At 39.3% G+C, this 72,089-nt stretch overlaps 1 protein-coding gene across 2 annotated transcripts; it reads right to left on the bottom strand.

The window, feature by feature from the left end:
• Positions 1-4,382: 4,382 nt before the first annotated feature.
• RP2 (RP2 activator of ARL3 GTPase) lies at positions 4,383-56,963 on the bottom strand. 2 transcript variants are annotated; one of them, XM_078064901.1, is made up of 6 exons: positions 56,657-56,963; positions 36,510-37,175; positions 31,942-32,056; positions 8,721-8,806; positions 6,848-6,956; positions 4,383-5,778 (listed from the first exon to the last, which is right to left on the bottom strand). In XM_078064901.1, exons 1-5 carry the CDS (start codon positions 56,756-56,758, stop codon positions 6,873-6,875), a joined length of 1,053 nt encoding a protein of 350 aa, XP_077921027.1. In that variant the 5' UTR covers positions 56,759-56,963; the 3' UTR covers positions 4,383-5,778; positions 6,848-6,872. The 2 variants fall into 2 exon arrangements, with proteins under 2 accessions (XP_077921027.1, XP_077921026.1); XM_078064900.1 differs by having other exon boundaries at positions 4,383-6,956.
• Between the last annotated feature and the right edge of the window lie 15,126 nt (positions 56,964-72,089).

The raw sequence follows: 72,089 nt of genomic DNA on the forward strand, positions 1-72,089 counted from the left end.
TCTGTGTTATATTACCTTTAAAACAGTAATAGGAAGGGAGTGATCATATGCCACCTGAGTCTTGGTCTACACTGACTAAATGCAAAGAAATACTTTCTACATAAGAAATTACCATTAAGGGGCACCTGGGTGGCTCAGTCATTGGGCGGCTGCCTTCGGCTCAGGTCGTGATCCCAGAATCGTGGGATCGAGCCCCACATCGGGCTCCCTGCTGGGCGGGAGACCTGCTTCTCCCTCTCCCTCTGCTGCTCCCCCTGCTTGTGTTCCCTATCTCACTGTGTCTCTCTCTGTCAAATAAATAAATAAAATCTTTAAAAAAAAAAAAGAAATTACCATTAAGTCTCATACGAAGACATCGATATATTTCTACTGAGGAAACAGAAAGAAGAACCACTTAAAGTAAGTGACAGGTAGAGTGTGCCGTTTAGGGTTTTACTTTTCTTTCAAATTTCACATTTATAATGAAGCCTTTGTTCCAGGAAAGAAACAAGTCATCGCCAGCACCATATTCCCCCCTAGAATTTGGAGCCACACTGACCACTCCCCTGAACAGTCCTGCACGTGGCTTGTGGATGATGGCCAAGCTCATCCCTGAACACCAGAAGTGGGAAGATATCAAGAGATAAAGAAGGAGGGTAACAGATCGGAGAGACACTAAGTGACTAACTTTCCCCATAAACCCAAAGCGAGTAGCTGACTGCTTTTTTATTTTAACTCAGCCCCGGGCCTCAACAAGTGACCACAGTTGGCTTTATGCAACATGTTGCCCAATCGAATGAGACAAACTTGAATACAAAAACACGTCAGAAGAAAATTTCAGTCAGAAATTGCTGTGCTCTTATCTGTTTCCAGTGAATACCACTGATGCTCTCAAAGCTCCCCAAGAGCCCCAGTGGGCAGAGACCGTGGTTACTATTTCAACACAGACCAGTTGGGGGAAAATAAATCCTGTGGAATGTCTTTATTCCAAAGCCGGTCAAGGAGAGTAGAATGAAGCATTGCATTGTGTCATCCAATTAAAAACATTTATTCAATATAGGTCAGCTTATTGGACCCTAAGCTACTTTCTAGGATATACAAAGATTTCCAAGCCTTGATGCTAGCGCTTGAGGAACTACTGGTCGAGGGCAGAGCTTCTCAAACTTCAATGTGGCGTATGAATCCCCGGAACATCTTGTTAGAAGCTTAGTCAACAGATCTGGAGTGGGGCTGGAGGTTCTAACAAGCTCTAGGTGCTGCTGCTGCTGGTCCACAGATCACACTTTGAAGAGCAAGGGAAGCATGGAGAGAGAACTAGTATAAGGTGTTAGAAGTACCTGGACATCTATACAGAGTACCGTGTGAGCGCCGAGGAGGAAGTGCACCTGAGAGTTAGAAAAGGCTGCATATAGAAGACGGGTGAGCCGAGTCTTGTTCTCCCGGTGATCCCAGGGGAAAGTCAGGGAGCCTACACTGTAGTTCAGTGATGAAACTCTCTGACCCTCGGTTTTCTCATCTGTAAGATGAGGGACTGAAAATGTCCAGACCCTTCAAAGTCCTAAAACCAGAGGACTCCACTGAGATAAGCTTTCAAATCGCTTAAGATATGATCTGTTTGGAAGTTAAGGTGAAATAGTATAAAAGATTTGACTTTTACTTATTTACTTTGCTAGGCAAAGAACTTTATTAACCTTGCTTCAAACTTTATTTCCAGGCTACTTCAGCTTAATCAGCAGCAAAGAATGAATTAAGTATAAGCAAAACCTGAAAAGAGTGGAGGTGTTCAAGGGGCTTGGGCTTAAAAATATTCGAGATCTATGTCTTATCAGATCCATGAACAACATTTTAAGAAGCAGTCATAATATCGAATAGCAGCTCCCAGTAACTTCCTCAAGTTTTATCTTCTTCAGAAGTTGACTCAGTTTGGTTTGCTTTGGAAGCCTCCTCAAAATTCTCCACAAGATCTGGAACTTTATTATCATCCTCCTCTCCGGTAGCGAGTGGTGCTTCTCCGTGCACAGGTCACTTGCGCAGAGCTTCAGCCAGTCTTCTTCAAGCAGTCAGACGCCATGCTGGCTGAAGATGCTGGGCAGCATTCCCGTCAGCTGCTTTGTCTCAGCGTGGCCTGGGATGGTGCGGGTGTTTGTTGCCGGGGATGGCCGCACTTCAGGGCTGTGAGAGTGGACCACTCACTGTTCCTTGGCTTGGGAACATACTCATCTCTTCAGTATGATACTGTTTACCCCTAACTTCTGTAAGGAGAGCTGAAGTTTTTGTTTTCACCATCTGCTTTAGCTGTTCCAGGAAGCATCCTCTTTTGGCGAGCAGTCGCTTTCCCACCAATGCGCACATGTGCCTACCGTTGGGCGAGTTTCTCCTGGTTCGTGCTAGTTTCTTCGGTCTTATTGGAGCGGAACCGCGACGGTGCTGGGGACTAGGGTTGGCGCTCAGGGGCTCTCCAGCAGACCAGCTGGGGTTAGGTGGGCACACACAGGGACATCTATAAAAGGTTTTATTAATGGGCCTAACAAACTGACCTACATTTGACACATGGAAGTGTGTCAATCATAAGAAAACAGCACTTAAGTCTTAATAGCCTCTCATACTTGTTTTCTCCTATTCAGTTGCCTATTTGTAGGTGGGTGTACGGCTCCCCAGCTGAACTCCTTCAAAAGAACACCATACTCACTTTATGAATATTTAACATTCATAAAGTGTATTTTCAAGGTATACTTTATAAACATCATTTCATTACTTGTCATATAGGCCAGTTACTTTTCATTAGGACAATTACAAGCGGACCAGATTAAACTGAAATCGGGGGCACCAGGCCCCCCTGAGGAGGATCAGTGCCCAGCTGACGATGCCGGGGCTCTCGCCCACCTGTGCTCCTGCTCTCTCACCATCTATTTATAGGTGAGAACCTGCCCTCCCCAGGAAAGCCCCAAACACTAGAAAAGGAAGAGATTGCTTTTTGGAACATCTTGCTGGAGTTTGCCACTAAAAGCCGAAATGTCAGAAGAGAAAGATGTGGTTTAAGTGCTTACTGCTTTTCCTCCTGTGTAGGACTGATTGCCCTCCAACACTATCTACCAAAAAAGAAAACCAAGTCAACAGTGAATTATTCCATTTTTGCAAAAAAAAAAAAAAAAAAAAAAAAGAAAGAAAAGAAAAAGAAAGGTTTTCATTACTAAAATTCAAATTTTTTAGTGTTAGGCTTTTAAAGGATGAAGTATTTTCTAGAATGGATTTTGAAGGAATAATCATACCCTAATTACAATATCATTTCTTTCTATAGAGAACAAAGTTAAATATGTCGCTTTTAAATGAGAAAAATAAATTTTAAACTCAGCACAGCAAGAACTATCCAATAAATAGGAAGTAATTTTTCTTTTTCTTTTCTTTAAAGATTTTATTTATTTATTCATGAGAGACTGACAGAGAGAGAGGCAGAGGCAGAGGGAGAAGCAGGCTCCCCGCTGAGCAGGGAGCCCGATGTGGGACTCGATCCCAGGACCCCGGGATCATGACCTGAGCCGAAGGCAGACACTTAACCAACTGAGCCACCCAGGTGCCCAGGAAGTAATTTTTCTTTTTCTTTTTTTTTTTTTTTTAAGAATTTATTTATTTATTTGACAGAGAGAGACACAGCGAGAGAGGGAGCACAAGCAGGGGGAGTGGGAGAGGGAGAAGCAAGCTTCCTGCCGAGCAGGGAGCCCGATGCGGGGCTCGATCCCAGGACCCTGGGATCATGACCTGAGCCGAAGGCAGATGCTTAACGACTGAGCCACCCAGGCGCCCCCAGGAAGTAATTTTTCAATTGTCTTGTACATTTCTATTTCCCCTTCATGCTCTAAATGTACATGGAGATGCTTCATACATAGAAAAAATAACGAATGTTATTTAAAAACTAACCAATCTGTAGTTTCAGTATTTCTGATTTTATTGAAAAAACTAACCAATCTGCAGTTTCAGTACTTTTGATTTATGAGCTAGGAGAGGGAGAGGTTGAGTACAAATGGCTGGTTAATTTGGTAAATAAGGTCCATTTGTATAAACCTGCAAGAAATTATACCATAAACAATTCATTGTTTTCTTAAATATGGAAGAGAGAAATGCCTAATCTTAGTATTCAATCATAATAAAATGTATCTTTCAACAAAGGAAGCATTATATTGGAAATTCCTAAGATATAAACAAATTTTCTACTTCCTTTGCATTTCTCTAGAGTGCTTTGTACACACACACACACACACACACACAGGGCACACAGCTCACGTCTCATTAACATATGACAGAGATTAGAACCATCTATTTTACTTTTATCATTAAAAAATTTGTGCCATGATCAAATCTTGGCACATATATGAGTAGCTGTATGTTATAGAAGCGCACCTCAAAAATTAGTGTTAAGCCATTTTCATTTTATTTTTTTTTAAAGTAACTCTACCCGCCCAGCGTGGGGCTTGAACTCACGACCCTGAGATCAAGCGTCGCATGCTCTACCAACTGAGTCAGCCAGGCACCCCAGCCATTTTTGTTTTAACAACATTTATTACAAATCACGTTTTATAAACACTAGATAAATTACATACAAAAGCTAGACAGAAATATACAGAAGCAAAAACAGCAGTACTAATAACACAAGAGAAATAAGCTAGTATAATGTTTAAACATGTATAACTTAATAAAATTACTAATTTTTCCTTGCTAATAAATGTTCATGAGTTAAAAGGCTATTAAAAAATGAAATGTAGTATAATTACTATCAACATTTGTTATTATAGAAACAACAACCATAGCACTACTTATTTTTAAAAATCTTTTCCAACATTCAGAGGCCAAATGACTGTCCTTAAAGACAAATTAAGCTTGGGTAAAAGCTCTTACCCAACTGAAGAATATAAAATTTTAGGCTTTGGTTAATAGATACTAAATTTAGTGGGTATTTTAAAATTAACATCTCCCTTATATGTTATATTCCTGAGTTTTTTGCTAAGATACTATAGATAAAGAACTCAGTTTACAGCTTTGTGTACCGTATTTATTTTTAAAAAACAAAAGGTACTATAATTACTTTAAGTGTGAATAATGGGATTTAATAATGTAATCACAATCAGAAGAATAAGTTTAATTTAGCTTAACCGTGGGAAAAATCAATGCCCTCTGACTACTAGTTGCAAAGCTTATTTGTAAATTATGATTATAATTATGTTAACCCTGTCACCAAGTTTTATTTGCATCTCATGAAATCATTCTGATTTAAAGAAGAGGTTGAGAATGTAGTATAGAATGCTCTTACAAAAGACTGAAATGATACAATGCTAATGGTTAGCACGAGGCCAGACACAGGGTAGGTAGTCAATTTTACTTATTAAAGTGAAAAGTCTTTGAATGTATTATTTCGGAACATCAACACACAGTTCAATATAGTAGTTATAAATTAATCTGATATATTCAAAAGCAGTTTACACATGAAAATACATTTTTAGTAACAATCATAAGAGGGATTTTTATAAGTGGCTATTTTCAGTCTTGGTTTTACCAAAATAGATTTAAATCTAAGGTTCCTTTTAAAAATAGACCTATGAAAGCTAATTTCCTATTAGCTGCTATATACGATGTACATGGAAGGTTCAGTCCCTTCTCTCCAGATCACCCAATCAACATCTTCTGAACTGATTACTTTAGCTTACAACAAACTCCTCACAACCGGGTTTCCCCTGGAGAATGAAGCAGCGTATCTGGGGCCTGGGTCCAAGGATGTGGATTTTTGAACAAGTAGCTCTCCCCTGCCTCCTGGTAAATAATTACAGTCAGGTTGATTTGGGAAATAATGCTTAAAGCAGCCAAAAACAGTTTCATCATGCTTGAACACTGCTTGATAAATTAGGTGTATCTGATGAAAATCAAATCTCTCTAGTTTTTTTTTTTAAATAATCTGCATAGCTTATCATCACGATTAAGCATTTCATACCTAAATTCACAAGATTTTGTTCTAATTCTCCTGATAAACCACAAGAGCTAGTGATCTCACCTTTCAGAAAGCTGCCGGTGGTCGGGCTTCTATACGTTTAGCCTTGGCCTTGCATATGCCTTTCCTTACCAGGAAGTACAAGGCTAGCAGTTGCGCTCAAAAACTAAACGGTGTAGAATTTATTCACATAATCCTACTACTCACAAAGTAGTCTTGAAACAGCTACACCAACATCAGTTAGTAGAGTTAATTGCAAAACTGGTTATCAAACCCCTATTAATTAAAAAAATGCGATTTACAAAGTACTATATCAATTCTGCGTACAAAATCTCACTTGCCACATTAAGCAATTATTTAACTGGCTATGTATACATGAAAAAAATGTGCTGAGGTTCATTCTAATTGATCAACTAGTAATGAATCTCTAAATTAAAAAAGAAAAGAAGCAATGGAATGTATTCTCAAACAATATGGAGCACTGAGGAAAGTTTAAATTCTTAGAGATTTGAAAGGATATTTAATTATGATTAAAATCATGAACTGCTAGCCACTTCTATATTCTAGTAACGATATCATAAGCAGAGAAACAAAACCACAACCTTACTGAAGTAGGTTAAATAGTTTTTAAGCTGATTAAAACTACTGAATTTAAAATGAACTTTTTTTTTTTCTTTTTTTTTGGTAGGCTCCATGCCCAACACGGGGCTTGAACTCCCAACCCTGAGATCAAGAGTCCTATGCTCTACCGACTGAGCCAACCAGATGCCCCAAAACAATTCTGAACCTGAAGTAAATGATGTAGTATTCAACAGTTTACTAAAAAATAAACATTAACAGTTTTATCATTAGTGAAAACCGTTGCTAATACACAAATTAAAAAGGGCTTAATACCAAGTCCTTGGTTCCACATTGCACTTCATATTCCCATCTGTATGTCAGCAAAGTTGTAGAAGCTGTCTACATCTGCAGATGCTGTCTCCTTGCTTTCTGATACAAACATCTATTTTAAATATAAAAGAAGCAAAAAATAAATACCAGTAATCCCCAAATTCCAAAGCCCATGTTGTCTACAGAACAGTCACAAGCTTGCTATTAGAAGAAATTCAAGTACACATTTATATAATATTTAATCAGTATTCTGCAGAATCCATACAATATAGTTTCAGTAGCTATAATGTAAATTGAGCTCTTTTAAAAGCACTTATGATATAATTAAGGTCTTCGCTTTCATAATACTTCAGTTGTACTTTATCACACTTGGAATTTTACTGTTTTTTAAATATACAAGAGTCAGTATTATGAAAGCTACTGAATAGAGGTTTATTTAAAGAATTCTTAGTTTCTTCTATTTCCTAATAACAATCTCAATAGGCTGGGAAGCAAGACTTGAGATTATCATTTTTAAAGCTGCTAAAGATATATTACTAATTTTAAATGAACTATCTGCTAAACATAAGTAAAGCAGTACTCAGCAGAACCCTCCAAAAATCGTTTTTACAAATGTCAGCCAGGAATTAGAGGAGACCTGGGCTCTATTCTAGCTTTATCATAAACTAGCTGTATGATGCTGACAATTCATTCAGTAAATCTCTGTGGGCTCACTTTCCACACCTGCAAAATGAGAACACTGGAATTAGATAATCTTTGACTCCTCATTCAGATCTAAAACCTCCAAATCATATAACCATTTTCTCTTTGCTTCCTTTTCTATTCAACCTAATCATATTTGCCCTTCCCCTTAGTACTGTTGTGATGGTAAAATGAGACAAAAGACAAAGTACTTTAAATTATGCAAATTCAAGAAACTATTAGCCAAATCAGACAATAAAACCAAAAATTTTATCTCAGATATTTATCAAAAAATTATTAGTTATATCTATACTCATTTAGTACTCTTATATGTTTGGTTTTTAAGTTATATTAATTAAGTCTGAAATTCTTAGATACACCAACCTCATCAACATATCTAGAAACTACCTACATGTAACGACTTCTAGATATAGCTCAAATTCATCGTTTCTTTTTTTTTTTTTTTTTTTTTTTTTTTAATGGGCTCTGTGCTGGGCTCGAACCCACCACCGTGAGATCAAGACCTGAACCGAGATCAAGAATTGGACACTCAACCAGCTGAGCCACCCAGGTGCCCCCAAATTCAATGTTTGATGAAGCATTACTGAAACAAATAAAAATGAACAGTGGGCAACAGGATCATCCGTCTAAAGTATATAATCTTAGAAATATAACATTTTTCAACGTATCACTAGTTTTCAAAAAAGGAAGGACTTAAAGAGACATTTAATGAGACTTTTTACTTTAGAAACTCATGTATTATTGATGGTTTTTAAATTAGTAGATTCTTGGGACGCCTGGGGTGGCTCAGTTGGTTAAGTGTCTGCCTTCGGCTCAGGTCATGATCCCAGGGTCCTGGGATCGAGCCCCACATCGGGCTCCTTGCTTAGCGGGGAAGCCTGCTTCTCCTTCTGCTTGCCATTCTCCCTGCTTGTGTTCTCTCTCTCTGACAAATAAATAAAAAAAAATCTTTAAATTAGTAGATTCTTATTTTGTAAATTTTTAAGCAGTTAAAATTTTAATTTGGCAAGGAAAGACCAAAGCTTAGCTCCCAATTGTTTACCACAGATTCTAAAAATCATGGTCTGTTCTTTTTAATTCCAAGCAACAACGGGGATAAAAGTACTATTTAATTGTAAGGAAAAGGAAATGACATGAAAGGTCTGATTGAAATAGAAATAATAAAATCTTGTACCTTGGTCCCATTGAATATCTCATTGACAATAAGCTGGCATCCTTCTACAGCTCCATCTCCATTAAACTCCAAGGCAATAACAGGACCTATAACCAAACACAAGAAGTGTTGTCTGAATATGACTACAAATCATTTATTTATTTATCTATTTATTTATTTAGAGGAAGTGTGGGGAAGGGGCAGAAGGAGAGGGAGAATCTTAAGCAGGCTCCACACCCAGCACGGAGCCCGATGTGGGGCTCGATCTCACAATCTTGAGATCATAACCTGAGCTGAAATCAAGAGTCGGATGCTTAACCGACTGAGCCACCCAGGTGCCCCCAAACCTATTTTAGAATTTATCTTTTTATTCTTTATATTGTAAAGAATCTCCAGCCTCTTCCTTGGGGGGTAAGAGAAGAAGAAGTAGTAGACAGATGAGACACATCACCTTAGCTACTTCTTCCAACTGTAATCATAAAACAAATTAACACAGTCTCATCTTATTATGATGGGTAGCTTCACTGTTATTACAGGACTATGGTCACATTTTTAAGTGTTGTAAATAGTCTGACTTTTCTGGATTTCATTCGTTAAAAACCATAAAAAGTCGACTCATTTAGCAGTACAAAAAAATAGTTGATAAGATGACAAATAAGATCAAAAGCAATTCAAGTCACCCCAAGTAGGTTTTGCCAGGCAGCCAGTCTTGCTTCCAATTCTCCTACTTATCAGCCAAGTTCTGGGCCACCAATAATGAAGCTAAGCCAAGCAGGAATTGAAGCCAGGCACCAGAAGTAATGACCATCTGAAAGGAGTTTTCTTGAATGTGCCTTAAAACTACATTCTAGAACCAAAGACCAAGTTTTTATTCTCTGAAGAGAATATTTGTGCCTCCTTTCCCATACATTAATTTGAATACTTCTAAACCTCCTGTACTTGAAATTCAAGTGTAAAGGTTTATGATTAAGTTTGGCTTGGATTTAAATACAGCATTGGCAACTGCTGGTGCCAAACTGTGGGCAAACGTGGCCATAAGTTAGCCCAGCAAAATACGTCCTTCACTTCAATTACTATTATTCAGTTATCACTATATTCCTTAACAGATTTTCTTTTTAACTTATAAAGTAGTGGATATGTCCTAACCTGTAGAAAATTATAAATTTCTTGAAAAAAGACCTAAACCCATTAAACAAACATGGAGCAACAGAGACTAAGAAGTACTAAGCAATGAAGTACTAAGGTGAATGTAGGCATGTGCCATATGACAAGACACAAGAACAAGGGAGAAGACCATGCTACACTGCGCACCGAAAGACCTGAGGGCCTGTGATTTAATATAAACAACAAATACAGAAAAGGCATGATACGTAACAGTAAACTGTACAATGAGATACAGAGAACAAAGTATGAGTTTTTCAGGATCACAGTGTACAGATCAAGACAGGCGCTATATAAAGAAGATAACCACGGAACATTTTCTCAGAAAAATGCATGATTCTCTGTCTGGGCCAAGAAATGGGTAAGATTAACCTGGAATATCTTGTTGAGCCAAAAAGCAAGGAGGCTATCAAAGGCCAATACAGTTGTACCAAAAGGACACAGGAGCCAGCTTGAAGGGGCTCCCAATGGCCAAAGATGAGACACTGACATCAGAAGGAATAATGACTGCAATTTATTAAAACATACTGAATATATAAAAAGTCATGAGCTCAAAATGATGTTTAGAAGAGAGAAACAAAATTCACTGGACGCCAATGTAGGTTGCTAATGCATCAATTCATTACTGTGAAAACTGATCATTATTTTCCCTTTATTTATTCTGCTTTTCTGTTATGAAGCATATTTCAAGTTAACCAAACGGCTCTGGTATACAAGAGGAGTTCTGTTAACATCCATTAACATATGCAGAGGTAGTGACATGGTTAGAAAATGATCACTTTGCAACTCCTAATAAAATAATTGGATCCTGGGGCGACTGGGTGGCTCAGTTGGGAAAGCATCTGCCTTCGGCTCAGGTCATGATCCTGGGACCCTAGGATTGAGCCCTGCATCAGGCTCCCTGCTCAGTGAAGAACCTGCTTCTCCCTCTCCCTCTGCCTCTCCCCCGCCCCCCGCTCGTGTGCTCTCTCTCTCTCTCTCTCTCTAATAAATAAAATCTTTAAAAAAATAATTGGATCCAGGCAATAATCATCAATGGTTTTAGCATCCCACAGAGAAGACTGACAGGAAACCCTATGATGAAAAGCTAAGACCGAGATCACCTAAACCTATTGATCAATCAACTAAAGGTTCAACAAACATTATAAGCCTTCTCATTTAATACTATAGGAAATAGTAACACCAAAAAAGTAACTAAACCTGAGTTTAAGAAGGCTTTGCTCTAACTTCTGATCTATAAGAACTCTAGAGGAACAAGTGAAACAAACCCATGCATACTACAGGACGACTGACCAGGTTTTTGTGTTTTGTTTTTTTTTTTACAAGAGAAAGGCATGCAACAAAAAGGGGGGGATGACAGACCACCTGTTTCTGGTTAAGAGTGATACAAGGTAACAAAACTACACACAGTGAGTGGGCCAATTTTCGATCTGGATCAAATTAACTGAAAAATACAGAAAGAATGTTTTCAGATTTGAGGAAAATGTGAATATGGACTGGGTATTAGATGATATTAAGGAATTGTTGTTAATCATGATAGATGTGATATTATATTGTGGTTACTTAAGAAAACATCCGTCTTTAATTTGGTTTTAAGATACACACAAATACTTAGGAATGAATAACAGCACATATCAAAATTTGATTAAAATATTTCAGCAAAAAGGAGATTATAGATTACTTTTTGAAGTATGGCAGGAAGTTGATAAAACTGGGGGAGAGGTACACATGAGGTCATTGTGCTTTCTACTTTTGAATAGTGATAATACATTTGGAAATTTGCAAAAAAGAGTTTTAAAAAGCATATTAAACCAAATAAATATTGAATTAAAAAGAAAAAGTTGAGGGGTGCCTGGGTGGCTCAGTTAAACATCTGCCTTCGGCTCAGGTCAAGATCCTAGGGTCCTAGGATCGAGCCCCATGTCAGGCTCTCTGCTTGGCAGGGAGCCTGCTTCTCCCTCCCTCACTTCCCTGTTTATGCTCTCTTTCAAATAAAAAAATAAAATTAAAAAAAATAAAAAAATACACAAGGGACAGAAGACTAAGACTGGAATTAAAAAAAAAAGAAAAAGTTGATAATAAAAGTAGCGTTTCCAGTTTTTACGAGAGTGGAAAGTTTAAATTAAGGTAAAATAGAGCATGCTTTTATTCAGAATCACTACAAGGAAATACAATAGATACATTGTTTAAAGTCAAACATTTATTACTGAAAGTTCCTGTATTCTATAAAGAGAACATAAGCTAGAATTCAGGAACACAATTTTGGTGGAATTACCCATGCATGTAACTTGGTTGACAGTCGTCTTTTTTGTTTGTTTGTTTGTTTAAGTAAGCTCTGTGCTCCATGTGGGGCTTAAACTCAGGACCCCGAGATCAAGAGTTGCATGTTCTACCAACTGAGCCAGCCAGGTGCCCCAACTTGGTTGATATTCTTTAAATAGAATATGATGAACTTCCAGGAAGTGACCTAATAATCTATCAACAAAGAAACGCCAACAAAAAAGGTAGACTGGTACATCAGTTTTGATTAACATGTTGTGGATAATTCTAAATTAAAAAAAAAAAAAAAAAACCCCTACAATGCTGACAATGCACTTTTTAAGCAGTCCTACTTGTATAATGATGCTGACTACAATTACTGTGATTATTTCAAGCTTAACTATGAGGTCAATAAGGATCACTGGTTAACTTTTTAAAAAGTATTTTAGTGTGAACATCTTATCAAATAGTTTGCAGTAGCTTTGGGGCACCTGCACCCCAATGTTTATAGCATCAATGTTCACAATAGCCAAAATACAGAAAGAACCCAGATGTCCATCAAGAGATGAATGGATAAAGAAGATGTGGTATGGAATATTACTCAGCCATCAAAACGAATGAAATCCTGCCATTTCCTACGATGTGATTGGAACTAGAGGGTACTATGCTAAGTGAAATAAGTCAGAGAAAGACAAATACCATATGATTTCACTCATATGTGGAATTTAAGAAACAAAACAGATGAACATAGAGGAAGGGAAGGAAAAAGAAAATAAGATAAAAACAGAGGGGGAGGCAAACCATAAACGACTCTTAACTATAGGGAACAAACAGGGTTGCTGGAGGGGCGGTGGGTGGGGGGATGGAGTAACTGGGTGATGGGCATTAAGGAGGGCACTTAATGGAATGAGCACTGGGTATTACATGCAACCCATGAATCACTAAATTCTACTCCTTAAACTAATACACTATATGTTAACTAAATTGAATTTAAATTAAAAAAAAATCTAAATATTTGAGCTGTCATGAAAAACTGAGATTTTGAAGCAAACAAAAAAGATTCCTGGAAGTCCTAATACCCTCCTTCTATGTTGTTAAATGTGACCTTGGAATAAGTCGCTAGCATGTCTTTTTTTTTTTTTAAAGATTTTATTTATTTGACAGAGAAAGACACAGCTAGAGAGGGAACACAGGCAGGGGGAGTGGGATAGGGAGAAGCAGATTCCCCACTGAGCAGGGAGCCTGATGCGGGGCTCGATCCCAGGACCCTAGGATCATGACCTGAGCCAAAGGCAGATGCTTAATGACTGAGCCACCTAGGCACCCCTATTATGTCTTAATTAGATTACAGCAACAGCCTCCCAGGTGGTCTCTCTGCTTCCCCCTTAGTAAGAGTTACATTTTAAAGGGACCATGACATTCCTCTGCTCTAAAACCTCCAGTAAAATATGACCTATATTTTTATTTTTAATTATTCTAAAAATAACTGAGTTTTTCAGATTTTTATTTTCATTGAAGTATAGTTGACATACAGTATTTTATTAGTTTCAGGTATACAAAATAGTGATTCAACAATTATATACATTATAAAATGCTCACCATAATAAGTGTAGTTACCATCTATCACCTTATGAAGTTATTACAATATTATTGACTATAGTCCCTATGCTGTACTGCTTTTCATCCCTGTGACTTAATTATTTTATAACGGGAAGTTTGTACCTCTTTATCCCCTTAAGAATAACAATTTATTTTATTTTTTTTAAAGATTTATTTTTTTTGAGAGAGAGAGAGCGAGCGAGTGCAGGAGTGGGGGGAGGGACAGAGGGAGAGGGAGAGCATCTCAAGCAGACTCCCTGCTAAGCATGGAGCCTGACGCAGGGCTCGATCTCACAACCCTTAGACCATGACCTGAGCTGAATGAAATCAAAAGTTGGATGCTCAACTGACTGAGCCACCCAGGTGCCCCCAAAATAACAGATAGTTTAAAGCATTAACAAAGCTATACAAATTAACAAGGTATTTAGGTGTTTATAGCATATATAATAGTAAAATATATAACAACGATACAGGAATGGGAGGGAAGACTTGAGAATATAATGTTATTAAGTCCTTATATACAACAGGTAAAGTGTTATTCTTAGAAGATGTATTTGAATTATTTAAACATACATACTGTAAAACCTAAGGTGACCGTTAAATAAGTTTTAGAAAAAGTAGTATAAATAATAATAGAGGAGATTAAATGGAATCATAAAAAATGCCCAATTAAACAGAAGAAGAGGTAACAAGAAACAAAGAACAAATGGACTAAAAAGCAGCTAGCAAGATGGTAGATGTTCGTCAAGGCATATCATAATCAAATTCACAAAATACACAAAGAATCCTGAAAATAGCAAGCAAGGGAAAAAAGCCCTTAACCTACAAGGGAAGACAGATCAGGTTCACAGCAGACCTGTCTATAGAAACTTAGCAGGCCAGAAGAGAGTAGCAGGAAATATTCAACATGCTGAATGGTAAAAAAAAAAAAAAAAAAAAAATGCAGCCAAGAATTCTTTATCCAGCAAGGCTGTCATTCAGAATAGGAGACATAAAGCTTCCCAAACAAAAACTAAAGGAGTTCATGACCACCAAACCAACCCTGTGATAAATTTTATGGGGGGACTCTTTGAGTGGAGGGAAAAAACCCCAAAGCAACAAAGACCAGGACCAGAGAACAACACCAGAAACACCAACTCTACAGGTAACACAATGACACTAAATTCATATCTTTCAATAATCACTCTGAATGCAAATGGACTAAATGGTCCAATCAAAAGACACAGGGCATCAGAATAGATAGAAAAACAAGATCCATCTATATGCTGCCTACAAGAGACTCACTTTAGACCCAAAGACACCTGCAGATGGAAAGTGAGGAGATGGAGAACCATCTATCATGCTAATGGACGTCAAAAGAAAGCTGGAGTAGCCATACTTATATCAAACTAGATTTTAAAACAAAGATAGTAACAAGATATGAAGAAAGGCATTATACCATAATTAAGGGGTCTAATCAAGAAGATCTAACAATTGTAAATATTTATATCCCCAACTTGAGGGCACCCAAATATATAAATCAATTAATAATAAACATAAACTCCTTGATAATAATACAATAATAGTAGGGAACTTTAATAGCCTACGTACAGCAATGGACAGATCATCTAAGCAGGAAATCAACAAGGAAACAATGGCTTTGAATGACACACTGGACCTGGACTTAACAGACATATTCAGAACATTCATCCTAAAGCAGCAGAATAAACATTATTTTCGAGTGCACATGGAACATTCTCCTGAATAGATCACCTACTGGGTCACAAATCAGCCCTCAACAAGTACAAAAAGGGGCACCAGTCAGTTAAACATCTGACTCTTGATTTCAGCTCAGATCATGATCTCAGAGTCATGAGATCTAGCCCCGCACCAGGCTCCACACTGAGCATGGAGCCTGCTTAAGATTCTCTCTCTCTCCCTCTGTCCCCTCCCCTGCTCATGCGAGCACACACGCTCTCTCTCTCAAAAAAAAAAAAAAAAGTACAAAAAGATCGAGATCATACCATGCATATTTTAAGACCACAATGCTATGAAACTTGAAGTCAATCACAAAAAAAATTTGGAAAAACCTCAAATACATGGAAGTTAAAGAATATCCTACTAAAGAATGAATGGGTTAACCAGAAAATTAAAGAAGAAATTAAAAAAATACATGGAAGCAGATGAAAATGAAAACACAATAGACCAAAACCTTTGGGATGCAGCAACGCAGTCCTAAGAGGGAAGTATATTGCAATACATGCCTACCTCAAGAAACAAGAAAAGTCTCAAATGCACAACCTAACCTTAAACCTAAAGGAGCTAGAAAAGGAATAGCAAATAAAGCCTAAAGCCAGCATTAGAAGCGAAATAATAAAGATTAGAGCAGAAATAAATGATATAGTAACAAAAAAATCAGTAGAATGGATTAATGAAACCAAGAGCTGGTTATTTGAAAGAATTAATAAAATTGATAAACCCCTAGCTAGACTTATTAAAAAGAAAACAGAAAGGACCCAAATAGATAAAATCATGAATGAAAGAGGAGAGATCACAAGCAACACCACAGAAATACAAACAATTATAAGAGAATACTATGAAAGATTATGTGCCAATAAACTGGGCAACCTGGAAGAAATGGACAAATTCCTAGAAACTTATAAACTACCAAAACTGAAACAGGAAAACATAGAAAATTTGGACAGACCAAAATCAGCAAAGAAATTGAAGCAGTAATCAAAAATCTCCCAACAAACAAGAGTCCTGGGCCAGATGGCTTCCCAGGAGAATTCTGCCAGATATTTAAAGAAGAGCTAATACCTATTCTTCTCAAACTGTTCCAAAAAATAGAAATGGAAGGAAAACTTCCAAACTTATTTTATGAAGCCAGATTACCTTGATTCCAAAACCAGACAAAGACCCCACTAAAAACGAAAATTACAGGCCAATATCCCTGATGAACGTGGATGTGAGAATTTTCAATAAAATACTAGATTTGCTAGTACATTAAAAGAATCATTCACCATGATCAAGTGGGATTTATTCCAGGTCTGCAGGGTGGTTCAACATTCACAAATCAATCAACATGATACACAAAATTAATCAAAGAAAGGATAAGAACCGTATGATCCTGTCAGTAGATGCAGAAAAAGCATTTGACAAAATACACCATCCTTTCTTGATAAAGTCCCTCAACAAAGTAGGGATAGATGGAACATACCTCAAAATCATAAAGGCCATATACGAAAGACCCACAGCTAACATCATCCTCAATAGGGAAAAACTAAGAGTCTCCCCTGCGTCAGGAACAAGACAAGGATGTTCACTCTACCATTACTATTTAACATAGTACTGGAAGTCAGCCTCAGCAATCAGACAACAAAAAGAAATGAGAGGCATCCAAATCGGCAAGGAAGAAGTCAAACTTTGACTATTTGCAGATGACATGATACTCTGTAAAAAACCCAGAAGATTCCACCAGGAAATTGCTAGAACTAATACATGAATTTAGAAAAGCTGAAGGACAGAAAAATCAGTGTGCAAAAATCTGTTGCATTTCTTTTTTATTTATTTATATGTTTATTTAAATTCAATTAACGTATAATGTATTATTGGTTTCAGAGGTAGAGGTCAATTTTAACTCTTACAGTTAGACCTATTATCGATTTTGAATTAATTATTTGTGTATGTATGAAGGGTCTAAATCCACCTTTTTACATTTGGCTATCCAAATGACCTAGCACCATTTGTAGAAAAGACAATCCTTCCCTCACTGAATTGCCTACACAGCCTTGTAAAAAATCAATTTACCATAAATAAAAAGATTTCTGAACACTCAATTCTGTTCCATTGATCAATATGTCTATCCTTATGTCAGTACCACACTCTCTTAATTACTGTAGCTTTATAGTACATTTTAAAATTGGAAGGTATAAGTCCCCCAGTTTTGTCTTTCAAGATTGTTTTTACTATGCTGGGAACCAGGCTTGCATGCCTGGACCAACTCCCACTTGTTCATGGTGTAGAATTATTTTTATATATTAAAATATTTGGCAATATTCTGTTAAAAAAAAAGAAATCTGTTGCATTTCTATACACCAATAATGAAGCAGCAGAAAAAGAAATCAAGGAATTGATCCCATTTGCTATTGCATCAAAAACAATAAGATACCTGGGAATAGACCTGACTAAAAGCAAAAGATCTGTACTCTGAAAACTATAAACACTTATGAAGGAAATTGAAGAAGATATAAAGAAATGGAAAAGCGTTCCATGCTCATGGACTGGAAGAACAAACATTGTTAAAATGTCTGTACTACCCAAAGCAATCTACACATTTAATGCATTCCCTATCAAAATCCCACCAGCATTTTTCACAGAGCTAGAACAAACATTCCTAAAATTTGTATAGAACCACAAAAGACCCAAATAGCCAAAGCAATTCTGAAAAAGAAAAACAAAACTGGAGGCATCACAATTCCGGATTTCAAGCTATATCACAAAGCTGTAGTCATCAAGACAGTATGGTACTGGCACAAAAACAGACACATAGATCAATGGAGCAGAACAGAGAACCCAGAAATGGGCCCATAACTATATGGTCAACTAATCTTTGACAAAGTAGGAAAGAACATCCAATGGAAAAAAGACAGTCTGTTCAACAAATGGTGCTGGGAAAACTGGACAGCAACATGCAAGAGAATGAAACTGGACCACTTTCTTACACCATACACAAAAATAAATTCAAAACAGATGAAAGACCTAAATGTAAGACAGGAAACCATCAAAATCCTAGAAGAAAACACAGGTAGAAACCTCTTTGACCTTGGCCATAGCAACTTCTTACTAGACATGTTACCAGAGGCAAGGGAAACAAAAGCAAAAATGAACTATTGGGACTTCAAGATAAAAAGCTTCTGAACAGTGAAGGAAACAATCAACAAACTAAATGGCAGCCTATGGAATGGGAGAAAATATTTGCAAACAACATATCTGATAAAGGGTTGGTATCCAAAATCTATAAAGAACTTATCAAACTCAACACCCAAAAAACAAATAGTCCAGTTAAGAAATGGGCAGAAGACATGAATAGACACTTATCCAAAGAAGACATCCAGATGGCTAATAGACACATGAAAAGAAGCTCAACATCACTAATCATCAGGGAAATACAAATGAAAACCACGATGAGATACCACCTCACACGAGAAACAACAGGTACTGGTGGGGATGCAGAGAAAGGGGAACCCTCTGGCACTGCTGGGAATGCAAACTGGTGCAGCCACTCTGGAAAACAGTATGGAGGTTCCTTAAAATGTTAAGAATAGAATTACCCTATGATCCAGCATTTGCACTACTAGGTATTTACCCAAAGGATACAAAAATACAGATTTGAAGGGATACATACACTCTGATGTTTATAGTAGCATTATCAATAATAGCCAAACTATGGAGAGAGCCCAAATGTCCAACAACCGATGAATGGATAAAGAAGATGTGGTATATGTATACAATGGAATATTACTCAGCCATCAAAAATGAAATCTTGGGCGCCTGGGTGGCTCAGTTGGTTGGGCGACTGCCTTCGGCTCGGGTCATGATCCTGGAGTCCCTGGATCGAGTCCCGCATCGGGCTCCCTGCTCGTCAGGGAGTCTGCTTCTCCCTCTGACCCTCCCCCCTCTCATGTGCTCTCTCTCATTCTCTCTCTCTCAAATAAATGAATAAGATCTTTAAAAAAAAAAAAATGAAATCTTGCCATGTGCAATGATGTGGATGGAGCTAGAGTATATTTTGCTAAGTGAAGTAAGTCAGTCAGAGAAAGACAAATGCCATATGATCTCATTCATGTGGGGTTTAAGAAAGAAAACAGATGAAAAGGGGTGCCTGGGTGGCTCATTCGTTAAGCGTCTGCCTTTGGCTCAGGTCATGATCCCAGGGTCCTGGGATTGAGCCCCACATCGGGCGCCCTGCTCAGCAGGAAGCCTGCTTCTCCCTCTCCTACTCCCCCTGCTTGTGTTACCTCTCTCACTGTGTCCCTTTCTGTCAAATAAATAAAATCTTAAAAAAAAAAAGAAAACAGATGAACATACAGGAAGGGGGGAAAAAGGAGAGAGGGAAACAAACCATAAAAGACTCTTAACAATAGAGAAAAACTGAGGGTTGACGGAGAGAGGTGGGTGGGGGATGAGCCAGATGGGTGATGGGGTATTAAAGAGGGCACTTGTTGTGATGAGCACTGGGTGTTGCATATAAGTGATGAATCACTGATTTCTACCCCAGAAACCAATATTGCACTGTATGTTAACTAAAATTTAAATTAAAAAAAGATGGCAGATGTTGGTCCAAGTATATCCATCTCTTTTAATGTGAATGGTCTAAACACAACTGTTAAAAGACAGAGATTGTCAGACTGAATTGAAAAGGAAGAACCAAGTATATGCTATCTACAAAAACTCACTTTAAAATTAAAATTTTTTTTAATGGAGAATTTTTTAAATTAAAAAAATTGTGTGTGTGTGTGTGTGTGTGTGTGTGTGTGTGTGTGTGTACGCGCAAGACAGAGAGAGAGGAGGAGGAGTAGGAGTAGAGGGAGACAGAGAGAATCTTAAGCAGGCTCTACACCGAGCATGGAGCCTGACGTGGGGATCGATATCATGACCCTCAGATCACAACCTGAGCTGAAATCAAGACTTAAGAGGCTTAACCGGCTGAGCCACCCAAGCACCCCCAAAAACCACTTTAGATATACAGACATCAATAAATTAAAAGAACAGGGATAAGGATATATGATGAGACACTAAAGAACCAAATGAAAGCTGGAGTAGCTATATTTTAGACAAAGTAGATTTCAGAACAAGGAAGATTATCAGAGACCAAGAGGGACATTACATAATGAAAAAGGATTCTCTAAGAAGACGTAACAATCCTAAATGTGTATGCATCTAACAACAGAGTTTGACAGTTTACAAGACAAAATCTAATAGGATCTGACAAGAGAAACAGACAAATCCAGTTAACGTTGGAAACTTCAACACTCTTCTTTCATTAATTCACAGAAGTAGGCAGAAAATCAGTAAAGACGTAGATGAACTGACTAGCACTATGAATCAAATTGACCTAGGGGACATTTACAGAATATTCCACCAAACAACAAAAACAAAAAAACAGATTATACATTCTTCTTGCATGCAAATAAAATATTCACCAACATGGGCTATATCTAATTAAAGAAAATAGAAATCATACAATGTGTGTTTTGGGGCTATAACAGCTTTAATTTAGAAATAACAGAAATACATCTGGACAATGTCCAAATGTTTGGAAATTAAACAGTATACATCTAAATCAATGAATCAAGTAAAAAGTCTCAAGGGAAACTAAAAAATATTCTGAACGACATCAGGGGTCAACACACATTTTCTGTAAAGGGCCAGATAGGAAATATTTTAGGCTTTGTGGGCCATATGGTGTCTATCACAACTAATCAACTATGCTGTTGTAGTACAAACAGCAAAACATGATAGATAAAAGAAAAGATCCAATAAAACTTCACTTATAAAACATACCATGAACCATATTTTGCCAAAGCCTGAATTAAATAAAAATACATGTCAAAATATGCAGGATGCAGTTAAAGCAGTGCTTAAAGGAAAATTTTTAACATTGAATACATATACAGTTGATCCTCATTATTCACAGATCCCTTATCTGCAAATGTGCCAACTTGGTAAAATTTATCTGTAACCCCAAAATGAATACGTGGTCTTTTCATGGTCATTCACAGAGAAACACAGAACAGCAAAAATTTGAGTTGCCTGACATACACATTCCTAGGTGAAGTTGAACAAAGTGATCCTCTGCCTTCTTGTTTCAGCCCTCATACTGTGAACAAGCATCCTTTTCAGTTTTAGTGCCACATTTTCCACATTTTGTGGGTTTTGTTAGTGGTTTTGCTGTTTAAAATGGCCCCCCAAACATAGTGCAAAAATGCTGTCTAATGTTCCTAAGTTTAGGAAGGCTGTGATATGCCTTTCAGAGAAAATACCTGTTAGATAAGCTTCATTCAGGCAAGAATTATAGGGCTGTTGGCTCTGAGTTCAATGTTAATGAATCAATAATATATACTGAATAAGATGTCTTTAAACAGAAACAAACAGGCATGCCTGGGTGGCTCAGTCGGTTAAGCATCCGACTCTTGGTTTTGGCTCAGGTCATAGACCCGAGTCAGGCTCTGTGCTCAGTGCAGAGTCAACCTGAGGTACCTTCCCCTTCTCTTTCCCTTCCCCTCTGCTCTTCCCGTCCCCCCCACCCCTGCAGCTCTTGCGTGTGGGCTCTATCTCTCTAAAATAAGTAAATAAATAAATAGAATCTTTAAAAAAAAAGAAAATAAATAAACAGAAACAAACATACAAAAGATTATGTATGGATTGATTGAGAAAAATGTTATGACCAGAGACTTGCAGGAACTTAACCCCATATTTCTCCTAGGAGCAGGAGCTCAGTACTCATTAATTCAGTGTTCACAGTGACTTTACAGAATATAACTACTGTGAATAATGAAAAGCAACTGTATTAGGAAAGAAGAAATACCTAAAATCAGTAACCTAATCTTAAATCTAAAGAAACTAGAGAAAGAAAAGCAAATCAAATGTAAAACAAGTAAAGGAAGGAATAATAATTAGTTCAGCAGAAAAGAATAAAATTGAAAAGAGAAAAACAATAGAGAAAATCAATGAAACAAAGAGGTGCTTCTTTGAAATTATCAATAAAACAATAAACCTTTATCCAAGCTGATAGGAGAGGGAGAGGACTCAAATTACCAATAGCAGGAATATTAGTGGGACATCACTACTGATCCCACAGATTTTAGTAGGAATAAAGAAATACTATAAACAACTCTATGTCCATAAATTTGGTAACTTAAATGAAATGAAACCATTTCCTAAAAGACAAAAACTATCAAAATTTGGAGCGCCTGGGTGGCTCAGTCGTTAAGTGTCTGCCTTCAGCTCAGGTCATGATCCCAGGGTCCTGGGATCGAGCCCCGCATTGGGCTCCCTGCTCAGCGGGAAGCCTGCTTCTCCCTCTCCCACTCCCCCTGCTTGTGTTCCCTCTCTTGCTGTATCTCTCTCTGTCAAGTAAATAAATAAAATCTTTAAAAAAAAAACTATCAAAATTCATTCAAAAAGAAAGCCCTAAGTGCCCTGTAAGTAAATAATTTAATAAGTAAATTAAACATACAGCTAAAAATCTCCCCAAATCTCCAGGCCCAGATGGTTTCATTGGTGAATTCTACCACACATTTAAAGAAGAAATGATACCTATTCTCTAAAATTTATTCAAGATCACAGAAGAGAAAGGATACATCCCAACTCATTTTATGGGGCCAGCATTACCCTAATATCAAAGCCAGACAAAGATATGATGAGAAAACTATAGACCAATGTCCCTCATGAACAAAGATGCAAAAATCTTCAATAGAATATTGGCAAATTGAATTTGGCAATATATTAAAGAGGTAATATATTATGATCAAGGGGTTCATCTCAGGAATACAAGGCTGGTTCAACATTCAAAATTAACAAGTCATTTCACCAGATTTAAAAAACATATTATCTCAATAAATTCAGAAAAAAACATTCAACAAAATTCAGCACCCATGCATAATAAAAACTCAACAAACTAGGGACAGAATGAAACTTCCTTAGCCTAATAAAAGGTATCTATGAGAATCCTATAACCAACATCATTCTTTACAGTGAGACTGAACACTTTATGGTGAGATTGAATTCTGAAATCAGTAACAGTGCAAGAATGTCCTCTCCTCACTATTCTCTACAACATGATAGTGGAAATCCTATCCAGTGTAACAATGCCAAAAAACAAACAAACAAAAGAAATAAATAAATAAAAGCCATGTCAAAATGACAGAGGAACCAACCTAAAAGAATTTTCAATGGCTAAAACTGGAACAATTTGATAGTACTGGATTATAACCCAAAGAATAAAATGCATATTCATGAGTCTCTACTGATAGAAATGATTGAGTAAGTAAACAGGGGAGAAGGGCAAAATATTTCTTAACAGAAGAATTCCAAATAATGTGAGCAGATACTACCCTCTCCAGGAGGTGTAGCTTAATTCTCCTTGCCTTGAGTGTAAGCTGGTCTTAGTGACTCAACTTCCAAAGAACGAAGTATGAGAAGGAAAAAGCAGGAACTTTACAGTGTTTGGGAAACCTGGCAGATAACACCTGAACCAAGCCACTAAGGTCAATGCCCCAGTGATAAGTCATGTTGATATCCTGTACCCCTGGATGTGATGTGATGAGGGGGGGCATTTCACCTCTTCCCCCAAAACCTCAATCTAATCAGAGAAACCCAAATTGAGGTACATTCTACAAAACAACTTATCAGTACTGTGAAAGTATTTCAAGGTCATGAAAAACAAGGAAAGACTAAGGAAGTATCACAGATTAGAGGAGACTAAAGAGACATGACAACTGAATGCAATGTGGGATTTTAAATTGAATTCTGGAACAGAAAAAGGACATAACTGGAAAAACTGGTAAAATCTGAATAAAGACTATAGTTTAAGTTAATAGTATTTTACCAGTGTAAATTTCTTAGTTTTGATAAATGTATCATATACTAACATTAGGGGATGCTGGATAAAGGGTATATGGAGGTTCTCTGTACTACCTTTGCAATTCTTCTGTAAAACTAAAACTAAAATTATTCCAATAATAATATAAAATTATTCCAATATAAAACATTTATTTAAAAAAAACAACTGAGGGGCACCTGGCTGGCTCAGTCGATAGAGCATGTAACTCTTCATGTTGGGGTCATGAGTTCAAGCCCCATGTTGGGCCTAGAGCTTAAAAAAAACATGGGGCACCTGGGTGGCTCAGTCGGTTAGGCATCCAACTCTTGGTTTTGGCTCAGGTAATGATCTCATGGGTCATGAGATGGAACCCTGCATTGGGCACTGCACTCAGCGGGGAGTTTGCTTGAGATTTTCTCCCTCTGTCCCTCCTCCCACTGGCATGTGCACACTCTCTCTTCTAAAATGAATAAATAAATCTTTAAAAAACACAACTGAATGGGAGAACATATTTGTAAATCTTATATCCGGTAAGGGGTTAATATTCAAAATATATAAAGAACTCATATAACTCAACAGGAAAAAAAAACACCAAACAATCTGATTAAAAAATGGGCAGAGGGGGTGTCTGGGTGGCTCAGTCAGTTAAGTGTCTGACTCTTGATCTCGGCTCAGGTCTTGATCTCATGGTCGTGAGTTTGAGCCCCGTGTTGGGCTCCATGGAGCCCACTTAAGATAAATGGGTAGAAGACATGAACAGACATTTTTCCAAAGAAGACATACAGATAGACAACAGGTATATGAAAAGGTACTCAACATCACTAATCATCAGGGAAATGAAAATCAAAACCATGATGAGATTGATCATCTCACATCTGTTAGAATGGCTATCATCAAAAAGATAAGAAACAACAAATGTTGGCAAGGATGTGGAAAAAAGGGAAACCTTGTGCGTTCTGGGTAGGAATGTAAATTGGTGCGTCCAGTATGGAAAACAGTATGGAAGTTCCTCAAGAAATTAAAAATAGAACTAAAGTATGATCCAGCAATTCCACTTCTGGGTATCTATCTGAAGAAAATGAAAACACTAACCTGAAAAGATCTATGTACTCTCATGATCACTGCAGCATTATTTACAGTAGCCAAGATATGGAAACAACCATTGATGTCCGTGAATGGATAATGAAAATGTGGCATATTTACACACACAGACAATGGAATATTACTCAACCATAAAAAGAAAACTTTTCCATTTGCAACAACATGGATGGACCTTGAAGGCATAATGCTAGGTGAAATAAGTCACAGAAAGATAAATCCCATATGATGTCATTTATATGTGGAATCTGAAAAAACAAAAACAAAAAACCCTAAACTTATAGGTAACAGAAACTTATAGGTAACTTATAGAGAACCTAAACTTGTAAGTACCTTATAGAGAACAGAGTGGTAGTTGCCAGAGAGGGTAGGGTGAGGGGTGGGCAAAATGAGTGAAGGGGGTCAAAAGGTACAAGCTTCCACTTATAAAACACATAAGTCATGGGGATATAATGCATAGCATGGTAACTATAGTTAATAATACTGTAGCACATATTTGAAAGTTGCTAAGAGAGTAGACTGTAAAAGTCCTCATCATAAGAAAAAGATTTTTGTAACTACATATGGTGACAGATGTTAACTAGATTTATTGTGCTGATAATTTCACAATACGCATAAATACCAAATCATTGTGTTATACATCTGAAACTAATACGTTATATGTGAACTATACTTCAAAAAAATATCTAGTAGCGTCTCATCTCAGACTAGAAGCCAAAGTCTCTACACTGGCCTACAAGGCCCTCTATCATTGGACTCTTCCGCCACTTCTCAGACTTTATGTATGTTTACTGAATGAATGAATGACTCTCTAAAACAAAGGAACCCAAGTCTGATTAATCATCAGAACCATCTGTGGAACTTTTTAAAAAGCAGATTCCATCAAAAACTAATGATGTAATGTATGGTGATTAACATAACATAAAAAAAAACACATCAGAAAAAAAAAAAAAAGCAGATTCCAGGGGTGCCTGGGTGGCTCAGGTCATGATCCCAGGGTCCTGGAATCGAGCCCCACATCGGGCTCCCTGCTCAGCAGGGAGTCTGCTTATCCCTGTCCCTCTGCCTGATGCTCCCTCTGCTTGTGCGCGCTCTCTCTCTCTCTCTCTCTCTAATAAATAAATAAATAAATAAAATCTTTTAAAAAATAAAAAAAATAAAAAGCAGATTCCAAGGGTATATCTCAGAAATTTTTTAATCAGTCTTTCCGGGGTGGGAGATGGAAATTTATATTTTTAAAAGCACCCTAGATGGTTCTGAGGATTCGTCAGGTTTAGAAGATTCTCAAGATGGAAAACACAATGAATTCTCTCACTAAGCAGACCAAAAGCTTTATCAATTGAAAGTAAATAACTGTGACTGCTTTAACTGAAGAGGAAAATTTAGAGAGTCTGAGGTGCAAAGTATTTGAATAAAAGTGAATTTTCAAAAGAAAAAGTTCACCCTTGGCTCAGAACAGTGGTTTGAAACTGGGAGCAATTTTGCCCCCTAAGGGGCATTTGGTAATATCTAGAAACATTTTTGGTTGCCACAACTGGGGGTGTTTGCTACTGGCATCTGGGGGGTAAAAGCTAGGGATGCTGCTAAACATCCTATAATGCACAGGACAGCCCCCCACCCCGCCACAATTATCTGTCCTAAAATCTCAATAGTGCTGAGGTTGAGAAACCCTCCTTAGAATGACTGATGGCCATTTTTAGATAAGGATCCAATCGACCCAAGTCCTGCTAGAATATTTCCACTGATAGCCTGCTCACTATTCCATATCAGTCAATGCAATATTGAGCAGCTAAAAAATTTCCCCCTATTTTTTATTTTGAAAAAAAAAGAAAAATTTCAGACATAGAAAAGTTGAAGGAATAACATAAACATCCATCTGCCCCTCACCCACACCTATCAAATGTTAACATTTGATCCCATTTGCTTTATCCCACACTACACACGCTTTTTGTTTTTGTTTTGCTGAGCCATTTGAAAGTAGCGGACATCATGACACTTCAGCATGAATTTCCTACATAACCACAATACCATTATCATACCTAAGGATACTAACAGTAATTCCATAACATCATCTCCAAACTTCCCAAATTTTCCCCAAAAATATCTTACAGCTTTACAGTTCACTGCATCCCAATCCAATGAAGGTTCATTCATTGTACTTAGTTGTTATGTTTCTTTTAATCCACAATAGTCCCCCATCATTTATGTTTGTTTTCCAGGACACTGTCTGAAGAGTCCTAGCCAGCTGTCTCGTGGAATGTCTTCTTTTTTGGATCTGAGTCATCATTTCCTCATAGTGTCATTCAACATGCCCCTAAAATTTCCTTTCTTTCTGATAAGCTAGAAGTGAAGTCTTAGCTTGATTAGATTCAAATTAAGTATTTTGGGGAAGAACTCTTCATAGGTGATGTTGTGTATTTCTTACTGCATCGCATCAGGAGGAACACAATGTCAGGCTGCCCTGCCTTCAGTGATGCTAAGTTTGATGAGAATGATCACCAAATCTCTGCTGTAAAGGTACATTTCCCCTTTGAATGAGAATGTACAAATATCCTAGCAACCTTCTTAGCAACTTTTACCCCAGTAGTTTTAGCTCCACTGATAATCTTTATCTGAATTAATTATTACCCTGGGGATTGGAAGATGGTGATTTCCAAAGTCTATCATTCCTTCTGCATTTATTAGCTCACAGTATTCTATAAAGAGCAAAGAGCTTTCCTTTATTTCCTCCTCCCCCCCTTTTTATTATCACTGTGGATGCATGGATTTCTATTGTTAAATCAATTCCCTTCATTATTCTTTGTGATGCCTAAATTATCCCAAATTTGGCCAGTGGAAATGGATTTAAGCCTGCTCTTATGACCTTTTGGCATGACCTCCTTAGTCTTTGAGTACTTCCTATGGATATCTCTGGTTTTAAAAAGTTAATTATATGATGTTTATTTGCTGAAATTCCTGTAACATCTGCCCATTGGTTTTAGTTCTACTTTTTAAAAATTTTTTAAAAATTTTATTTATTTGACAAAGATTGAGAGAGAGAGAGAGAGAGACAGAGAGAGAGAGAGAGAGAGCACGCCCAAGTAGGCAGAACGGCAGGCTGAAGGAGAAACAGGCTCCCCGCTGAGCAGGACCCTGGGATCATGACCTGAGCCGAACGCAGACGCTTAACTGACTGAGCCACCCAGGCGCCCCTACTTTTTTTTAGTTCTACTTTTACTTCCTCCATGTGGAATGTTGTGTTACTTAAACACAGATATTCTATTTGGGGTTGGAGCATTTCTATGAAACCACTCCACTAACACTGCATGAGCACATAAATCATTAATTTAGACCTACTCGTATACTTACTTCATCCCTAATCTCACACATTAGGATGTCCATTACACTTATTACTTGACTCAATTTCTGAAACCTGTTGGGAGTTTAAAGGCTTGTTTTCAAGGTTCCACCAGAATGCTCCCATGTCAAAACAGCTACATCAAAGGAGCCACTATAAAACACTGATGAAAGAAATTGAAGACGAAACAAACAAATGGAAAGATAGTCCATGCTCATGGATTGGAAGAACCAATATTTTTAAAATGTCCATACTACTCAAAGCAACCTACAGATTTAATGTAATCCCTATCAAAATACTAACAACATTTTTCACAGAACTAGAACAAATAATCTTAAAATTTGTATGAAACCACAAAAGACCCTGAGTAGACAAAGCAATCTTGAAAAAGAAGAATAAAGCTGGAGGTATCTCAATCTCCGATTTGAAAGCTATAGCTAATCAAAACAGTATGTTACTGGCACAAAAAGAGACATATAGATCAATGAAACAGAATACAGTCCAGAAATAAACCCACACTTAAATAGTCCACTAATCTATGACAAAGAAAGCGAGAATATACAATGGGGAAAAGACAGTCCCTTCAACTGGTGTTGGGAAAACTGGTCAGCTACATGAGAAAGAATGAAACTGGACCACTTTCTTACACCATACACAAAAATAAATTCAAAATGGATGAAAGATCTAAATGTGAGACCTGAAACCATAAAACTAGTAGAAGACACAGGCTATAATTTCTTTGACATTGGCCACAGAAACATTTTTCTAGGCATGTTTCCTCAGGCAAGAAAAAAACAAAAGCAACAAAGAAAAAGGCAACCTACGGAATGGGAGAAGATACTGCAAATGAATATCTGATAAGGGGTTAATATCCAAAATATATAAAGCTCTTATGCAACTCAACAGCAAAAAACCAAATAATCCAATCAAAAATGGGCAGAGGACCTGAACATTTTCCCAAAGAAGACATCCAGATGGCCAACAGACACATGAAAAGATGCTCAACATCGCTCATCATCAGGGAAATGCAAATTAAAAAACCATAATGAGATATCATTTTATACCTGTCAGAATGGCTAACATCGAAAATATAAGAAATAACAAAGTGCTGGTTAGGATGTGGAGAAAAAGGAACCCTCATGCACTGTTGGTGGGAAAGCAAATTGTTGCAGCCACTGTCAAAGACCATACGGAGGTTCCTCAGAATGTTAAAAGTACAACTACCCTACAATCCAGTAATTGCAGTACTGGATATTTACCTGAAAAATACAAAACACTAATTCAAAGGGATACATGCACTTTTATGTTTACAGCAGCATTATTTACAATAGGCAATTTATAGAAGCAGTCCAAGTGTCCATCAATAGATGAATAAATAAGATGTGGTGTGTGCATGCGTGCGTGCGTGTGTATAAAATGGAATATTATTCAGCCATTGAAAAGAATGAAATCTTGCCATTTACAACAACATGGATGGAGTTAAAGAATATAATGCTAAGCGAAATAAGTCAGAGAAAGACAAATACCATAGTGAAATCACTAATTTGAAAAGATACATGCACCCTATGTGCACTGCAGCATTATTTACAATAGCCAAGTTATGGAAGCAAGCCATGTCCATCCATAGATGCATGGATAAAGAAGGTGTGGTATATATATAAAATGGAATATTACTCAGCCATAAAAAAGAATGAAATCTTACCATTTGCAACATGGATGAAACTAGAGGGTATAATATTAAGTGAAGTAAGTCAGCCAGAGAGAGACAACTACCATATGATTTCACTCATATGTGGCATTTAAGAAACAAAACAAAGAAAAAAAAGACAAAAAGCCAGACTCTTAAATACAGAAAACTGGTGGTTGCCAGAGGGGAGGTGGGTGGGGAGAGGGGATGAAATAGATAAGAGACTAAGAGTACACTTATCTTGATGAGCACTGAGAAATGTACAGAATTGTTGAATCATTACACTGTATACCTGAAACTAATATAACACTGTATGTTAATTATACTTCAATTAAAAAAAAGGAGCCAATCATAATTTCCAATATATATTCTAGAGTAGATTCACACACTGGGTTAGAACAAATCCTTCATACTGCTACAATAACCACAAAGGTATATGAAATACTGTATTAATGGCTGAGTCATACCCAGCATTAGTTATTAAAATGATCCCAACAATCCTCCAACATTTTCTTTTTTTTTTTAAGATTTATATATTTATTTTAGAGAGAAAGAGCATGGGGGAGCAGAGGGAGAGGGAGAGAATCTCAAGCAGACTCCCTGCTGAGCACGGAGCTGGACGCAGGGCTCAATCTCACAACCCTGAGATCATGACCTAAGCCAAAATCAAGAGTCCGACACTTAACCGCCTGAGCCACCCAGGCGCCCCTCCTCCAACATTTTCATATAGGTTTTGCAGTTATTATAATTTACACATAAAAAGCATGTAAATGCAGATGTACCATCTTTTTAGGGTATACTCAATCAGCATTGCATATTACTATACATATTTGCTCAGGCCAGTAAAGAAAAGCCTGATGAGCCTTGAGCAAACAATGTCCCTGCTCTGACAGATAAACAGAACTCTGTCCTCTAGAATCAGTATGCCTTCAAATACATACAGACAGACATAACCCTTCCAGAGGGCATATGAATTCCAGTTCCTCTGTTTGCAGACGTATTTCCAGTATCTGAAATTTGTTGGTGGCATTTGCCCACTGGGGAAAACAATTCTAGTTATGCATGAGAAGTTAATCAATCACATTAAATACATAAAATAGTATACCATTTTATTTGTATTTCTTATTTCCTTTCCAGTATGGTCAAAGCCCACTGAAGGCAGAAAGAATCCTTATGAAGTGCTTTGTAACTCTGGGCAGGGAGAACGAAACAGTCACTCACTGTAGTACAATAATATAACAACAATAAAATAATAATTAAAATAACAAAATATATAATAATAGAGTATGACTTTCAAGTACTAAGATGACAAAAGAGGAAAGAAAACCTAATGCCTCGTTAGTTATATAGGAATTTTTGAATGATGTGAAATTTTGACATTTTTGAATAGTAATAGAAAAACGATAAAACAAACAAGAAGGAGAAGGCAATGTAAGAGAAATGCTAAAGGCAAGAGCAGATCTAATCACATGTCAAGTGGATAAGCACACAAGTACACCAATCATCCAGAACGTACCTTTGTTCAGAAGAGGAAGGAAGTCAGGTGCTTTTTCCCCAAAAACCCTTTGAGCATCCTCGGCTTTCATTGACACTTCCTTTGTCTGAACTAGGAAAAAGCCTTTACCGACCATCTGTGGAAAATAAAATTTCATTTAGAGTTTAAAATGAACTTCTGAGATTAAAACAATATTTTTCTATTCTAGTATTTTTCTGTACAAAATGCAACACAGCATGCTGATTTTTGTTTGAATCATCACTCTAATTCAAGGCGTTTGCTCTAACAAGTTTTCACATACACAAGATTTTTCCAGATGGGTAGTCTGCAGTGCCTAATTTGTTTGTCCAATGAGAAGAGAATGGTCAAGTAGGTAAACTAGGGTACATTCATCGCATGATGAAATAGCATAGTTCATTAAACATAACAAATAATAAAATGGGGAAAAGCTTATGTAATAATTTTGAAAAGCATGATACAAATATATATAGTATAGCACAATGGTGATAGACCACATTTATGGAGCCCTACTGTGCGCCAGGCAGTTTTATGCGCTTTACATGTATAGCACATTTAACCCTCTCATGAGGTAGGTACTATTATTACCCTCATTTTACAGGTGAGAAAATGAAGGCACAGAGTGGTAAAGAAACTTACTCAAGGTCACATAACTATCAAGTAACAGAACTGTGATTCGAACCTAGTTAATCGGATGATAGATGAAATAAATGAAAGATTATTCCTAAAAAGACTATTCAAGATATAGTATGTTATGGATGATTTTTTTGGTTATGGATGATTTTTAAACATTTCTACTCTTCTTTATTTCTACAATTCTGTACAATAAGTACACATTAATTTTTAGAAAAATGATGAAAGTAGTTTTTAAAAATGCAAAGTATTCAACCACTTTAATTTTTTTAGCAAAGCCTATTGGATTTTTAAGTATAAAAGTAACGTACATATATGCTCAACACAGAACACCTGAAAAATGAAAAAAATAAAAACAAATACGAACCAAGGTGCCACCACTCAAAGGTGCCACTGCCATTTGGGTATACTTCCTTTTACCCTCCCAGTTTTCTTTTTCTCCCATTACAGAAATGACACATGTTCATTGTAAAATCCATATAACCACAAAAAGAAAAGAAAATCCTAATCTTAATCCAATTCCCAAGAATAACCACAACTGTTAACATTTTAGTATATATAACTTTCCACACTTAGATCTCTAAAAAAAATTCAGATACTTATATAATATTCTACAAATTTTCACTTACTTGACTGTGAATATTTCCCAGCTATTCCACTATAAAATTACTTTTAATGGCTGATAGTATTTCATCCAATCAGCTACATCATCCCATACCATTCCATCAAATTGGATTCAAACTCAAATCCTTTTTCAGAACCCTCAATGCTGCCTCAGAAAAAAGAAACATACATAAAAAAGTAGCAGAAAATTGCGCGGACATCCACTGCCAGGTGATGACTGCAAAGTTACTTAAAATATCAGAAATAATCCTACATCTGTTTCTAATTTTCTAGATGGCTTACTACCTCTCATTTTATAGTCAGACACATAAACTGACAAGATGATTAATTCAAAATACTGTTACCTAAAAACAAATAATGAATTACAAAACTTGATCTATTTTGATATCTCACTGCAGATATCTGGAGACTCTTTTTTTCATGGAAATTCTTCTACTTATAAAGACTTGAAAATAGTGGTAACTACCCAACTTAAATTATGCAATACATTACTTCCAAACAATTCAAACTACTTTTACTCTAATTTATCCTGTGCATATCTGTGATGTACCTAAGAGGAAGCAAGAAATCTGATTTTTAGGAGAGAAAATTGAGGCCCAGTAACTTCTCTTGATTCCCTTTGGAATGTGCTTTCTGCTTTATTCAGCTTTTCTGGACTTCCTATCTCAAAAAACTATTATGATACATTTAATTTATAAAAACAATGTGAAACAAAATTCTGTGATACTCCTAGGGTTTAACAAAACCAGAGTTAGCAATCACAGTTCCAGTCGAAGCTGTCTTAAGGTATTCGGGTTATGATATGAGAAAGACTCAAGTTTTGTGGGGGTTTTGTTTTGTTTTGTTTTGTTTTTCATCTCAGAATTAGATAGCTCCTACACATATTTTCCTGGGAACTTGAGCTTCATTTTTTTTTTTGAAAAAATATGTAATCTCTCCCTTAATATGTAAGTCAGTGATCTTTTGGCATGTTTTGATACCCTCTTCACATGTACTTGGCATTTTCTTCTTTTTGTTCTTTTGTCATTCCTTAATTCTGTGCTTTCAGAATTAGGTAGGATAACTCCAACCACAAAGTCCCAGGGTTTTTCCTTCTAGGCTGAAGGGTAGTATCTGCCTTGACTCCCCACACTTTCAGTCACATTCCTGCTCCACCAGGCACTCGTCAACGTTCCTTTACCACTGGGGCAGCAGATTAGCATCATGCTTAAGGGTTCAGACTGTGCTTTAAAGCCAATTCCTACCAAAAAAGGAGTTTAACCTGAATAATTACATCGTCTGAAAACTGTATGTAGATTTTTTTCTAAGTCTGGATTTAAATCATGGCTCTGCTGTTTACCAGCTGAGTGACCTTTTGCAAGTTACTTGCTCTCTCTGTGGCTCATTTTCCTTATCTGTAAAAAGGGGACTAAATGGCACCTATTTCATAGGTTATTCTAAATTAAGTGAGTTACTTCATTTAAATTCCTTATAACAATGCCTGGTATACAGTAAACACTATATAAGTGTTAGCTATTATTACTGCTGTTGTTGCATTTTTGTTTTAAAATATCTTGTACTCCAGAAGGACATCTAAAGAACATCATTCTTCCTGGTCACATGTTGCTTTCAAGTGCACACAACGCTGCCATTTCACACATCAGATACCCGAAATTAAAAGGTTAAGAACATCTGATGACTCATGAAGAAAGACTGTTTGTTTTGATGGGATTTTTTCTTTAAACATGCTATCTATTCTTTATGTCCACTTCTCAGTTCTTACCAAAAAAGGAGTTTAACCTGAATAATTACATTGTCTGAAAACTGTATGTAGATTTTTTTCTAAGTCCCCATGAAGTATAATGAAAATGCTGACCTCTCAGATGTTGGATTAGCATGTGATTAGATTGCTCAAAGGCCAGAAGTACTTTTTCTATATCTTACCAGATTCATAGCATGTTTTCAGCAGATTGGCATGAACAAAAAATAAAAATACCACAGTCTTAAAATTATACTTTGGTTTCTGTTGTTTTGAAAACTAGACTTCAGATATACTTTGTAGGTTTCAGACATGGGTTTTCTACATTGTAGGATGTATAGCTACAGAGAGGTGGTAATTTTTAGTGGTTTTCCCCCCTATAATCTTCCTTTCGACAGAACAGTTTCAATTTTTAGGGATGCCTGGGTGGCTCAGTCGTTAAGCGTCTGCCTTTGGCTTAGGTCATGATCCCAGAATCCTGGGATCAAGCCCCGCATGGGGCTCCCTGCTCGGCAGGGAGCCTGCTTCTCCCTCTCCCGCTCCCCCTGCTTGTGTTCCCTCTCTCGCCGTCTCTCTCTCTGTCAAAAAATAAATAAAAATCTTAAAAAAAAAAAAAAAAGAACAGTTACAATTTTTTAAAAAATCCATTCAAAAGGAGACTTGAGTGTTCCATTCACTTCTTCATTTCCGGAAGTTTGATTTTTAAATTTGACCACTCCTGCAGAACATCTGATTAATGGGTGACCAATACATCCCACTGCTGCCTCCCTACTGGAGCGCCCACCAACATAGGAACTGCTGCTTCTGGAGCCCCTAATCTCTACGTCCCCAGTTATTTTTCAAGTGGAAGCTGCTTCCGCTAGAAGGACTCTTCTTTAATCCCAAACTCACCAAGTCCCTGCTCCTGAGCCCACCACCTCTGCTATCCCAGCTCCCACCTCATTCTTACACACCAAGCTCCCCTTCCCATAGCAACAGGGCAAAGGAGAGTAATGTGGAGGTGGTTTTCACAGTCGCCCCAGTGGCCAAAAGTTGTACTCCTAAATGTCTTTGCCACCCCTTCCAACCAATTAAAACTCCAAAAAAATATTCCCAACTAAATAAGGTCATGCTTTACTATGCAGTACTACTTTTGTAAGCTTCCGTGGAAATCATTCATTATAAAGAATGGAAGTTCTCTGAGGGCAGAGAATTTTGCCTATGTGTCTCCATCTCCAGCATATACTATGGGTCATCAGCTTTAAGTTGCCATCAGTTGTAAGATGCATTTCGGATGAGCAAAAATGTGGAGAACAAATGTGCATCCTATAGTCAATGAAATATGGCAACAGAAGTAACTCTTCACATAATAAGTGCTTAATAAATGCTTACTGAATTATATTTTTTTTAAGTTTCTTTGGGAAAGTCTTTTGAGGCCCAAGCAATCAGCTTACAGATACATCTGCAGGGGGGAGGGGACTAGAACTTAAGGATTGCCTGTATTCCTAATAATCAATTTTGAAAAGAATAGAAGTTCTCCAGGAAGTGGTGTGTTCCTATCTAGGTGTGGGTCTGTCTCTCTTCTCTCTCTCCTTACCTCATCAATTAGTTTTCTGGCATTTGCAATAGTGTAATCACCAGCAAATAATACCACTAAGCATGACTCATCGCTGCTCTTCTGTCTCTGACCCCGAGATACTGGAACAATACTTCTATTGGCTTCTGTGGAAACTCGGACAGCTTTGAGCTCTTCGGTAGTAGGTAGAGGAACATGGTCTTGCACTACAGCATTCTCTGGAAGAAGGCTCCAGTTGAGTTCTCCTGACACAGGTGTAAAGTCATGAATGTTGCTCCAGGTATTATTGAAGATACTTAGCCCTGCATCTTTGAACTGGAACGCTAATTCAGGGTAGTACCATTGGAAGCAGCCAAACTTGATGTTTGTGGAAGACTCAATGATGGGTTGAGTGGCACAGCACAAAAAGACTTCCAGCTTTCTACAATCCCTCACACGAAACTGTTGGCAGGCTAACGTGCACTTGCAATCTCTGCAATTCCGGAAAAACACACTGCCTTTCACAGGTCCCAGAAAAATTACGCAGTTAGTACAGTCGTCGATAGTAATTGTAGCAGAGTGATCAAAGATGTAGATGTTACAGTTCTCACAGTCTTGAATGAGAAACTGTTGTCCTGCCACTTGGCCAGGTAGGCGACCTACTGTTTCATCCTTCAGGCCACTGAACATGTAGTCTTTTGGATCAACCTGCAGGGACAAAACACAGGCCTTGAGTATTACTAACATTATTCAACAAATACTAGTCAAGTGTCTATTGGGTACCAGGCACAATTCTTGGTGCTAAAATAAGAAGTTCCTACTCTCACCGACTTTGCAACACAGTAAGAAAATAAACAGCACAAATTATTTTTTTCCAATAATTAAGAGGAATGAGGGGGGAAAAGGGGAGAGGAAACTGTGATAAAGAAAGACTCAAGGACGTATCAACCAAACAATGTGTGAACATTGTGTGGATGCTGTTTCAACATACCAACTATAGAAATACTTTTTTGAAACAATTGGGGAAATTCTCATGCACACAGCATTTTGGATGATATTAAGGAATATTTCCGCTCTGACCCTTTCTTTTTTCCTGATGCTTCAATTTTTAAATTTTTTAAATTCAAGTGTAATTAACATACAGTGTTATATTAGTTTCAGGTGTACAATGTAGTGATTCAATAATTCCATACATCACCCCGTGCTCATCACAAGTGCCCTCCTTAATCCCCATCACCTATTTCACCCATCCCCCCACCTACCTCCCCTCTGGTAACCTCCAGTTTGTTCTCTATATTAAGAGTCTGGTCTTTTGACTGTCTTTTTCCTTTGTTTGTTTGTGTTGCTTCTTAAATTCCACGAGTGAAAATTTAAAACAACTTCTGCTGCTTCTTTAAAAACTTCTGAAATTGGAAATACACCCAGACTGAGATATATTTCTCTATCCTTCAATATATGGATGCATGGGTCTTAGTTTCTAAACCCCGACTGATTTCTGCAATATGCTACAGAAAATGGAAGAACCTGAAGGCACAAGAACTACTATATGGCATAACTCCCATCTGCAAGTTTGATTCAAATATTTATTGAGCTTTTCCTACAATGTAATTCTTTAAATGCCACCATTCCTATCTTTAGATATTCTAAACTAAAGCACACATAACCTTTTAAACAGTATGCCTGGAATTTGTCACATTATATATTTTAAAATTCTAACTGACCTCTAAGAGCCACAAAAAGGCCATTTTGATTTTTTTTAATTACGTTTGAGTCTACTTGCACTGTTTTACCTTTTTGCAAATATTAAATTTCATGCAAAACTATTCATGTGCCAGAAATAGACTCCCATACAGCAGGTAAAATTTTGATTATTCACAAAGGATAATTTAATCATCCCAACCATTTCCAAACTAACTTAAAGTGACTTATTCAGTATTGCACAATAAATGTTGTACTTATCCAGTTTTATATAATGTACTAGAAGGAGTACTGGTCTGTAGCATGAAGCAATAAGAGAGGCACTTTGTTTCCCAGTCTTAATTTTGTCACCTATAAGCAACATCATCCTGGAAGAGGCACTTCAACTTTCCAGATCTTCAGTCATTCAACCAACATTTGAACACCCAATATGAGCCGGATAGTCTCTTAGGCACTAACATGAGTATGACCAGCTCTTCCCATAAAAAAGTAAACACTAACCTAAACAGATGATTTAAAAACAACTTGGCTGTGTAATGCAAGATGCCTAGAATATTCTGGAAACACAGAGGAGAATGACACCTGGGGTGGGGGAGGTAGGGGTGTAAGACTACTAACAAAGTGAGAATGAACAAGCTGAAGATCACCACATAAAACGGGTAGGAGTAAAGGATCCTCCCTTCCCACACCAGGCAAAAAGTGAAAGAATTAACAAAATAAAACTCTTTGGAGAACATGAGGAAAAGCAAAAGTGGTTTGGTGTTTACCAGTGATACTAGAATGGGAGTAGATGAAGCTAGAGAGATAGGCAGGGGCCATATTATAAAGCCTGGAAGTTATCCATGGGCAATCGGTTACCACAGGAAGATTTTAAATAAGAAAAATTTACATTTCAGGAAGATTACTCTGATAAGAATATGGAGGTGGAGCATGGATCTGAGACTGTTGCAGTCAGTCATCCAGTAAGGACTGGACGTAGAGCAGTGGTTAGGAGAGAAGAGGAAGATAGGATAAATTTGAGAAATACTGAGGAAATAGAATCAATTTGGTAATTCAATGGCTATAGGAGGTAAGGCAGAAGGATGGATCCAAAATGATTCCTAGTTCTCTAGTCAGTGTTTTTCAACTTTTTTGGACTATAATCCACATTAGTAGATTCTTCAGCACAGCGCAGTACACCTACTTGTGAGTATTTGTGCATGTACACATACCAAAGAAATAAAAGCTTCACAAATAATATTTACCCTAATTTTGTGTTAAGCCCCCCAAATTTTCTATTATCCCACTGATGGGTTTGAAAAAACATTGCTCTGATTTATATGATTGGATGTTAGTGTGCTATACATCAGAAGAAGGGAAAAATACAGGAGGCAAACACAGGTTTAATGTGGAAAGAAGTGTTCAAGCAATTCTATTTCTAGGATTTTACAGGTGCTGCATGTATATAAAGGTACCGGGGCACCTGGGTGGCTCAGTCTGTTGGGTGACTCTTGGTTTCGGCTTAGGTCGTGATCTCATGGATTGTGAGATTGAGCCCCATGTCAGGCTCCAAGCTCCGTGCGGACTCTGCTTGAAGATTCTCTCCCTCTGCCTGCCCCCTCAAATAAGTAAACTTATCTTTTTTTTTCAAAAGAGGTACAGTATTCCAGTTTGGTCTCTACCAAGAAACTGAATTAGCATGGTTGCTGGTTCCCTATTGCCTAAGATCAACCCCAAAGGGACCATGTAAGGAAAACACCAAGAAAAGGGGAAACTATGAGAAGTCCCTGTGGTGGAGAGTGGGAGGATAAAACAGAAAAGGAACCTCTGGGATTTCTGCTCTTGCTTCTCCCCCACCCTAAATCTTGAGACAACAGTGCTTCTCCCACACCTGCTGGGACTCAGATCTCTGGTTCAGACTTCCTTTGAGTAAATTCAGGGCAGGACAGAAACCCTGTGCTGGTGAAGAGCTGGGAAAAAACAGGTGGGGACTAACTCTGACAGTTGCTCTGGACCTCTCCAAACCCTCATAACTGGCAGATTAAAATCTAAGGAGTGTCTTCTAATGTGCTTCTCCCAACTACTGATTGGTCAAGGAGACCAAAAAAATTAACAAAATATATAAGATCTGAACCACACAATGAGAAAAAGCTTGAGTTCTGCATCCAACAAGTAGAGTGTACTCACAGTTTTCTTAAGGACACATTAAAGCTTTTTTAAAAATCATATACTAGATCATAAAGCCTAAACAAATTTTAAATGATAGATAACTTACAGACCATGATACGGGACCAACATGTAATTAAGTTAAAAGTTAATAACAAAAGATACTTTTAAAAATTCTTGCCTGCTTGAAAATTTTAAAAACACACTGCTAAATAACTCACGGGTTAAAGAAGAAATCATAATCAAATCTAAAAATACTTAGAATTAAATGTTAAGGCACCACATTTGGGATGCAGCAAAGATGGTGCTTTGAAGGAAATCTATAACCTTAAATAGCTATAATAAAAACACTCAAAATTAGTTAAATGTCCATCTTAAGAAATTAGACAATAAACAATAAACCTACAGAAAGTAGGAGAAAAAAGACAAATAGAAGTTAATGACAGGGGCGCCTGGGTGGCTCAGTCGTTAAGCGTCTGCCTTCGGCTCAGGTCATGATCCCAGGGTCCTGGGATCAAGCCCCACATCGGGCTCCCTGCTCCGCGGAGAGCCTGCTTCTCCCTCTCCCACTCCCCCTGCTGTGTTCCCTCTCTCGCTGTGTCTCTCTCTGTGAAATAAATAAATAAAACCTTAAAAAAAAAAGAAGTTAATGACTTAGGTATTAAATATATAATAGAAAACATCAGCAAAGCCAAAAATATGTGTTTTTTTGGGGGGGGCAAAAAATAGGCAAACTTCTGGCAAGAATGACCAAGGAAAGAAGAACGAAACACGAACAATATGAATGAAAAGAGGAATATTACCATAAATAGAGGTTAAAAAGAGAATAGTATCAACAACCATATACCAACAAGTTTCAAGAGATTTTGTCTATGAAATGAACAAATCTCTTAAAAAATAACTTCTCACAACTGACTCCAGAGGAAGTTAAAAGCTTAAATAAAATGCTATTACTGCTAACGAAATACAACCAGTGGGCTAAGTGTTCCCACAAAGAAAACACCAGGCCCAGATGGTTTTATAAGCAGATTCCAATTTTATTTATCCCAGGTTTATGCAAACCCATAAAGACAATAGAAAAAGAAGGAACAGTCCTAACTCATGCTATTAGCCTGCCTGGCAAGAACCTAGTAAGAAAAACAAAGACATAACAAAAGAAGAAGATTTTAGGTTCATTTCACTCACATCTGTAGATGGGAAGAAAAAAAAAAAAAAACACCCTGCAAATTAAATCAATCCTATAAAAAGAGAAAGCACCACAACCAAGTTGAGTGCAAATGGTTCAGTATTAGAAAAATCTTTCAATGTAAGTCACTATTATGTGATAACAACTTATATTTTGCTCCTAATTCCTATTGATCTGCTGTGGGAATGTATTCCTCAGTAGATCTGAAGCACTTGTTGTGACTTGTCTATGTCCTCTGATTCTCCTTTGCCCAGACGGCCTTCTCCTAGTTCTTCTTGTCCACCTGTCAAACTTGTTTCTGTGAAGCTCTCCAGTTTCCTCAACCAGGAGCCTGCTCCCCCTTTTCGGAGGATCTATATTGCATTAAATAGCAGCCTCTATCCCTTCCTGTACAGCGATCTTTGGGCTGGGATCCTGTAACCAATCTACTTAAAACGGAAACACTTCCTCCAATACTACCTCTTTACCCTTCTTTATTTTTCTCCAAAGCACTTAGCTTCCTTTTAATGCACTATGTATGAATTATATTTATTGTCTTTATTCCACCAGCCCTCCACTGGGACATAAGGTCTTTGAGGGACAGGATTATCTGCCTTGCTCGCCCTTGTTTTTCCCTGCACCTAGAACAGTGCTCGGCACCACAGGGGCACTCCATACACCCATGTTGAATCCATTTTAACTACTTAATCTTTGTTACCTCAGAGTGTAACCGGAGGTAGGCGGTCCCCAGGGGTCGTTTTAATAAACAAATGTGAAGAGTAACTAAGTTTGGTAATCACACACTTCCCCACTCCCCCATTCTCCACGCCATCCCCAAAGAAGAGAGATCCCGATAATGATCAAGAACATGATATTCCTAGGGACATTTAGTCAGGTCACTGTGCAAGTTGGCCAACTTCTGAGTAGGAAGATAATTATACACAAAGGAGGCAAAGGCACTCTTAATACCAGTCCTGGGTTTCTCCTTTTTACATTCTCTTCTCTCTCATACCTGTGGTAAAAGAAAGCTGCGGCTGCCTTCCACTTGGAAGAGCCAGTCAGAGGGGATGGGAATGTGGTCATGGAGCAGGCTAATGGGATCTGGATCTAATCCAGGCCTTAAAGTGGAGAAAAGAGAACATGCAAGAGTGGTTTCAGTCAGTTCTGCTTTAGGCCTTAAGGAGGGTAAAAACATTGTCTGGTCTTCTTCAGCCTGTCACCTTGGCACCAATCCACCTCCCACAGTGGGGGTGAGAAGATCAAGAGTACCAGGATTAGGTGTAGGGAAAAGGAGCCCAGGAGTTGGGCTGTCTCTACCAAGGCCTCAGACTCAATGGGCAAGTAGAATCTTCAAGTTTCAGTTTACGGTTTATCTCACTGTACCAGAAACTCCTTAAAACTCTGATGTAAAACTTTGTATTTTCCTGGGGAATTAATTTGGGGTTCAAGATTCTGGCCAAATTATCTTTGCCTGAGATATGGATAACAAGTTCAAACATTTGCAAGCATATTTATCTGAGAATTAAGTAGGGAACAAACCAGTGTTTGGATAAAAATAAAAAAACAGTTGGGGCGCCTGGGTGGCTCAGCTGGTTAAGCATCTGCCTTTGGCTCGGGTCTTGATCTTGGGGTCCTGGGGTCTGCAGGTCGGGCTCCCTGCTCAGTGAGTAGTCTGCTCTGCTTTCCCATTCCCTCTGCCCCTCCCCCCCCCAGCTTGTGTGTGCTCTCTCTCAAATAAATAAATAAAATCTTAAAAAAATAACAGTTAATACCTGTTACTTAAAGGAATTTGGCAAATTTGTTTTGCATGGAAATGATACGTAAGATGTATAGTATTTGAGAAGTTTCAACTATATTAATTATAATTAGTACTATATCAGTAGTTGCAGTTAAGACTTGTTGCAAACGCAGAAATAATATCCACTCTTTCTTAACTTTGAAATTACTGAGCTGCTGCCTTAGTCTGCACAGGAAGTGTTATGTACTGAATACCTGTATCCTCTCAAAATTCAAATGCTGAAGCCCTAACCCCCAAAGTGATGGTACTTGGAGTTAGTACTTGGAGATGGTACTTGAAGAAATCATAAGGGTAGGGCCTCATTATAGGATTAGGGCTCTTAGAAGAAAAGAAGAGATCTCCCTCTCTTCCTCCCTCTGTCTCCCTCCCTCCTTGTGCACACACTAGAAGAGGAAAGGCCATGAGTCCACAAGAAGGTAACTGAATATGAACCAGGAAGCAGGCCCTCACCAGTGAGAACTGTGGAACTCTTGGCACATTACAGTTCCGTCCAAATCCCTGCAGTAAGAGACCTGACCAAACTCCAGCATGTCTTCTAGCAGCACAAAGCCATGTCTCTAGAAGGACCCTACCCCCTACCCCCATTAAAATTCCTGCCTGGAAAATTTTCCTGCCAGGAAAATTTACTACTTATTCTAGCCAATGCTTGATAATAGGCCCCTGACTTCCCTTTCTTAGAGCATTTATTAAAAAGGGCTTAACAGGAGTGCCTGGGTGGCTCAGTCAGTTAAGCGTCTGCCTTTGGCTCAGGTCATGATCCCAGGGTCCCCGGATGGAGCCCCGCATTGGGCTCCCTGCTCAGCGGGGAGTCTGCTTCTCCCTCTCCCTCTGCCGCTCCCTTGCTTGTGCACTCTCTCTCTCTCTCTCAGATAAATAAATAAAATCTTTTTTTTAAAAAAGGGGGCTTAACAGTTGTGAATATGTAAGTCTTAAAACTCAGAGATATCTTTCTCAAGGACAGAGAGTCATTCCTTTGAAATATAATTACCAGGAAGGATAGGGCCTCTGTGTACCAGTCTCTGTGGGAGGATAGAATCCTAAGGTTGATAACTGCGAGTGAACAAACACAGCTGGTTTAATCACATTTACACTGACCAACTTTGTAATTTTCACTTCTCTGACTTTACGGAGCCCCTGCTCTCCCTGTTCCCTCATTTTCCTGATAAAATTGCTGAAATCAGCTCTACACAAATTGGTACGGAGCTCAGCTCTGTCCCCTAGTGTCAGCAGTTACTGAACAAAATCTGTTTTCAATGCTTTAACTAATGTCCAGCAGTATTTATCTTTGACACCAGACACTCGATCTGCTGGTACCTTGATCTTGGACTTCTCAGTCTCTAGAACCATTTAATAAAGAAATGTCTGTTGTTTAAGCCACCTAGTCTATGCTATTTTGTCATGGCAACCTGAGATAGACTAAGACTGGTCGTCATAACAAAATAAATAACAGACCAGGTGGCTTAAACAACAGAAATTTATATCTCACACTCTGGAGGCTGGGGAAGTCCAAGATTACGGGTGCCATCACAGTTGGTTTCCTTCCTGGGTGAGTGCAGGGCAAGCTCTCTGATGTCTCTTCTTATAAGGACACTAATCCTATCAGATCAGGGCCCCACCTTTATGATCCCTTTTAACCTTAATTACTTCCTTTGAGGCCCCATCTCTAAACACAGCCACACGGAGAGTTAGGGCTTCAACACAGGAATTTTGGAGGGACACAAATACTCAGTCCATAACAACTGCTAATGGTGAGGAGTTAAATGTAATTTACTATTCTTCTAAGTATTTTATCCAGACACCTCAGTTCTTCTAGTTATGGGGAGAAATTAATGCTATAGTTAAAGATCCTCTAAGCTAAAAAGTTCTATAGTACAAAATTATTTGGACTGTAAATATGGTCTACAAAGGAGAAATTTAGGATTTATGTTGCTGTACTTTCTCAACAAATCCTGAAAGTTCTTCAAAACAAAAAGTAATAATAGATAACCTGAAGCTTAGTACAATAGTAATTTTGCAAAAGTTAACTCTTTCTCAAATAAAGTGCCCAAAACCACAAACATGGAAAGGTCATATTTCAAGCTACCTTTTCACAAGAGCCACTTATGAAGTGAGCTTAGTTTAGGCTGTATTTCTTACTACAATCCATAAAAGGTAGTAGATGCACTTTCAAAATCAAGGAAATATTTCAACAGCTGCAATTCACCTGATACAGCTACTAAACTAAGTTAAGCATTATTTTCCTAACAGAAAACGAAAGTAAACATCTTATTTTTTTACCGAGTAGCAATGCAAATTTTCCATTAAAATTCATCTCCACAGGTAAACTTCCATAATGATAATCTGAGATGAAATAATAGAATTTTTAAATTTTAATGGAAAGCCTGTCTGCACAGAAGTCCAAAATAAAGCTCAGGAGTATAAGAAGCACTGTATAGGTACAAGGCACCATTCCCAGTGCTTTATAATCATTCACTCAATACTCCTAAAAACCCCGGGGCGCCTGGGTGGCTTGGGCTGTTGAGTGTCTGACTCTTGATTTCAGCTCAGGTCATGATCTCAGGAAGGCAAGATCCAGCCCTCCCTCGGGCTCTGCCAGCCCTCTCCCTCCCCCTCGGCCCCTCCCCCCTTGCATGTCCACGCGCAGCTTTCTCTCTCTAATAAATAAATAAAATCTTTTAAAAAATACTCATAAAAACCCCTATGAGAGTTGTGTACTATTATCTCTGTTTTACAGATGAGAAAATTTAGGCACTCAGAGGCTAAATAACTTGCCCAAAGTCACACAGTTAGTAAGTGCTTGAGTTGAGTCTCAGACCTAGGCAGTCTGGCTCCTAAGTACATTTTCTTGGTTGTTTCTTCATATTTAACCATATTCAAACAGAAACCAATGTTTACTAGGCACATAAATCAATGGAACAGAATAGAGAGTTCAAAAATAGACCTATGTATACACTGGCAAAGGTGCAAAGGCAATACAATACAGAAAGGAGAGTCTTTTCAACAAATGTTATTGGAACAATTGGAAATCTATATGTAAAAAAAGAAGAAGAATCTCTCATATTTTGCACCATTTATAACAATTAACTCAAAATGGATCACAGAACCTAACTGGAAAACCAAAACTCTACAACTTCTAGAATAAAGCGGAGGAGAAAATTGTTGTAATCTTGGTTAGGCAAAGATTTTCTAGATGTGAAACCAAAAACACAATCCATAAAAGAAAAAATTGAAAACTGGACTTTTATCAAAATAGAAAACTTTTATTCTTCAAAAGACACTGTTAAGAGAAGACAAATCATTAATTGGGAAAAAAAATCTGCAAAACACACATATGACAAGGGACTTGTATCCAGGATATATTAAAATAAGTCTCAAAAGTCAATTAAGAAAACAACCTAGTAAAAAAGGGGCAAAAGATTTTAATAAACACTTCACCAAAGTAAATATATGGATGGCAAATAAGTACATGGAAAAATGCTCAACATCATTAGGCATCAGGGATATGCAAGTTAAACCACAATGAAATACCACTACATGCCTATTAGAATGGCTAAAATTAAAAAAAAAAAACCCTGACCATACCAAGTGCTGGTGGCATAGCTACTGGATCTCATACATGGCTGGTAAGAATGCAAACTGGCATAGCCACTTTGGAAAATAGTTTGGCAGTTTCTTATAAAATTTAACATACAATTTCCATATGAGTCAGTAATCCCACTCCTAGGTATACGCCCAAATGAAATGAAAAATTATGTTCACTCAGAAAACTGCATGCAAATGTTTATGGTAGCTTTATTCATAATTACCAAAACTGAAAACAACCCCAATGTTCCTCAACCACTGAATGGATAAACAAACATGGTATACCCATATAATGGAATACTACTCAACAGTAAAAAGGAACTCATGATACATGCAGTAACATGGATGAATTTTAAAAGTATCACGCTAAGTGAAAGAAGGCAGACTCAAAAGGTTATATACTACATGATCCCATTTATATGACATTCTCAAAAAGACAAAACTATATATAGGGATAGGGGCACCCAGTCCGTTCAGTTGGTAGAGCATGTAACTCTTGATCACCGGGTCAAGAGTTTGAGTCCCATGTGGGGTGTAGAGATTACTTAAATAAATAAAACTTTTTTATTTTTTTTAAAGATTTTTCATTTATTTATTTGACAGAGAGAGACAGACAGAGAGCACAAGCTGGGGGAGCAACAGAGGGAGAGGGAGAAGCAGACTCCCCACCGAGCAAGGAGCCCGATGCAGGGCTTGATTCCAGGACCCTGGGATCATGACCTGAGCTGAAGGCAGACGCTTAACTGACCAAGCCAGGCGCCCCCAAACATTATGCAAATTCAAGGTGTACAACATGATGACTGGACACGCGCGTGTATTTGATACGCATATATATTGCAAAATGTTTACCACGATAAGGCTAGTTAACACATCCTTTACCTAACATAATTACCATTCGGTTGTTATGGCGAGACCATTAAAGCTCTGCTCTCACAGCAAGTGTCAAGTACACAATACTGTATTGTTAACTATAGTCACCATGTTGTACATTAGATCCCCAAAACTTTTTCATCTCATGCGAGCATCTTTTCATTATGTTATTGCTAATTGCTGCAGGGAATCGCCATTCATAGCTTTCTTTAGTCATAGTTTCTGTTCTCTCATCAGAACCACCAACTGTCCAATTATTTTGGTATTCCCCAGTTAAATTTCTCAGAGTGGAATATGACCCAGCTAATTTCTTGGTAGGCGAAATCCTAGATTGCTGGCCCGACTATGGATTTGTTGCTTTTGGGTCAGAGGAGTCCCTGACCTTCAGTCTAAACATGTGTGGCTAGCGGGCCATCATAGGGCCCAATGATGCATGCACAAGGGCTTCCCCTTGAGTGGGAGCTGTGGGTGACCCACAGTACACTTGGCACGTGGATACAAAGTCCCATGACTCCAAGGGGCCCCTGGGTGGCTCAGTCGGTTGAGCATCTGCCTTCGGCTCAAGTCATGATCCCAGGGTCCTGGGATCGAGTCCCGCATCGGGCTCCCTGTTCGGCAGGGAGTCTGCTTCTCCCTCTCCCACTGCTTGTGTTCCAGCTTTCGCTGTGTCTCTCTCTGTCAAATAAATAAAGAAAATCTTTAAAAAAAAAAAAAAGATAAAACTATAGGGATAAAAAAGTGATCAGAGGCGACTATAAAGGAGCATGAGGAAATTTGGGGGGATGATGGAACTGTTCTATATCTCAATTGTGATCAGTTACTCAACTATGTTCATTTGCCAAAACTCGTAACTGTACACTTTAAAAGGGTAAATTTCACTGCATGTAAATTACATTTCATTTAAAATAAAATTACTTAGGGCGCCTGGGTGGCTCAGTTGGTTAAGCGACTGCCTTCAGCTCAGGTCATGATCCTGGAGTCCCGGGATCGAGTCCCACATCGGGCTCCCAGCTCAGCAGGAAGTCTGCTTCTCCCTCTGACGCTCCCCCCTCTCATGCTCTCTCTGTCTCTATCTCATTCTCTCTCTCAAATAAATAAATAAAATCTTTAAAAAAAGAAAATAATAAAATAAAATAAAATAACTTAAAATTTCAACATTGTTAAATCAGTTTCAGGACTACACAGCTACATAGCTGAAAGGTTATTTCATAAATGAAAATGGCAGTGCCAAGTAATTATAGAAATAATAATAAATACCAGTACCTTGAGCTTATGTACATTGAGGATAAAAGAAGGTGAAGCACTGTATTTATATTAGTTCACCATGTTGCTAAATTGATAACCACAAAATAGAATTATAAAATTTTAGGATTGAAAAGGATTTTCCAGGGGCGCCTGGGTGGCTCAATCGTTGGGCGCCTGCCTTCGGCTCAGGTCATGATCCCAGGGTCCTGGGATCGAGCCCCGCATTGGGCTCCCTGCTCAGCAGGAAGCCTGCTTCTCCCTCTCCCACTCCCCCTGCTTGTGTTCCTGCTCTCACTATCTCTCTCTGTCAAATAAAATCTTTAAAAAAAAAAAAAGGATTTTCCATACCATCTAATTTAATCTTAATCTAATTTTACATCCTATCACATTCCCTTTGTTTACCCCAATTTGCCTGAATGCATCTAGCAATGCTTACCGCCCCCCCCCATCCTGAGATGCTCAAAGAATTAGAGAACTCGAGTGGATCTTGGGAAATTGAAAGCTGGAAAAGCTAAAGGCCTTTACCAATGAGGTATACTGGTGTGTAGAATACAAATTAAAACCCCAGTCCCATATACTTTTCACTCTCTGTGCTTTTCCCCTTTACCAAAACTTTATGTAAGTGAAGAAATTTGAACCCTCAATACACTGTTGGTAGAAATATAAAATGGTACAGACACTTTAAAAAAGTTCAGCAGATCTTCAAAAAGTTAAACATAGAGTTACTATATGACTCAGGAATACCAAGTCTAGGTATATCCCCGAGAGAAATAAAAACATATGTCCACATAAAAAATTGTACACAAATATTCATAGCAGCATTATTTGTAATGGCCAAAAAGCGAAAACAACCCAAATGTCCATCAACTGATGAATGAATAAACTGGACAAATAAAATTTATAAGTAATTATTCTGTGGAATATTATTCACCAATAAAAAGGAATAAAGTACTGATACATGCTACAATATGGATGAATCTCAAAAACATGCTAAGAAGCCAGTAACAAAAGGCCAAATACTGTGTGATTCCATTTATATGAAATGTGTAAAATAGGCGAATCTATAGAGATAGAAAGTAAAATTGTGGTTTCCCAGGGCTGGGGCGGGGGGTGGGTGGAGAGAGGGAAGTGGGAATAACTACTAATAGGTATGGATATTTCTTTTGTGGGGAATGAAAATGTTCTAAAATCAGATCATAGTAATGGCATCATAACCCTGTGAACTTACTAATAGTGACTACTGAACTGTGTACCTTAAGTAAGTTGTATGGTAGATGTATCTCAATAAAGCTATTTTTTATATTAAAACTGTTTAATTTTATTGGCTTCATTATTATATGTGCTTAAATTTTTTTTATTTAATCACTTTAGAATAGTGTAAACATAAGGGATTTATGCCTGGCTTTATGTTTATACAGATTTGAATAGAATTATAATAAAATAATAGTCAAGTAGAAATCTATATTAGTCTTTTATAGGTATCCATTACTTATATATTTTTCCCCCAGAGATTGCACTTTTATTAATATTTCTATTTATATATACTGCATATATATCCGATTATAAAAATAAGGTGTGATTATAAAAACTTTAGAAAATTTAGACATTTATTTCTAGTCCTTTTTAGGACTAAATATATTTTTTTCTGTTTTTAAAAATATTAATTCCAGTGTAGTTAACATAGAATGTTAGGTTTCAGGTGTACAATACAGTGATTCAACAGTTCCATACATTACCCAGTGCTCATCAAGATGAGTGTACTCTTGATCCCCTTCACCTATTTTACCCATCTCCCCACCTACCTCCCCTCTGGTAACCATCTGTTCGTTCTCTATAGTTACGAGTCTGTTTTTTGGTTTGTCTCTCTTTTTTTCCTTTGTTTTGTTTCTTAAATTCCACATGAGTGAAATCATATGGTGTTTGTCTTTCTTTGACTGGCTTATTTCGCTTAGCCTTTATACTCTCTAGCTTCCATCCATGTTGTTGCAAATGGCAAGATTTCATTCTTTTTGTGGTTGAGTAATATTCCATTATATGTATACCACATCTTCTTTTTCCATTCATCTATTGATGGGACACTTGGGCTGCTTCCATAATTTGGCTATTGTAAATGATGCTGCAATAAACAAAGGGGTGCAAATTAGTGTTTTTGTATTCTTTGGGCAATTATGCAGTAGTGCGATTACTGGATAGTGGGGTAGTTCTATTTTTTATTTTTTGAGGAACCTCCATACTGTATTCCACAGCAGTTTGCATTCCCACCAACAGCAACAGTGCAAGAGGATGGCTTTTTCTCCATATCTTGGCCAACACTTGCTGTTTCTTGAGTTTTTGATTTTAGCCATTCTCACAGGTATGAGGTGATATCTCATTGTGGTTTTTTTTAAAGATTTATTTATTTATTTGAGAGAGAGAATGTACACGTGAGCAGGGGGAGGAGCAGAGGGAGAGGGAGAGAATCTCAAGCAGACTCCCCACTGAGCACCGAGCCCAACACAGGGCTCTATCTCATGACCCTGAGATCATGTCCTGAGCCGAAATCAAGAGTCCGAAGGCTTGGGGTGCCTGGGTGGCTCAGCCGTTAAGCGCCTGCCTTCGGCTCGGGTCATGATCCGGGGTGCTGGGATCGAGCCCCGCATCAGGCTCCCTGCTCGGCGGGAGGCCTGCTTCTCCCTCTCCCACTCCCCCTGCTTCTGTTCCTGCTCTCGCTAACTCTCTCTCTGTCATATAAATAAATAAAATCTTTAAAAAAAAAAAAAAAAAAGAGTCCGAAGGCTTAATCGACTGAGCCACCCAGGTGCCCCTCACTGTGGTTTTAATTTGCATTTCCCTGGTGATTAGTGATAAAGCTGTTTTTAAAATGAATAAACAAAGAGCTAGTTACCTCCTTTAAAAAACAGTAACAACAACTTTACGTAAAAGATTTAAAACATGTGGACAAATTCGTTGATCCTCCGGTCTCTTCCCCTTGAACGTGGGTGGGCATTGTGACTACCTCAACCAAGAGAATGTGGCAAAGTAATGCTACATCACTTAAGAGGCTAGTTAGAAAAAGCCATGCAGCCTCTCCTGGTCTCTCTTAGGACACTTGCCCTTGGAACCCAGCCATCATGCTGTGCAGAAGCCTGGGCCACATGAAGAGGCCCCTGGCCCTCAGCCCTAGCCAAACGCCAGAATCAACTTGCCAGCCAGCTCTGTTATTAAGCCATATTGAAAGCAGATCCTCCAGCCCCCAGTCAAGCTGCTGCATCTGATGCGACAGAGAGCAGAGAGCCAAACTTGATAAACCCTACACAAACCACAGAGTTATGAACAAAATAAGTACTTGCCATTATTCTAAGCCACTGAGTTTTAGAGTGGTTTGGTATGCAGCAATTGATAACTAGAATATGTACTTTACATACTTAAAAGGCTAAAAACAGCATCTAGCCCCCTACTCATTGCAGATACTTCTTTCTAGTAAGTGGCCATCCAACCGCTGTCTGAATCTTTTGACTAATACGGAGATCAGTTCCTCACAAATCCACTCCTTCCACTGATGAACAACCCCAGGAGTTATGATCTGCTTTATAATAAGACTGGTTCTGTCCTGTCCAATCTCTGGTCTGAGTTCTATCTTCAGAGGTGACCATTACTGTCTAACCCCCTTTTGTCAGGACAGGGCTTCACCCTGTTAAATAGTAATCTTTAGCATTGTCCCATTTTATAGCCAAGGAACCTGAAATGCACGAATTGACTGCTTTTTTTTTTTTTTTTACAGATTTTATTTATTTATTTGAGAGCGAGAGCACACGAGAGGGGGGAGGGTCAGAGGGAGAAGCAGACTCCCTGCTGAGCAGGGAGCCCGATGCGGGACTCGATCCTGGGACTCCAGGATCATGACCTGAGCCGAAGGCAGTCGCTTAACCAACTGAGCCACCCAGGCGCCCACGAATTGACTGCTTTATCCAAAGTCATGAAACAGACACCAAATAAAATGCAGTTACTTGAATCTCTGGTATAAGGCTTTTGTTTAGTTTTATTTCTATCAAATATGAGACAAATGTAATGGATACAAGATGTGTTGCCCATACTCAAATTCACTTATGCCATCATTGTTTAGAGGACAAATCCTCATTTCTATCATCTAGGAGGAGTACTGGTATGAATAACTGGAAAATGAAAACTACTTTTCTGTACCACTCATCTTTTCCTTGTTTGCACTTAAATATTTCCTGTTTTAACTCAATAAAAGCAGTCAGCTCTTTAAGGGCAGGGATAATTTTTATAATTTTGAGTCTTCCTTGGTGTTTGAGTACTTATATATTAAATAATTTGCCTAGCCATGAGAGGCAGCATACAGATAAAAAGTGTGAAAGCATTTCTTTCCAAATAATTTAAAAATGGATGGAACTAGAGGGTATTAGAAAGACAAATACCATATGATTTCACTTATATGTGGGATTTAAGAAACAAAACAGATGAACATAGGGGAAGGGAAGGAAAAATAAAATAAGGTAATAATGGACAGAGAGGCAAACCATAAGAGACTCTTGACAACAGGGAACAAACAGACAGTTGCTGGAGGGGAGGTGGGTGGGGGGATGGGATAATTGGGCGATGGGCATTAAGGAGGGCACTTGATGGAATGAGCACTGGGTGTCATATGCAACTGATGAATCACTAAATTCTACCCCTGACACTAATAACACACTATATGTTAACTAACTTGAATTTAAACTAAAAAAAATCTTACAATCCAAAAATATTTCTCATGCCAATGTAGTAATTGTACAGTAAGCTTTTCACTTTTTCCAAGTTAGCAGCAATAGAAAATAAGCTTCATACACTGCTGATTACAGTATATCAGTTGCCATGACAACACTTAGTCTCCAAACATTCTGAGGCAATTTCTCCTAGCTTCATTCCCCTAAGACTGACCCAATTACACAACTCAAAACCCAAAACCCAGAGGGTGCCTCTCAACAAAGACACTCTGATTACACAACCTAAGGAAAAATTTAAACACCACTTTTCCAAACTGCAAGGAAACTTTTCAGGCAATGAATTATGTTTTTACATCTAAAGTTGAACGGTAATTGTCTGATGTAACTTTAAAACATATCTCACTTATGTTCTCTGGGCTGTATTTGCATTCTGTTCCTTTTAAGGTACAACTGAAATCTTCTAGGGGCAAGCAAGACCATACTAAACTCAATAGAAGTATCACTGGACTAATACAGAACATTTGTACACTAGCCTAGATTGGCCTTATGAGAGATAAAGAACTAGAAAAAGAATCTTTAAAATCATATAAAATTTAGCAGGCTACTATAAATGAGGCACCCTAGAGTGCACTCCTAATAATTCCAAAAGAAGGGATGCCTGGGTGGCTCAGTCGGTTAAGCGTCTGCCTTTGGCTCAGGCCATGATCCCAGGGTCCTGGGATCGAGCCCCGCATTGGGCTCCCTGCTCCGAGGGAAGCCTGCTTCTCCCTCTCCCCCTACCAGTCCCCATGCTTGTGCTCTTGCGTACTCTCTCTGACAAATAAAATAAAATAAAATAAAAAATTCCTAAAGAAAAAGAAAAAATCCCAAAAAGGTAAAGCAATGTTGGGAAATGTGGTACCTCCACTGTCTCAAAATGTAAGCTAGTAATTCTCTTTCTCTAATAGGCCAACAGAGCTTTAAACTGGGTTGTTGTCAAAATATAATGTTCATCTAGTAAGAAAAATTCTGATTAGGTGAGTTGATCAATATTTTAACTTTTATTATGTACAGACCCAGAAGCATGAGCTTATTTTACATATCCAGTAATATGTCTTACACCTCTACAACTACAGTATCTACTAGTGTTCCCCAAAAATGTTCCCTGTAAGCTCAAAACTGTCTACAAATGGAAGTTTACATGCTCAGATGGGGGAAAAGTTTAGATGTTGGTGTCCACTATTCTATTTTTCGATGCATTTACTTAGCCAAAAAGCAAAAGAAAAAAAAATCACAGAATACATCCATGTATCTAAAAGGAGAAAGGGGCGCTTGGGTGGTTCAGTCGGTTGGGCCTCTGGCTCTTGATTTCAGCTCAGGTCATGATCTCAAGGTGATGGAATTGAGTTCTGCATTGGGCTCTACGCTCAGCCCAGAGTCTGCTTGTCCCTCTCCCTCTCTCTCTCTCTCTCAAATAAATAAATAAATAACATCTAAAAAAAATAAAAAGAGAAAGATTAACATATGAGATTCTAACTAACCTGAACATTGTTAATAAAGGTTAACTGTAAGACCATTTATTACGAAGTAATGAGTCAAAGGGCAACTGAGACTACTCTAAATAAAAAAATAAATAAATAAAAGCACTTTAGTTTTAGCCTATGGTTTCAACACACAAAGCTAAAATAAAAATCAAATACACAAGCTTCTCTATGGCAGACAGTTCAAGGTTAAAGAGCATTGTTAGAAATACTAAGGCTGAGGAAATGAATCTTTTAAAAACTGTCCACCAAATAACTTCGAATGATAGGTGCAATCTTCTTGTATGACAGAAAGCACACTACTTTCCATGCCTACGCAATAAAATGATGCTATCATATATAGATAAGAGAATTAATATACCATGCAACCCAAGAAGGATCTGAGAAACGGGGTAGAAAGATGCGGCTCAGAATTCTGCAAAAAGCTTCCAACTGCTTAAATCTGACACTTGGAAAACTGAGTTTCCATGAATAAATTATTCTGGCGATTGAAAATCACGCAGGAAGGGCTATGAAATCATAACAATCAATATGAACTTCACTATAAAATATCCATGCGTAAAGATATGTTGCATTAAGCAAGGAAGTAACTGTTCACAACGTTTATTTAAACATCTTTTTGTTTGGAAAAGAAAAATTGCCAAATCTATCAAAGTATTTTACTAAGCACAAATGCAGAACTATGTAGAAAGAGGAAACATTATGAAATTTATGACTAAGTGTGTTTTGTGCAACACTAGGGGACGTTTCAAAGCTTTCTCGTTTCTGGCTGTATACAAAAGTAAAAAGAAGGGCGTTTCCATTCATTGAAAACAATAGTAAAATATTGCCTGGCTTATGCTGGTTATTTTCACCATACAGTCCTGACATACGTTCCAAGACTGATTCGATTTTCATTATTCCTTTCGGGTAACTGGAAGAGGAGGAAACGCAAAGCCGTACGCTCAACAGTCTGCTTCGTAACTGAGAAAATTCAGCAGTGGAATATACCATTAGGCACCCAAGAGATTTAGCGGCTAGGGCAGACAAAAGAGAAAACAGCCACAGACGAACGTGAGCCGCGAAAAAGATGAGAATCGGTCCCACGTGTAACTCGAGGACTGGACAAAACCCCGCTCGGCGCTGCCGGTGAAATGAGCAGATTTCGGGGCATTCACGGCTCTCCTTGCTTCCCTGGAGTCCACCCCTGGAGCGCAGGGAAAGCCCCCAGGGCTCTGACAAGGAGCTCTAAGCCCCCTTCCAGCGCTTCGCAGTTCCCCGCGGCGCCCCCTCCAGCGCTGTATTTCACCGCACCCCCAAAAGTCACTCCCCCCGACTTCAACTACTCGCGTGAGAGAGGAGAGCGCGCGCAAGAGAGCTGCAGCTGCTGGGTCGGCCCCCTCAGCGCTCCCGGGCCGCCAGGGACCCTCGCGGGGCGGCTCGGGAGGGCCTGAGACCAGCGGCCGCGGGACTTTGGTTACCTTCTCGCGCTGGTCCCAGCTGTACTGCTTCGGCCTCTCCTCCCCGCCCTCGGGCTGCGACTCCTTCTCAGCCTTCCGCCTGTTGGAGAAGAAGCACCCCATGGTCCCGATTACTCCCCGCCGGCCCGCTCGTTCAGGTACTCCCTGGGAGTGTGGCGTGAACCCCGGGCGCCCGGGCCCCGCAGCTCTCCGGACACCGCCCCGCCAAGCCGCCCAGCAGTCCCCAGCCCGGGTTAGCCCGCCAGGCCCAACACCCCTTCTCTTTCTCCTCTCAGTCGCCCAGACGACCCATCGCAGCCAATGACCACTCAGCGCCCGGTGAGCCAATCAAAGCCCCACGAGCCCTGCGCGGCCTATGAAGAGAGGTCGACGTACGCACACAACCAATCCAGTCCCCGCTCCGGCGCCAGCCCCCAGTGGCGGGCCCTGCGGGCTCGGGCGCACGCACAGCCGACCCCGCCCCCGGCCCGGCCCCGCCTCTCCGAGGACGCCGTGGGGTTCCTGCTCAGAGTCCTGCTCGGAGTCCTGCTTCGGCAGCCGTGTCTCCTTGCCCTTGGTTCTCAGTTTCCAAGTTCTAGGCGCGGGAAGGATCCCTAGTTGAACGTTAAGCTTCAGTTTTATGATGCAAGTGGTGAGGGAACAGGAATTGCAGCTGACACAGGAAGAGGCCCTGAAATTCGTAATTTGCCCCTCCTTTCCCCCCGCCGCCCCCCCACATTGTCTGACTAGTGTCGCCCCCTTCGGAAACTTCCCCCAACCACACCCTCTTTTGCCTTCTCTTCTGTGCTTTCTTAATATTCCTACGTATCACTCTAAAATTGCACAAGTACTTAGTAAAATAATTGTTTGTGTATTCTTTCCCTATTGGAAATGCGAATTTCTTGAGGCCAAAAGGCCTATCTTAAAGAGCACATACCGGGGCGCCTGGGTGGCTCAGCGGTTAAGCGTCTGCCTTTGGCTCAGGTCGTGATCTCAGGGTCCTGGGATCGAGCCCCGCATCAGGCTCCCTGCTCGGTGGAAAGCCTGCTTCTCCCTCTCCCACTCCGCCTGCTTGTGTTCCCTCTCCCGCTGTGTCTCTGTCTGTCAAATAAATAAATAAAATCTTTTAAAAAAAAAAAAAAGAGCACGTATCTTTGAATTCCCTAGGCCTGGCTCAGCTCCACGCTAGGTGCTCAATAAAACGTTTGTCAAATGAATGCGTGAATGAATGCATGCTAGTGAAGGAAGTATTTATAACCTCTTTTATATATTCCTTATCAAAGAAAGTGACTTAAGTATGTGTGTGTGTGTGTGTGTGTGTGTGTGTGGTGAGGGAGAAGGGGGAGTTACAGTAAAGGGGTTCTTGTGAAATTTATAGCCTAGTGGAGGACATAAGCATTGCCATATAAGCAGTCAGCTCTAAGCAAGTGGTATAGGGTTTGTGTGAAGGTGTTAAATATATATATATATACACTAAATATTAACATTTGTTACACTTGGGCCAAATTTACTACAATACACATGTATTGCTTATGTGATAGAAAAGGGTGCCTGGGTGGCTCAGTGGGTTAAGCGTGGGACTCTTGATTTTGGCTCAAGGCATGATCTCAGGGTGGTGAGAAGGAGCCCCCCTCCCAAGGCTCTGCTGGGGTGGAGCTTGCTTAAGATTCTCTCTCTCCCTCTCCCTCTGCCGCAGCCCTCCCTAAAAAAAGGCAAGTTGTTGCTTTAATTCTCTGAGTACAGTATTTTGACATCTTGGTAGGACACCAAAATGCGGATCAGGTCAGGTTCAAATTTGGTTATCTTTTTACTTTCCCACACTTATTCACATCTAGTGTATATCGTAAATGAGCCTCTAACTTAATTTGAGCATTAAGAATGTTCCCTTTTTCACTTCCTGCCTTTTATTGCACAATCAGGAAGAAAAGTGCATGTGCTCAAGTATTAGAAATTACTGCAAATTTAAGTTCCAGATCTTAGGCAATAGGGCCTTTACCCTGTACATACTTTTTCTTCTTCCGATTGAAATGAAAGGTCTAGGTGAGGGTGTTTTGGATAAGACCCCTAGATATTTTATAGTCATAGAATGTTAAAATTGTGACCACCATGCAGTGCAGTAGGGGAAACAGAGGTCTACAGAGATGAAGGGACTAATCCGTGTCACAATGAGAGTGGTTGACCAGGGACTAGAAAAACCCAGAGCCTGTGTTGTCCAGTGCTCCCTCCTACCCTGAATGCGTTTGTTTCTGATTCATCTGAAATAAAGAAGTAAAGAAGTATCTGGTTAGGCCTTCTGATGCCTATGGGAGCTCTGTCCCTCAGTGATGCTCTTCCTCTTAATGAACAAACAACAAAACCAATTTTAGAGAAACCATCCCGAAAACTCTCCTAGGTTTGAAGTATTCATTAATGAGAAACTCAAACCTAAAACAAAAATCTATATCCGACAGTGATCTTTTCAGGGACCCTAAGCAAAAGGGAAGATGAAGTCCCCATTCTGTTAAATCCCATCCCACCATCACCCCCAGCCAAAAATAAAATAAAGAATCAAATTAAATGAAAATTTAAAAACTGGGGACTAGAAAGCCAAGGAACAGAGCTAGTAATAGAGCTCTGCCATGCTCTTTCTTACTCTTTCTTTTCTGCTCCTCTCTCTGTTTTTCTCCCCCCTCCCCACCTTGGATTCTCATCGCCACTTTTTTTTTCATCACCACTGTTTGGCGCAAACCAATTCCCTTTACGTACTCATCGGCATACACCATATATGTGGCTGAGAACAGCCATCCCGGCCTGATTCCTCATGGCCTTTCTGTCCAAGTGTATGCTACAATCTCTTTATATCTTAGTTCAGATTCTCAAGGAAGATAACCACATAAACTGCTGGCCAATCGACACCAGAATGGTCCTCCCTCGGTCAAGTGTATACCTTTGGTCTCACTGCTGCAGCTGCACGGATGAACTTCATATCACAAACATGGGTGGGGAGCAGGTACTACAAAGGTGACATGGGCTGGCAGCTCTTAACTCCGAAGAGTCCAGGCAGAAATCGGTTGTTTCTTCAGCCTCTCCCCCTCCTGCTACTTACACCCTTGTGACGTCTTTTCTGTAGAAGGCTGCCCTTTGTATTCAGCTTAATAGATATATTCAGCTATGTTAAAAAGGCGGGTTGTGGGTTTGTACCTGGCCACAGGTCCCTGAGAGAGTCTGGGTTCCCCATATGTCTTGGCCACAAAAGTGGCATGGTTACTTCTCAGAAGACAGACCTGAAGAGGTCTATCTCCACAGCATGAATAAGTCAAGTACCCCAGCAACAGCAGCTGGAAAGGTCCCTGTTCTTGAGTTGACCTGACACATGCTTGCTCACTCTGCACTCAACGAAGGAAACACTTGACAAGTGAAGGAGAAGGGAGGGGGAGGAGTGTCCCCATTACTTACCGCTGTGTAACAAATTGCCTGAAAATGGCTTAAACAACAATTACTTGCTTCGCTCGCGAATCTGAAACTAAGGCAGGACTCTGAGGGGACAACTGAACTCTGTTCAATGTTGCATGCGTTTGAGGACTAGAATGGCTGGGGGACTGGCCAGAAATCACTCTATGTGAAATCTCAGGGCCTCTCCATGGGATCTCTCCAGCAAGGTCGGGCTTCCTCTATCGTGAGAGAGTGGGATGGTCGGGCTTCCTCTATCGTGCTGAGGGCTCCAAGAGTGAGTGTTCCAAGAGACCGAGACAGAAGTTGCAAGGCCTCTTAAGATGTGGTCTCAGACGTCACGCAATATGGCTTCCCCTGGATTCTATTGGTCACACGGGGCTGTCCCGAATTCATGAAGGGAGGGGACTGAACAAGGGAATGAATACTGGAAGGCACAGATCTTTGGGGTGTCATCTCAGGGGCTGGCCACCACAGCCGGAGTCAACTCCATCAGTGGTACGACATATGTACCGGAGAAGATGATTGGAAGGTTAAAAAAAAAATTGCACAGGCTAATAACTGTTTCTTTCTTTTCATAGACTTTCGAGCCAACATTTTTCTCATACTTTAGCTTTTAGGTACTTCTTACTGATTTTCTTTTACTACCTTATTGACCAATTCTATTTCTAAAAGCATCACAAATTGTGTGTAATGAGGTTTTTCCTCCTGCTCTTAGCATGGGGTATCTTATTCACTGTTGTTGGTAAGATTCTTAATGTAAGCCAAGGAAAAAATATTCAAACGTTAGCACAGAAGAGGAATAACAGGGGAAACAGACTTCTAACTCAGATTGGGCTGGGGAGGGTGGAAGAGTCTAGAAAGACTTCTCAGAAGTCAATGGATTTAGCAGCATAAAATAAAAATAATTCCAGTAACTTTTTATAGCAAAGCAGTTCCAATGGAAACTATTTTAAAAAAATAGCTTCTGGACTAAAAAAATTTTTTTCTAGTGGAATTTCCATCTTCTAAATATTCATCTCAATACTTTTCAGGAAAGGGACAAACTATGATAAAACTAAGAGCTAATCAGAGCGTGTTAGTTATTGAAATTTGTTTTTATTCCTGTGATTTTATTAACAAAAGAGAGCTGCTTGCTATTTCACCCATGCTAAATGAGAGATAATATTTTTTACTTTCCTCTACACATGGAGACAAAAAAATAAGTCTTAATCTGACATCTAGAAGATCCCAACCCACATAATTGCTATTCATCAACATTTGTATAGTATAAAAATAATTCCAAATTAGTGAAAAAGAAAGATTTGGGGGAGATAACTGATGCCACAAGGCAAAAGTTTTAGTAAAAGGAGATCTGATAACATTTCCTAAATCTTACATGAGAAAATGGTTATTATCACATAGATGGCCATTAGCTAGGCAGGCCTGACACTTCCTGGGACTTTTAAGAGTAGGATTTCTTTCCTCCTCCTCCTGTCCCAGTTCTTAACAAAAGTAGAGAAAAAGTGTTCATTCTAGAGAAAAATCTTTCCTAAGGGCTGCTCTGCTGGTTTAGTATGATGCTCACCTCCTCAGCTTCCTACCGCAAGCCCCCAGCTGCATAGTACATTCTAAGACCAGGATAAGAAAGTGAACCAGGGACGAAGAGATCTCTTTGGTACTTCTTTCGTGTGCTCACTAATTCTTGATGCCAAGGATGGCATCGAATAAACAGCAATTCACTCTAAGACAGGGAGAAACCCAGGATTAGTAGGGTTTGAAGTTTATACAATTTGGGTTGGGTCCTTTTTTAAATTGAGATATAATTGGCATACAGCATTATATTAGTTTCAAGTGTACAATGTAGTGATTTGATATTTGTATACATTGCGAAATGATCACCACCATAAATCTAGTTAACATCTTGCCAAGTATACTTACAGAATTTTTTTATTCTGATGATGAGAACTCTTAAGATTTACTCTTAGCAACTTTCAAATATGCCATACAGTATTATTAACTATAGTCACCATGCTGTATGTTACATCCCCAGAACTTTTTTAAAATTTTATTTTATTATGTTATGTTAATCACCATACATTACATCGTTAGTTTTTGATGTAGTGTTCCACGACTCATTGTTTATGTATAACACCCCAGAACTTTTTTATTTTATAAATAGAAGTTTGTACCTTTCGATCACCTTCACCCATTTTGCCCACCCCTTACCCGCCCCCCCTCTGGCAATCATCAATCTGTTCTTTGTATCTATGAGCTTGAGTTTTGGTTTTTGTTTGTTTGTTTAAATTCTACATATGAGATCATGTGGTATTTGTCTTTCTCTATCTGACTTATTTCACTTAGCATAACGCCCTCAAGTTCCGACCATGTTGTCACAGATGGCAAGATTTCATTCTTTTTTATGGTTGAATAATATTCCTGTGTGTGTGTGTATGTGTGTGTGTGTGTGTGTACACATCCTCTTCTTTATCCATTCATCCATTGATGAACACTTCCGTTGCTTCCATATCTTGGCTATTGTAAATAATGTTGCAATGAACAAGAGGGTGCATATATCCTTTCAAGTTAGTGTTTTCATTTTCTTCAGATAAACACTCAAATGTGTGATTGCTAGATCACATGGTAGTTCTATTTTTAATTTTTTGAGGAACCTCCATTCTGTTTTCTGTATTGGCGACACCAATTTACATTGGGTTGGGTCATTTTTAAGAAAAACAATACAAAATTATGAATAGCAAATTGCTAGGACCCCTTCTGGGGTATGTACAGGACTTATACAAATGAAGGGCTCTACCGTTTATGTTCCGTTAGTTATACTATAAGCTGCCTACCCAAGGGTATTACGGATATTATTTCTTGGTGAGTCAGGATCTAAATTTGGACATACTACATATTTTTCATGTACTAGTTGGCTTCAGAATATATATATGGCCGCCCATTATACAAAGGATTAAGAAGACCATACTTTCCTGGCAGTTGTAGATCTGCCACAACTTATGAAAACCTTCAGTGGGAACAGAGAAGTCAACCAGCTCAGGCTGACGAAAGCCAATCAAAAATCAGCCACTAGAGTCAGATACGCAAAGAACAAAATTCCTAATGCAAACTATACCGACCTGTTAACAATCCTCAGAGACATTCAGACAGCCAGAGGTCCCAATTTGGTCAAAGTCTTAGAAACTTTCCAATGAGAAAGAAAAGTTAGGATCTTGACATTTATATGTGGGCTCAGCGTTTCGATTCTAAATTGGGTTTGACTACAAATTTTTCTTTTTTCAAACTGTTCATAAGACTGTTGTTTACACTTCCTGTTGAGACAGTGTAAGCTCTTATCAAACCTGTCATATTGTTCTTTCTTGGGAGCCAAAATAAATTCAGTTCCTACATCTCCTTGCCCAGCTTTTTATTTTAACAATGGTAACATTCAATTTTATAGTCGCTTGCCCCATTGCCTCCTCGTTGATAAGAAACCCTTCCTTGAAAAGGGTCCCACCAAGGGCACCTGGGTGGCTCAGTCAGTTAAGCATCTGCCTTGGGCTCAGATCATGATCTCAGGATCCTGGGACTGAGCTGGTCGGGCTCCCTGCTCAGCGGGGAGTCTGCTTCTCCCTCTGCCCCTCCCCCCACTCATTCTCTCTCTTTCTCTCAAATAAATAAATAAAATCTTTAAAAAACAAAGAAAAGGGTATTACCAAAGTGCAATTTTCACACTATTAAAAACATAATTCCTATACCAATTGACAGTGATCCAGTGTCCAATATTTATTTAATTCATTAATGAGGAAGCCCGAAGGTCAACAAGTTGGTTCAAAGTGGATATGAGAAGGAGGGCTTTATAGAGTTTAGTGAGGAAAAAGGACTATTGAAATAACATTGCTACCATGGATACAAACCTGGTTAACGTCCTAAATGGAAAAAAACACAGGAGATTTGGGATCTTTTCGACCAGGCGGAAAAGAAAATCATCACACTTTGCCAGTTTTCTATAAGTTGACCTCTAACTTTACAGACTTATCAAATATCTGAGTACTAATCATCAGTACACTGGATGCCAAACAAGTTACATTCTGTTAAAGAGTCAGCTGAACCTTAGTCAAGCTTATAGGACAGTGCTCCCAGAACAGCATTTAAAGGCCATGAAATCAACTTGCTTCTTCCCAGATTTTATCTCATTTTTCTTAACATGACTCCAGGGGGTGTGATTGCTGCTAGTTTCCAGTAATCGACAGTGAAATGACAAGATTTGCAGTTTGGTATTAGTATGCCCCTCAAGAATTTTGGTCTGGAATTCGAAGCCTTGTTGGTTGTCTTCTTTGGGTTTTAGGCTTGCAAAAGAATGTTTCTTCGTGATTCATTTTTCTAACCTCTTGGTCCAAGAGTAGACTACCAAATTAGCCAAAGTGAACGACTGGTGATGGAACGAGTTGGGAAAATCTTAGGCTGGAAAAATCTTGGGCTGTGCTATGTATGGGTTGAACTGTGTTCCCTCCAAAGTCATATGTTGAAGTCCTAACCTCCAGTACCTCAGGATGTGACCTTACCTGGAGGTGGAGTGTTTACGGAGGTAATTGAGTTAAAGTCATTAGGGTGGGCCCTCATCCAATATGACTACTGTCCTCATAAGAAGGGGAAATTCAGACACAGACACTCATAGAGGGAAGACATTGTGGAGAAACACAGGGAGCAGACAGCCACCTACCAGCCAAAGACAGTGGTCTTTGGACAGATCCTTCCCTCACGGCCCTCAGAGGGAAGAACCAACCCAGCCAACATCTTGATCTGAGACTTCCAGCCTCCAGAACTTTGAGACCATGCATTTCTGTTGTTTAAGCACCAACTCCCCCAACCCCCAGGCTGTGGTCATTTGTTATGGCGGCCCTAGGCTGACTGTGGGAGTTTCCCTTCTGCAATCATGTGGAATGAGGATCTGATTTTGTTCAGGCTTGTGATCAGAACGCAACATCTCCCTGGGTGAGAGCTTTAGTACACAGCTATCAACAAGAGTCATGGGATTGCGCTTTCAACTTCTGAAGTCCTGCTTCACTCCATTTATAATGAAAAATGTTCCAGTTGGCACATTAGCCAGGCTATCCTCCATCAAGATAAGTCCTAACATTCTCAGTGCACGCTAAGCCCCCAGGAACCTCACTGAGAATGCCAGAGGCCTTTTTGAGGCCAGTGGTTATGATGGGCTACTCTTGATTATGGCTGCACACACCTGTTCTCTGGGCCATCCTATGGCTCAAAGCCACAGAAAGATCTGAGGAGGGTCTAATGTTAAGCGGGTTCAACCGGTGCTGATCGGCAATAATTAGGACCCTTCTGGCAACAGAATACTTGATGTAGGTGCAGATTTTTCATTGATCTTCTTGTACCTAGTGAAGGCAGTGGCTTGTTTAAAACTAGTGAGGTTTCCTCTAAACTCCGCAAGTTGTAAAAAGGTCTAGAATTCCAAGACTCTACCTGCATGTTGTGGACGGGTGGCCCCACCATGGTGCCCTGGTAACCTTGTGTGTATCCACAGAGGGTACATAGACAAGGCTTGGACCCCTCTGGATCTAAGTCTTGGCAGGGATGCCTCTGATTCTTCTGGAACATGAGAGCATGGGAGGCTTGTGAGGAGCTGCTTTGAACCCATTTTACCACTCACCTCCCTGTCTCGCCCCTGGGAGATATCAGGCTGGGAGACTGTCATACGATAGGTTTTTTTTCATGGAAATATATTTGACATATAACTTTGTGTAAATTTAAGAAGTACACACGTATGCGATGTTCATTTGATACATTTATCTATTGTAATATGTTTGCCACTGTCACAATAATTAGCACCTTTATCAAGTAACATAATTAGCATTGCTTTTTAGTGGTTGGAATAATTTAGTTCTACTTTCTGAGCAAGTTCGATGATTATAATACAATATTGTGAATATTCACTATGCTGTGCATTAGATCCCCAGGATTTTTTTCCTACTCATCCCAAGTTTGTACCTTTAAACAACATGTCTCCTATCCCTTCACCCCCCTATCCTCTAGTAACCGCCATTTTACTTTCTGTTTTTACGAGTTTGGTTTTTTTAGATTCCATATATAAGGGAGATCATACAGTGTTTGTCTTTCTCTGGCTGACTTATCTCACTTAGCATAATGTGCTCCGAGTCCTTCCATGTTGTGGAAATAACCTAAGCATCCATCAATGAATAAATGGATAAAGATGTGGTACACACACACACACACAGGAATATTATTCAGCCGTGAGAAAGGATCTGCTTTATCATAAACTGGGTGCTGATAGGTATGAGGCTTTCTGCCTTGCCCCCTTAGGGCAGAGCTGCAGGCTATAAAACCACTTAGCTGCAGTCTAGAATATGCTCCTGAGCAACAGAGTGTCCTATCACTTGTGTTCCAGTCATTTGGCCTCCTTCGTTTCAGTACTGCCCTGCTTACCGGCCATGGGGAGCTATCCTCTTCCTTTGGCTACCCTCTTCCTTTCATTGTCTTTGTGAGTAAAGAACTAAATCTGAAAAGGGCTTGTTATTTCTTGACCAACAGAATCTGTCGTCTGGCTTTGCTTTGTGCTTGACACGTAATCACGTGCTATCCAGCCAGAGACAAAGGCTGGGGTCTTGGAGGAAGAGGGAACATGAAAAAGGTTTTTTGTTCTGTTTTGTTTAAAGATTTTATTTATTTATTTGAGATAGAAAGCACAAGCAGGGGGGAGGGGCAGAGGAAGAGAGACAAGCAGACTCCCCGCTGAGCGGGGAGCCTGATGCGGGGCTCGATCCCAGGACCCTGAGATCATGACCTGAGCCGAAGGCAGCTGTTCAACCAACTGAGCCACCCAGGCGCCCCGAACGAAAATTTTTTAAAGTGTGTGTGAGAAAATACTCACGCATGATGTGGTGAAAAATAGAACACAAGTTGCATATTGATATAGAAAAAATCAATGTAAAATTTATATAAACATAGAAAAACGTGCAAGGAACTATGTTAAAATATTAACTGGTTGTCTGTGGATGGTGGGAATGTAGTGCTTATTATTTTATTATTTGTACTTCCAAAGAAAAAAAGGGTATGTATTATAGGTATAACCTGCTTCACCAAATTATGTAAAAAATCACATCTTTAAAAAACTTTTCAGTTCTTCTCTTTCCTCTGTCCTTATAAGCAGGCACTCCAGCATCTTCCCCCACTGGGGGAAGTGGACGGAGGAAGGAGGCAATGGGAGGCCTCTGACAACTAACGGCCTCAACTCGAGTTACCCCACAGATGGCTTTTCTCTCACGGCGGTTTTACTGTGTGTGTGTGTGTGTGTGTGTGTGTGTGTGTGTGTGTACTTGCCAACGGCACTGTCTTCCCTCCACGTCTGCCTTTCTAAGCTTACAGAATCTTCGATTTCTGGTGTATGTTGACCAGCTCGTTGTTTCTATTTCATACTATTACAGCGTTCACTACGGGACATAAAATAGAGTTTTGTCCTGCTCGGTTTTCTATGCTGAGGTCTGAAAATGATATCAAACTTTTTGAATCTTGGTGGATTGATTCTGAACAGCAACAAAAGGCAGAATATGTTCATATTCACAGTGGCAAGACCCAGAAGACTTGGGTTCATCCCTGATCAATGGCCACACCCGCCCCAACCTCTCCAAGGGAAGAGGAACCGAGTCAGCATATCCCAGTCCAGAGCCAGCTCTTGCGTGAATCAGTATTCCATGCATAAACGTGTCTCTGCTTGGCCTCCAGGCAGTTGGCATGCCAGTTATGATGGTAGCCAGAGTTCTCTCATGGGGTGTCCAGGAAACTCTCATAAAATCCTGGAAAGAAGTGTATTTTCTCCCTTGGTTAGCACTGTTGGGGTGTTGTCACCCTTAGGGGCAGTGAAAGGGGAGAACTGAGTCCGGTAAATACAATCGCCTCTAATCAAAATAATCAAAACTTCATTTTCATCCCTTAAGTTTCACTTTGTTGGCTCAGGGTTGAGGGGATACAATCTGACTTGCACTTCCCTTTCTTACTCCTGGGAACTGTACCAAGAGGATATGCTTTTTCTCTGCTCTTCTGGTGCTTAGCCAGGTTGGAAAGTAAGCAGAAAGCAGAAGACTTTATTTTTATTTATTTATTTATTTATTTGAGAGAGACAGTGAGAGGGAGGGAGAGAACACAGGCAGGGGGAGTGGTAGAGGGAGAGGGAGAAGCAGGCTCTCCGCTGAGCAGGGAGCCTGATGATGATGATGATGACGATGATGCGGGACTCGATCCCAGGACCCTGGGATCATGACTTGAGCCAAAGGCAGATGCTTAACAGACTGAGCCACCCAGGCACCCCGAGACCACTAGTTTAAATATTACTGTTATAATAACAAGAAAAGTTCCTTCATGCATTGTGTGTGAACACAGGAAAAGCTCCTCCCAAACACAGTCTTGAAGCAGGAGCCTTGGGCTTCTATCGGGGCTTGGGGTGGAAGGAATCTAAGACAGCAGGGGGCACAACAGGAGCCTGCGGCCCCTTCATCCTGGTACGCTGCTCTTATTATGCTTAAGCTACTTTCCATATGTCAGCTTATTTCTATCCGACTACCAGTTTGTCTCCCCTGTCTATATCTTTGCAGTATACACAGCTCCTATTTTTTCAGCTTTATTGAGATATATTTGACATATGAACATCGTGTACATTTTTAAAAATTATTTTTTTTTTAAAGATTTTATTCATTTATTTGACGGAGAGAGACAGACAGAGAGCACAAGCAGGGGGAGTGGGAGAGGGAGAAGCAGGCTTCCCGCGGAGCAGGGAGCCCAATGCGGGGCTCGATCCCAGGACCCTGGGATCATGACCTGAGCCAAAGGCAGATGCTTAACTGACCAAGCCAGGCGCCCCCAAACATTATGCAAATTCAAGGTGTACAACGTGATGACTGGACACGCGCATGTATTTGATACGCATATATATTGCAAAATGTTTACCACGATAAGGTTAGTTAACACATCCTTTACCTAACATAATTACCATTTGGTTGTTATGGCGAGACCATTAAAGCTCTGCTCTCACAGCAAGTGTCAAGTACACAATACTGTATTGTTAACTATAGTCATCATGTTGTACATTAGATCCCCAAAACTTTTTCATCTCATGCGAGCATCTTTTCATTATGTTATTGTTAATTGCTGCAGGGAATCGCCATTCATAGTTTTCTTTAGTCATAGTTTCTGTTCTCTCATCAGAACCACCAACTGTCCAATTATTTTGGCATTCCCCAGTTAAATTTCTCAGAGTGGAATATGACCCAGCTAATTTCTTGGTAGGCGAAATCCTAGATTGCTGGCCCGACTATGGATTTGTTGCTTTTGGGTCAGAGGAGTCCCTGACCTTCAGTCTAAACATGTGTGGCTAGCGTGCCATCATAGGGCCCAATGACGCATGCACAAGGGCTTCCCCTTGAGTGGGAGCTGTGGGTGACCCACAGTACACTTGGCACGTGGATACAAAGTCCCATGACTCCAAGGGGCCCCTGGGTGGCTCAGTCGGTTGAGCATCTGCCTTCGGCTCGGGTCATGATCCCAGGGTCCTGGGATCGAGTCCCTCATCAGGCTCCTTGCTCAGTGGGGAGCCTGCTTCTCCCTCTCCCTCTGCCGCTCCCCCTGCTTGTGCGTTCTCTCTGTCAAATAAATAAATAAATAAATAATTTAAAATAAATAAATAAAATCTTTATTTATTTATTTATTTGACAGAGAGAGACACAGCGAGAGAGGGAACACAAGTAGGGGGAGTGGGAGAGGGAGAAGCAGGGAGCCCGATGCGGGGCTCAATCCCAGGACCCTGGGATCATGACCTGAGCTGAAGGCAGCCGCTTAATGACTGAGCCACCCAGGCGCCCCTCTGGGTCTAACTTTTAAAAAGCCTGGCAATTTTCACCTCAGCTAAGGTAAAAGCCAGCACCCATGTAAGAAATCCAACTCTCCCTGAGGCCACCCCTCTGTGAGGAATTCCAAGCTAGCCATGTGGTGAGTCTCTCATGGAGGAGAGCCGAGGAACCCAGATGACAGCAAGAAGTGAGGCCCTTTACGCATGAGGCCAGCTCCCAGCCATTACATCCGTCCCAGTCGAGGCTCCAGAATGCCTGGATCTCCATCCCACAAAATTTTGAGTAAATAAAATCGTTGTTGTTTTAAGCCAATAAGTTTTGGGGGTGGTTTGTTGTGTAACAGTGGGTAGCTGGGACAAATGCTCAGGAGAAGAATAAATCAGGATAAAGAGAGGGGGAGAGGCAGGGGTCCTATTTTAGAAAGAGTAGTCAAAAAAACCGAAACCTTGCCATTTGCAACGACGTGGATGGAACTAGAGGGTATTATGCTGAGCGAAATAAGCCAGTCAGAGAAAGATATGTATCATATGATCTCACCGATACGAAGAATTCTTAATCTCAGGAAACAAACTGAGGGTTGTTGGAGTGGTGGGGGGTGGGAGGGATGGGGTGGCTGGGTGATAGACATTGGGGAGGGTATGTGCTGTGGTGAGTACTGTGAATTGTGTAAGACTGTTGAATCACAGACCTGTACCTCTGAAAAATAGTACATTATATGTTAAAAAGAAAAAAAAAGAAGATAGCAGGAGGGGAAGAATGAAGGTGGGGAAATCGGAGGGGGAGACGAACCATGAGAGACTATGGACTCCGAGAAACAAACTGAGGGTGCTAGAGGGGAGGGCGGTGGGGGATGGGTTAGCCTGGTGATGGGTATTGAGGAGGGCACGTACTGCATGGAGCACTGGGTGTTATGCACAAACAATGAATCATGGAACACTACATCAAAAACTAATGATGTAATGTATGGGGATTAACATAACATAATAAAATAAAATAGAAAAAGAAAGAGTAGTCAGGGGCGGCCCCTCTGATAAGGAGACATTTGAGCAGAAAGCTGAGGGCGGGGACGGACCAGACCATTTGGCTATCTGGAGCAAGTGTTCCAGGCAGAGGCATTAGCAAATGTTGGCGCTGAAAGGTAGAAAATGTTTGGAATGTTCTAAGAACAACACGAAGGCCAGTGTAGGTCCGAGCACAGTGAACAAGAAGGAGATCAGCAGAAAATCTAGGCACAAAGGGAGGCAGCATCAGATCAGGTAGGGACATGACAGGGACTCCAAGGAAGTCTTGAGCAGATGTGTGACATGATCAGATTTACATGTAATAAGGGTTACTTTGGAGTGAAGAACAGATTGTGGGGAAGGCAAGACTGGAAGCAGGGCGACCAGTTAGAAAGCTATTCTGATAATCCAGGTGAGAGATACTGGCTTGGGTCAGGAAGGTAGCTGTGGACATAAACTGGCTTTTGGTTTTATTTTGAAGGTAGAGCCAATGAGAGGTACTGATGAACTGAATTAAGATACAGAAAGAGAGAGGATTCAGCGGTGATCTCAGCACCTGACAGAAGACGGTTGCTATTTACTGAGATGATGAAGAATAAGTAAGGAGCACATTTGGACAGAGACATCATGAATTTCGTTCTGGAAGTGTTTAGTTTGAGGTGTCTATTAGACATCTAAGGTGGTTGAATATGTGAGTCCCGGGTTCAGGAGAGCACTTATGGCTGAGCTGCCATGGTTGAGAGCTACTTATGATGGTAATTCGAGTCACAGTATTTGATGAGATCAACTAGGGATGAACATAGCTAGAGAAGAAAAGAGGTCTGAAGAGGGAACCTTGGGGAATATGAAAAAGAACCAGCAACAAAAACTGATAATGGATGGAGTAAGCACCTTCCACCTTATTCAACCCACTCACTAGAAAAAAACCCAGACAACATCGATAAAACAACAGTTAGAAGACTCTGGAAGATGGAGAAAAGGTAGCCTGATTGGGAACCTCAGAACTTAATGAATAACCCAGTGGTGAGTCCCCCTGTTTTTTTTTTTTTTTTTTATCTTGTATGTATATATATCATGGCCTGGGCAATTCAGAGGCCCAAAAGTCCAGACATGCTAAATGGGCACAGACAAAAATACCCCAAAGAAAGTCCACTCGCTCTTGTCAAA

This window comes from Halichoerus grypus, chromosome X, assembly GCF_964656455.1.
Source record: "Halichoerus grypus chromosome X, mHalGry1.hap1.1, whole genome shotgun sequence".
NCBI classification, from domain to species: Eukaryota; Metazoa; Chordata; class Mammalia; order Carnivora; family Phocidae; genus Halichoerus; species Halichoerus grypus.

Bases quoted from the DNA above. Each gene is read 5' to 3' on its own strand.
- RP2 (XM_078064901.1), bottom strand. From the start codon at position 56,758: ATGGGGTGCTTCTTCTCCAACAGGCGGAAGGCTGAGAAGGAGTCGCAG. The intron at 32,057-36,509 runs GTAAGGAGAGAG...TATTTTCCACAG, and splicing joins CCAGAAAACTAATTGATGAG to ATGGTCGGTAAAGGCTTTTT. The intron at 6,957-8,720 runs GTACAAGATTTT...TATTTAAAATAG, and splicing joins AGATATTCAATGGGACCAAG to ATGTTTGTATCAGAAAGCAA.